The 72089-nt window shown below is 40.6% G+C and overlaps 2 protein-coding genes across 2 annotated transcripts; both read left to right on the forward strand.

Annotated features, from left to right (window-relative positions):
* Positions 1-1094: 1094 nt before the first annotated feature.
* On the forward strand, positions 1095-2149 carry LOC148009762 (uncharacterized). Its single transcript, XM_087673431.1, has 2 exons — positions 1095-1455; positions 1548-2149. The coding sequence occupies exons 1-2, from the start codon at positions 1316-1318 to the stop codon at positions 2098-2100; spliced, it is 693 nt and encodes a 230-aa protein (XP_087529557.1). The 5' UTR covers positions 1095-1315; the 3' UTR covers positions 2101-2149.
* Positions 2150-12507: 10358 nt separating this feature from the next.
* On the forward strand, positions 12508-49297 carry LOC148009763 (alpha,alpha-trehalose-phosphate synthase [UDP-forming] 5-like). The gene is made up of 5 exons (XM_087672638.1): positions 12508-14988; positions 15078-15351; positions 15471-15816; positions 15905-15974; positions 48213-49297. Exons 1-3 carry the CDS (start codon positions 13010-13012, stop codon positions 15801-15803), a joined length of 2586 nt encoding a protein of 861 aa, XP_087528764.1. The 5' UTR covers positions 12508-13009; the 3' UTR covers positions 15804-15816; positions 15905-15974; positions 48213-49297.
* The last annotated feature ends 22792 nt before the right edge of the window (positions 49298-72089 follow it).

Below are 72089 nucleotides of genomic sequence, written 5' to 3' on the forward strand. Positions count from 1 at the left end.
TCGTGCACTTAGGCATGTTGGAGGATATGAAAGTTCTGTTAGTTTTTTGAGATTCATTCATCGCTTCAATGGGCTTGAGAAGCAAGTGAAGGCACTGTTTCGACGTCAAAGGGCTTCGATTCCTCTTGGTGAAAGCATTGATAGCCGTCTACAGAGGATTGAGAGAATTTTGGAGGAGAAATACGAAGGGAACCTTTGTGATGGGGTGAGGATACATGATGAGTTGGAAGAAATCAAGGGTTACATGGGCGAGATATATGAGCATGTCCGAAAGTATTGGCCACGTATTGGATCCTTGGATGATCATGATGAGAAGATGAAAGATCTTATTGACAGTGCTGGTCGTATAGAGGATGGCGTATGTGAGTTAATTGCTCACAAGAATGAAAATGTTTCCCTTGATGTGCAACTTACTTCTTTGAAAGTTTCCCTTAATAGGTTTTCGGCAATGTTAACCCAGATGAATCACCGTGTGGGTTCATTCCCTTTCACTCGAGAGCATTGCCCTTGATATGCAATTTGCTTCTTTCAAAGTTTATCTGGATAGGTTTTTGACAGTGTTAACTTGGATGAGTCGCCGCTGCATAAGCACATCCTTGAAAACCTCCATTTTGAAAAACATTGTCCATCTCTTTCAAATTGAAAATTGCTACATACTTGATATATATAATCTTTGTAAGACTTTTTAAATGAGTTGTGTAAAGACTTCTTAAATTGATGAAAACCTCCATTTTAATAAACATTGTCTATCTCTTCTAAATTATTAAGATTTTTTTATTTTTGATCTCAGTTTGATAGTTTAGATTTTCATATTTTCACCTTGGTATTCATCTTTGGATCTTTAACATGTTTGAGCCTTTGCCAAGATCTATGTATGGATCTAAACGAATGAACATCCATTAGTAGGGCTTGCACACACAGCGAGAGAGAGAGAGAGAGAGAGAGAGAGAGAGAGAGAGAGAGAGAGAGAGAGAGAGAGAGAGAGAGAGAGAGAGAGAGAGAGAGAGAGAGAGAGAGGGAGAGGGAGGAGGTAAGGCATGGCTATATATTTGGTGAGTGTCATGTGTACATGTGGATGAATGGACATCCATTGAAGAGGGGAATCATTAATTGGATTTTGGTGAGCACTGTGTATGTGTGTACCCATGCATGATTATTTACACGTGTTCGTGTATGACTGTTCTTTTGTCTTGGAGTCCAACACACTTTCAATTTAGGGTTTTCAATTGGAAATGTGTTTGTCTTCAATGGCTTTGAGATTTGAGGTTTCTCTGTTGGGACTCTTATACTTTATTGAAAGTTTCGTGCAGTCGTCATGGAACAAAGCAAAGCTATGGACGATGTTCCAGACATAGTGCATTCGACTCCATTGAATGCAATTGATTTGGTTGAATCAAAGAAAACAACGACAACATCATCTCTTCGACGCTTGCCTGCTTGGAGTCGTTCGCATGGGTATGGGAGATAGTTGTTATTCTAATAATTGTATTTTCACCAAGCTATTTTGTTCTTTTTTTGAAGATAGTCATTTGTGTATTTTGTTGCAGCCAAAATGTGGAGTTTAATAGAGTGAATAAAGTTAATGTGCGAAAGATGAAAGAAGTGGCGAGGCAACAGGGAGGCCATGTTAGTAAATTCACAAGGACATCAACGATCCAAAGAAACACAAAGGCTGCTTCAAGTTCTTTGGAGTTTAAAAGCCTCGAGACCAAGATGGATGAGTTGATGGAATTGCAGACGAGTTTATCCACACGTGTCGATCATGCACTTGCTATTTACTCTGCAGAGTTGCATGAACAAGCTAAGGGTTTATATGGTGTTGTGTGCGAGACAAAGCACACCCAGAGTGTTCTTCAACAAGTGTCGAGTGGTTTGGGCGGTGAAGTAAGAGAACTTTCAGCAATTGTCTCTGAGACAAGTAGGTTGATGAATTTGTTGTTGAATGATATGTGGGCATCGTTTTGGGGGCATGGAGATGATCGTGAGCCTATGATTTGCCAGAGGGGTTGTCGACTACCGTTTTTGCAGTTCCAAATGAATGTTAATAGGTTCAATGCCTTGCTACAACAATTGAGTCGTCAAATGAACGGTCCCAATTGAGGAGGATTTACTTGGCTGAGGCTTATGATCTATTATCGTCTCGCTTATATCTTGCTTGGAAGTGCTTGGACCAATATTTTTTTTGTAATGATGTGTGCTTCCTTTTTGTGAAGCTTATATTGGTTTTAATGTAACGATGTGATATTCTCTCTCTCTCTCTGTATGGTTTTAATGTAAGAATTCTATGGTCTAATTGTAATATTCTCTCTCTCTCTCTCTCTCTCTCCAGTATTTGGTTTAATTTATTGGTTCGATTTATTGATCTATATCTATAGTAGTTTATTTATAGATATAATTATTATGTCTTGCAATCTAGAGAGAAACTTCATTGGTTTTTGCTATGTAGTATGTATCAAAGAGTAATATTTTCTGAAAAATATGTTTCAATGTCTAGAAACTTGCTATGTATCATAATAAGATTGTGTATTTTTTCTCTTTTCAAGAGTTTGTAAATATTAAGTACATTTTTATTTTTAAGTATATTGTCTCTTTCTTGAGGTTTGATCTATAGAAATACTTATTATGTCTTGCAATCTATAGAGAATAGTTCATTGATTTAAAAATCCTAACGCTTTATAGTTTATTGCGCATTCATGTTGAAGAGTAATGTTTGGGTTTAAGTTATAGGTTGGGGGATCATGCGTCGGTTGTATATAGCTTTTTTTTTTCTTTGGGTTAGATATATCTAATTGTATAGAATATATAAAAATATATGATGATTCTAATTTTGACTATCGTTGTTCCTTGCACGTACGAGGATTGTGATGATTTAAATTGTCGTACTATTTTTTGGATTATGTGATTCGAGATTGATTTTGCTTTTAAGTCTTTTTGAAAATATACTATTCCCAATCAAGACTCTCCTTGAAATAATGCATGTTTTCTCTTGATGTGCAGGCTCTGTGAGAATCCAAATAATATGGGATTAAATAATCAGAGAACTAGCAGGGATTATGTGTTGCGTATTCATAGGCATAGACTCAACTCCACACGATATAGACGATGACAAATTGCTAGGCTTAGGGCTCAAATGGCAGGACATGACCGGAGGGGGTATAAAGAGATGTGTTCTACTATAGTTGAGTGCCGGAACGTTTTGCAAGGAGGGGCTCTAAATCATGATAGCTTGATTCGTGAGAGACTTCACAGCTTGATTGAGCAGCAATTTGCTAATGATTATAATTGTGATGTTGAAAATCACCAGAACTTAGGAAATGCTGTGATTAATGAGTCACGTGTCAATAATGTACCGACCTTTAGTGCTCGAAATGGAGGTTTTTGCTCCATTTTACATGCTTTGCCTGCAATGGATATTCATCCTGCAACTACAATATTGCTATTTCAAGACCCGATTGTGCATTCCATGGGGAGTCTTTCTGAGATGTGTGAGCGATGTTCAGCTAAATTGTGGAGATGTGAGGCTCAAGTGCAGGGGTCAGTTTTGTTCGGTAAACATTGTTGTCGAAATGGAAAAGTAATGTTGCCACAGTTGCAATATCCACCACAACTATTGCATGATTTGTTGCATGGTATGCATCCTCAAAGCAGAGTATTTAAAAATAATATACGAGCATATAATAGTGCTCTTGCATTTGTGTCACTTGGTGCCAATGTTGATGAGCTTTTGCCTGTTGTGGGAAATTCTTATACCTTTAGAGTGCATGGCTCTATTTATCATCGTATAGGCTCTTTGATTCCTAATGTGCAACGACAGGAAAGGCCAAGATTTGCACAACTTTATGTTTATGATACTGAGCATGAGTTATCTAATCGGTTGGATGTTATGCCTAATTTATTGCCAAACTTGCTTGGGGAGCTTCAATCTATGATGCATCAACACAATGCATATGCACAAGCTTTTAGATCCGTGGGTATGCAATTGCAAAATAATCCCTTGCATGATTTGAGAATGACTATTTTTGGGGTTCAACATGCTAATAGACAATACTCAGTTCCAGTGGCAACTGAGGTTGCGGCTATCATGCCAGGACAAGGCGATGAGAATACTCTTGATCGTCGAGACATACATGTTTATAGTCGGGATGGACGATGTATTGCTATTTCAAACTTGCATAGGGCATATATGCCAATGCTATACGTCCTTCTTTTTCCTATGGGTGATGATGGTTGGCATGTAAAGGTACCTTATAGTGGTGTTAATGTTCCAATTAATATACATGGATTATCTAATAAGGACTGTGTTACTCAGATGCAATTTTATGCATTTCGACTACAAGTGCGTGAGGACACTGAGGTGTGCATGTTGCGGGGTGGCCGATTGTTGCAACAATTTATTGTTGATGCTTATTGTAGTATAGAGCAATGTAGGTTAGCTTGGTGTCGTCAAAATCAATCAGTTTTACGCTCGGAAGTTTATAAGGGCTTAGCAGATATGGTGGGAGTGATGGATGATGGGCCGATGGGGATTATTGGTGCCTCTGTTGGTAAAAGGGTGGTTTTGCCGTCTTCTTTTACTGGTGGGCCAAGACACATGTATCAGTTGTATCAGGATGCCATGGCTATAGTGCGAAGTAAGGGAAAACCTGATCTGTTTATAACGATGACATGTAATCCAAAGTGGTTAGAGATAACTAATGCTTTGTTGCCTGGACAGACTGCTTATGATCGTCCGGATTTGACTGCTCGGGTATTCCATAAAAAACATGCTGATATGATGCATACATTGTTGAAAAGGAATCTGTTTGGAAATGTTGCAGGCTATGTTAGTGTGATTGAGTTTCAAAAGCGGGGGCTACCACATTCTCATACTTTGCTAATTTTGGAGCACGCTTTTAAACCCTCTGAAGCATGCCATTATGATAGATTTGTTTGTGCTGAGTTTCCTGATAGAGAAAAGTTTTCAGCTTTGTTTGAAACTATCTCAAAATGCAATGTCCATGGTCCTTGCGGTGTAATGAATCCCAAGAGCCCTTGCATGCGCAATGGTCGATGCACTAAAAAATTCCCTCGGAGATTTGTGAATGTGACAACTGTTGATAGCTCTGGCTATCCTGTTTATAGAAGACGAGATGATGGAAAGACAGTCACAATAAAGGGTAATACTATTGATAATCGATGGATTGTTCCATACAATCCGTACTTGAGTAAAAAATACAATGCACATATAAATGTTGAGGTATGCTCAACGGTGGCAGCTGTCAAGTATTTGTATAAGTATATATACAAGGGACATGATCGTGCAACGATTAAATTTTCTGTTGGAAACTCAGGATTAAATGGTACGACCTTTCGTGAAGTAGATGAGATCGAGAGTTATTTAGATGCACGGTATGTTTCTGCTTCGGAAGCGTGTTGGCGAATATATGACTATGCATTGCACAATGAGAAGCCTGATATACAGCGGTTGCAGGTGCACTTGCCTGGTGAGAATTATGTGGTGTTTCAAGATACAGACAATATATCACATGTTATGCAGAATGAAGATATCAGGAAAACTACTCTTACGGAATGGTTTGTGTGCAATAGTGTTCATCCAGAGGCTAGAGCTATACGGTATCAAGACTTCCCGATGTATTGGGTGTGGAATGCACAACGAAAGGTATGGACGAAGAGAAAGCGTGGAAATACGTGTGGTCGAATATACTTTGTGCCGCCCACATCTGGTGAGCGTTATTACTTGTGAATGCTCTTGACAGTGTCTCGAGGATGTATGTCTTTTGATGATTTGCGTACTGTTGGCAACGTGGTGTACAACACCTTTAAGGAAGCCTGCATTGCAAAGGGCATGTTAGAGGGTGATGATGAGTGTGTTGTGTGCTTGGAAGAGGCTGCATCTGTACAAGTTGGTGCCCAGTTGCGTGCTTTGTTTGCTGCAATTTTGGTCTTCTGTGAGCCTGCACAGCCTGGTCAGCTCTGGGATAGGTTTATGTCACCGATGGTGGAGGATATTTTGTATAAGTTACAGCTAGAGCATGTGCATATATCTTCTGCAGTTCTACAACAAGAGGCATCAAAGAGGGCTTTATTGCATCTTCAGGATCTTTTGCGACAGCATGGGCGAAGATTGTCTGACTTTGATGGATTGCCAGAACCTCATCGAACAGATTCTCAGTTGTGTGCTAACCCTCTTTTAGAAGATGAATATGCATATGATATACTGGAGCAACGTAGAGTTTGTGTTTGTATGGAGGCAATGTTGAATGATGGACAGAGGGTTGCATATGATGCAGTTATGGGTGCCATTGGTGGAAACTTTGGGGATGTTTTTTTTTTGGATGGTCCCGGTGGGTCTGGAAAGACGTTTCTTTACAAGTGTTTGCTTGCTAGGTTGCGCAGTGATGGTCATATAGCATTGGCAACGGCATCATCTGGCATTGCTGCTTTGCTTCTGCAGGGCGGTCGTACTGCTCACTCAAGATTTAAAATTCCATTGGATCTATGTAATCGATCCACCTGTAATATTCCTGTTCAGAGCGATCTTGCTCAACTTCTCAGACAATCGAGCCTTATTTTATGGGATGAGGCTCCCATGATGCACAGGTTTGCATTTGAAGCTGTTGATAGAACTTTAAGAGATATTATGGGCTGTAATAAACCATTTGGTGGAAAGGTTACTTTGCTTGGGGGTGATTTTAGGCAAATCTTGCCCGTCGTGATGAAGGGCTCTCGTGAAGATATTGCTAATGCGGCACTGTGTTGCTCTCATTTATGGCAGTATGTTAAGGTGCTAAGGTTGTCTGGGAATATGAGAATGTCAACCGTTGGTGGTGTAATGGATAATGGATTTGTTGGTTGGATTCAAGGGATAGGGGATGGAGTGGGTATTACGGAGAATTGTGATAAGTTACATATTCCATCTAGCATGGTATTGAAAGGGTGCTCTATTGAAACCTTGGTTAATAGTGTGTACGGTGAAGTATCCGTGGTGAGAGACTTTGGGGCATATTTTAGTGAGCGTGCTATACTTGCAGCACGGAATACAGAGGTGGCTTCTTTGAATCATTGTGCATTACAATCGATGCCAGGAGAAGTTGTACAGTACTATAGTGCGGATTCAATTGCAGAGACAGGTGATAGCTCATTTTTATACTCTGTAGAGTATTTAAATACATTGGATCTTGGAGGTGGATTTCCTCCCCATCTATTGTTGCTAAAGATGAATGCATCTATTATTCTGCTTAGGAACTTAAATCCAGCAAAAGGTTTGTGTAATGGTACACGGTTGATGTGTAAGGCATTCAATAAAAAAGTGATAGATGCTGAAATAATAACAGGGACAAATGTAGGGGAGCGAGTTTTTATTCCTAGGATCACTTTTATTCCTGGTACCTTGCAGTTTCCGTTTGCTATGAGGCGGAGGCAATTTCCTATTCGATTGGCCTTTGCTATGACAATCAATAAGTCGCAAGGCCAGACATTGTCTGTTGTTGGTCTTTACTTAAAGACACCAGTATTTACACATGGACAGCTGTATGTTGCATTTTCAAGGGTGAAATCCTCATGTGGTGTGAGGGTGTTATTAGATGAGGATGGAAGCACTGTGAATGTCACGACGAACATTGTGTACAAGGAGGTACTTCAAAAGATGCAATGAGGTGCATTGCTTTTTTGCAAAGATGCATACGGAGATGAGTTTTTTGGAGAGTGGAAGATATGCTTGCATTTTTTTAGAGATGTATCTATTGAATTTTGATGGCTTCGTAGTCCTTGCTTGGTGTGTAGGTGAGATAGCCTCAAAGCTGTATTCGGTTGGCATATACTCGATCGTAATTGAGTATATATTCCCTGCACTGTATATAAGTGTTTGCTTGACTTTTGCAGATGCCTACTCCAAGCTGGGGTTATTATCCAGCTTCTGAGTATCAGAAGGAACTGCAGTGTAACTTGCGCGCAGTGACAACGGATGATATTATAAGAAGAACGCTTGCAAGGGTCATTGAGCGTTTGTATGATGATGTCAACATAGAGATTTTACTTCCAGTCTTTATTGAGGTGGTGCATTGTGGGTATACTCAATGCTTTCGAGTGCATATGGGTGAAGCTGAGCAAGACAAGAGGTTTCGGCGATCTCACACTGATAGAATACCAAGGGGATGGTCGACGTATGAATTTAAGGATCTCAGTTGTTTTGTGACGCTACATCAAGCTGTGACAATGCCTGCCAAGGGGTTTGCAAGTGTTAAGCCAGGTATTGTTATTCCAATATTAAGTGATCTTTGTCAATATTGTTGGATATGTTCATATTTACGTTGTGAGCTTTTAAAATTTTAGGTGCAAGAAAGAGAGGAAAGACTATCATGTCCCCTGTACCATCACCGGGACGAAGAGTGGCAATGGGACTTGCTTCTCCTGAGCATGCTGTGTTGGAGGATGGAATTTTCCCCAGTGATTCCTCAAAGAAAAGAAAGCTTCATTTTGGTTAGGCCCGATGAAAAGTTTCGACATCTTTGTAGCGTTTGGATGTAGATATGTATCTATATCTACTTATTATAGGTGTAGATACTTGGATTTATGGTACAAAGTTTTCGGCTCTGAAGCAAGGTTTGGTTTTGGGCTTTACTTCACCTATCTGTATTTGATGCTTGGATATGCTTAAACTTTGTGGTTCCTTTCAGCGTAGCAATGTTATTTCTGATTGTAACGTCGAATGATCATGAAGAGCTACTTCTAGCTATTGCGCATAGCAGGTGTTGTTGTTTTAATGTTGAGTGGTGATTGGACTTGCTTCGCCTGGCCATAGTATATTGAAGAGCGGAAATACTATTATGTCCCTGTACCATCAACAAGACGAAGAGTGGCGATCGGACTTGCTTTGCCTGGCCATGCTATGTTGGAGAGTGGAAAATTTTCCAATTATTTCTCAAAGAAAGAAAAGCTTCGTTTTGGTTAGACCCTATGGGAACTGTAAATTTTTTTGTAACATTTGGATGTAGATGCATAGGCACAATCATGGAGTGACACTTTGTGGTTTGTTGATACTTGAAATTGTGGTGCAAGGTTATTGGTGTAGTCTCTAGGAGAAACTTTGGTTTCGGGCTTTGCTTCACCTATGTGGGTTATTAATACTGGGAGTTTGCATGCAATGCTTGGACAAACTTAAATTTGTGGTGTGGCCCATATATCTTTTATTTGTGGTTTGTTTCACCGTAGGAATGTTATTTCTCATTGTAACATCCAAGGATACAAGTTGTTTCTATAAGTTTTGCAGAGCAAGTATAGATACAAGTCTATAAGTTTGGTGCATGGTCATTGCATGTATATATGAGTCTATGTACTCCTTGATGCAAATGCATATTTGGTCTTTTATACATGAGAGAGAGAGAGAGAGAGAGAGAGAGAGAGAGAGAGAGAGAGAGAGATGTTCCATACATAGTGCATTCGACTCCATTGAATGCAATTGATTTAGGAGTGATTGAGTGAGTGTGGATAGAGGGGGGAGGTGTAAATGGGATGAGAGATAGAGGGGTTGTGAGTAGAGGAGAGTAAAGCATGCGATGTTTTTGTGATAGCATTATCCACTGTGCGATAGGGAAGTGAAGCTGCCGTGCGATATAGAGGAGAGTAAAGCATGCGATGTTTTTGTGATAGCATTATCCACTGTGCGATAGGGATGTGAAGTTGCCGTGCGATATAGAGGAGAGTAAAGCATGCGATGTTTTTGTGATAGCATTATCCACTGTGCGATAGGGATGTGAAGCTGCCGTGCGATAGCACGGCAGCTTCACTTCCCTCGCACCCCGCTTCGCGGCAGCGAAGCTGCCGCGAAGCGGGATAGCGTTCCTTGCGCGCGAAGCGCGCCAGGAACGCTAGTAAGTCTTCATGCAATCTTTAATTTCCTTATTTGGTACATGGTCGGATTGTTGAAGTGCTTGAAAGGGATGTTGTTGCACAAGGCATTGTGGGCAAAATTCCAAACTATCCATTTAATAGCAATAAATACATTGATTGTGAACGTGATTGTTTTTTGGCTTTTCTCTTCATGCATTACTTTTCCCATTACCCAAATAAACGTCCCCTTTTTTAAAAACTCATATCCCTTATGAGTCTTGATAACTAATGAGCTAATAGTTTGAGGCCATGCACTTAATCCTTATTGACAAAGAAATGATTCACATGTGCACAAAAGGTTTACATCATGTACACAATTTTTTGTTGATGCACATCACCATTGAAATGTACATGTAACTTCTTGTGTGAGATAGATATGGGATAACTAGCTAGATATGATGTTTGTTAGCAAATGAATATTGCATACTAGGACATCTTGATTTAGTATTATGCTTTATGAATGCATTATCTTAAAGCTCACCTGCATTTGTATCCTCTTGAGAATTGTCCTTTGCACGTAGAAAGTGAAAACATCACTTTTGTTTTATTGGAACCCTAACCCCAATATTATATAAGCAATCATGCTTATTGGTACCCTCTTCTCCTCTCTCATGTACACATAAAATACATGAAGTATATATACAAATGTAACAAGTACATATAAGGGCGGCTCAATAGGCATTTATACTACCCATCATTGTGTTTTGTCTTAGTTTCAAACCTATACATATTTCAATTTTACTGGTTGGTATTTTGAACACATGCTAATTGAAGCAAGTGGTAAGAAGGCATGTACGATTCTCATCCCAAAAGATGATGGCCTAGCACTTAACATTTGAGATCAGAAGTGTGAGGCCATGGTTTCAAGTCTTGCTAGATTCATTGCTTGGTTGGATATCTACGTTGCATGATGTACTTGTGCTAGTTGGCTCTTGGTGCTGTGAACACTTAGTTGGTCCTCTTTCTTGGTAGGTTCATTGAGATAAGGAGGAACCCAACTTTTGGTGTTCATTCGATTTGTGAGCTATCCTCTTTGTTGTCAAGAAGAATGGCAACAGCTCTTGGCTACTCTCTTGGATAACATTTGGAGGAGGCGACCTCATTGTGGGCATTTGAGTGTTTGTGTCTTATCTCAGGAAAAAGAAAAGGCTTACATGAATCTCGACTACTTGAGTGCATTTTGTACTTAAAATCTAATTCTCAACAGATAACCATAGTTAGTTGGTCACTTGTGTTAGTTTTCCTCAACAATAGGTATAGGACTTGTGACCATTATACTAGATGTTGAGTTTGATCATGTCATATAATGCTAATAAGGAAAACAAGAGAAATTACTAGCCTTGTTAGTATTTTTTATAAAAAGAACACCATAACACCTATCAAAATAGGGCCCCTTACATTTCACACAAACTAGTGGAAATAGAAATATGGCATAACTAGAGAGTGCACCGACATTTTGGTGTAAAAGTATTGTGTGGCCCTAAACACATTGTGTAAGGGAAATTTGCCTAAATCATTCAAACTAGGACATTTTTTCCTTTGGCATTGCATTTCAAATAAAGGGTTTGGTGATGTTGGGTGGTGTGATCACATTGGTTGAAGTGGCAACCACCAATGGAGGTCATGTCTAAAGATACCTGGCAGGTTACCACTTGGATGGGTCAAACCTCAATGGCTTGGTCCCAAGCACCTACCCTTCTCTCTCTCTTCATCTCCCACAAGCCACATAAATAGGTCATAATGTCTTCTTCATTCATGCTAACTTTTGAATCCAAAACAATATATTTAAAACATATGTTTGTTAAACTTTCAATAATCAAGTCTATATTTTAATCAGTCCAAAGAATTACATGCCATGACCACATTAATCTTACCACTTAGTTGTGGCACCAGGTGCCTAGTTGAGGCCAAATCCATACATCTATTGGACTTTATGGAATTGGATGACACTTAATAAAACTTGAGTGTGCAAAACCACGAGACAATGACCATCATATGCCTTGCACATGAGGTCTTTAAGATCAACAATAGTAGAAGCAAAAAGTTGAACTCCAATAAATCAACAACCAGAGTATGCACACATGAAGTTTCATAGCAAAAAGGTCAACTCAAGTGCAGATTGCCATTATCCACAACAAACTTAAATCCAAGTGTTATTAGCAAGCAAACACGAGTTCTCCTTGTGACAATCAGAAACAAAATGGCTTGATTGCCAAGAAAGAAAAGCAGTCAATGTGGTCACCCTTTTGTGCCCATAGGAGGTCATGTGCGATGGCTATCAACGCGGGTCTGCTTGGTTTGTCCTGGATCTTGGGGTGCATGGGCTCGGGGGCTGGCTAGCGCAGGTTCACATGGTGAGACGAGAGAACCGCCTCAAAAGGGGTGTATGGTGTAGATCCCAAAAGGGGGGGTGTTTTGTCGGCATGGGTGAAATTGGGCGCGAGGCCATGTGGGTTTTGGGCGGCCATGCTCCAACGCACATAGACAGCTGGCGATGGCGAAATTCGCGATCATGACACAGATAAGCTTAATTTTTGGGGGGGGGGGCCGCGGGAGAGAGAAGACCATGGAAAAAAAAAAAAAAAAGAAAGAGAAGACTTGGCTACAACTGTAGAATGGATAAGAACAAAAATCAAATTCCCCTGCCTGCTCCTCAGCCTCATCACCATCATCATGATACACTCACGCAAGCACACGCACAGAAGCTTTAGCCCTTCCCCTCCCTTTTGGGGCTTTTACCCTTCCTCTACCGTCCGTGCTCTCTCCTCTCTGTTTCTCACACATCATCACACATATCCTCTGCCTGTTTTTGCCTCAATTCAGCAATAAAAGCCTCCATTTTTCTGTCTCTCTGATTTCATCAGGTTCAATCCTGTTCCACAAATTCCTTTACCCTCTGTTTTGGTCAATCCCATCTGAGCCGGCAAGCAATCCCTTTCCAGAAAGCACACTCATGTATCTCTGATTTTCTGGTCAAATCCATCCAATCCAGAAGGCAATCGCTTCCAGAAAGCACAATTGTGTGTGTGTGTGTGCGCGCCTCTCTCTCTCTCTCTCTCTCTTTAATTGTTGTCAATTCCATCCCTCCTGCAGGCAATCCCTTCCAAGAAGCACAAACGAGATGGTCTCCAGGTCGTACATCAACCTCTCGGAGCTCACCACCGGCATCCACACGAAGCGGTTCTCTCGAGTCCCTTCCGCTCCAGGTATCTCAACAGAGCCTCGCGAAGAAGAGAATACCAATAGTGTCGCCTCCGACATCCCTTCGTCCATTGTACAGGATCGCATCATCATCGTTGCACACTTCTTGCCCCTGAAGGCCCAGCGGCGGTCTGATAACAGAGGATGGTCTTTCAGCTGGGATAAAGACTCGCTTCTGTTACATCTCAAAGATGGCTTGCCCGAAGACATGGACGTTATCTACATAGGTTGCCTTAACGTCCAGGTGGATGTTGCCGAGCAGGATGATGTCTCGGCTACTTTGCTCGATAGCTTCAAGTGCGTCCCTGCATTCTTCCCTGCTGACATTGGTGAGAGATTCTATCTTGGCTTCTGCAAGCAGCAGTTGTGGCCTCTGTTCCATTACATGCTGCCCCTCACACCGGACCATGGCAGACGGTTCGACCGGTTCCTCTGGCAGGCTTACGTCACTGTTAACAGAGTGTTTGCTGACAGAGTCATGGAAGTGATCAGTCCAGATGATGATTTTGTGTGGGTGCATGATTACCATCTCTTGGTCTTGCCCACGTTCCTTCGTAACAAGTTTAATAAAATTAAGCTGGGTTTTTTCCTCCATAGCCCTTTTCCGTCTTCAGAGATATTTCGCACTCTCCCTGTCCGGGAGGAGATTCTGAGAGGACTTTTGAATGCTGATCTCGTTGGTTTTCATACCTTTGACTACGCCAGGCATTTCCTATCTTGTTGCAGCAGGATGCTTGGGTTGGAGTACGAATCTAAGCGAGGATATATTGGCCTTGATTACTATGGAAGAACAGTGGGAATCAAGATCATGCCAGTAGGCATACACATGGGGCAATTAGAGGATGGGCTCAAACTTGTGGATACAGAATTGAGGATAGCAGAATTGAGAGCTGAATATGAAGGCAAAATTGTTCTGTTGGGGGTAGATGACATGGATATTTTCAAGGGAATCAGTTTAAAACTATTAGCACTGGAACAGCTTCTTAGAGAACATCCAAAATGGAAAGGTATGGTTGTTCTTGTCCAGATTGTTAATCCAGCCCGAGGACGTGGCAAAGATGTTGAAGAAGTCCAAGAAGAGGTGGAGTCTAATGCTGCAAGGATTAACAAGGAGTTTGGTTTTGAAGGTTACAACCCTGTTGTATTGATTGAAGAAAGGCATGTGCCATTACATGAAAGGATTGCATACTACAATATAGCAGAATGTTGCATAGTCACCGCAGTAAGAGATGGCATGAACCTTATCCCTTATGAGTACATAGTTTGCAGACAGGGCACTTCAAAACTTGATACCAGTCTGGGGCTGTCACCCAATGTCCCTAAGAAGAGCATGCTAATTGTATCTGAATTTATAGGATGTTCGCCATCTCTCAGTGGTGCTATAAGGGTGAATCCGTGGAACATTGAAGCAGTTGCTGAGGCTATGAATTCTGCCATAAGCATGCCAGAAGCAGAGAAGCATATGCGGCATGAGAAACATCATAGATATGTAAGTACCCATAATGTGGCATATTGGGCTCAAAGTTGCGTTGGGGACCTTGAAAGGTGTTGCAAAGATCATTCTCAATGGCTTTGTTATGGATTAGGCTTTGGACTGGGCTTCAGAGTCGTAGCACTCGATCCTCATTTTCAGAATCTTCTTCTAAATGAGCATATTATATCTGCATACAAGCATGCAACCAGCCGGGCAATCCTTCTTGATTACGATGGCACTATGATGCCACAGGGGTCTATTGATAAGACTCCCAGCCAGGAAGTTTTGACAGTTTTAAATTCACTCTGTGGTGACTCCAGAAATATGGTTTTCATTGTCAGTGGAAGAGGGCGGCAACCATTAAGCGAATGGTTTTCACCTTGTGAAAAGCTTGGAATAGCTGCTGAGCATGGATTTTATTACAGGTTTTACCGGCAATGTTTAGTTATTTTAATGTGTGCCATTTTAGTAATAGAGGTATTCACTATTTGTGTTGGTTCCCTTATGAATATAGGTGGTCCAGGAATGATGAGTGGGAGACCCCTGTGCCAGTCACAGATTTCAGTTGGAAAGAAGTAGTTACTCCTGTTTTTAGTCTATACACTGAAAGTACTGATGGTTCCTATATCGAGGCAAAAGAAAGTGCATTGGTATGGCATTATCAAGATGCAGATCCTGACTTTGGGTCTTGGCAAGCCAAAGAACTGTTAGACCACCTAGAGAGTGTTTTAGCAAATGAGCCTGTTTGTGTTAAAGGTGGTCAACACATTGTGGAGGTGAAACCTCAGGTGAGTTCTTGCCTGAGTTTGCACAAATATTTTTTGTGTATGTTCTGCACGGACTTGACCAGGTATTATCCCTGCTCTTATTTTCTACATGTCTAATTGCTTGGTATGTCTTTTCTCAGGGGGTTAGCAAAGGTGTCATTGTTGAGCAGCTTCTGTCATCTTTGGCAGAGCGTTATGTGCCACCCGATTTTGTCTTGTGCATTGGTGATGATAGGTCAGATGAGGACATGTTTCAGAGCATTGAAAATACCATGGCTTTGCCACCCCACATTCCAAGTGCTGAGATATTTGCCTGCACTGTTGGACGAAAACCCAGCAAGGCCAAGTACTTTCTAGATGACACTGTGGAGGTATTGAAACTCCTGGTAGGGCTTGCAACAGCATCTAATCCCACAGGGGAATGTGCAGCAGGAAGCTTGCACATTGAAGGTGCTCCTGCACAGTCAAGCTGACTGCTTTCTCAAGGTTAGTTGACTGGCTTTGCCCAATAATGAGCCCTTGTAAGATGGCAACCTGTAACACCACGTTTATGACAATAGTGCTTGCAATGCAGGGAAGTTTTCCAGGGTTCTCTCAACCGGGGTGAAAGACATCCTGGAAGGTTTCAATCCATTCCATTAGCGGTACAATTTTCTGCTTTGCAGCTATTCATGTGCTACATGTCATGCTAATATCAGTTTTTGGTTCAGTTAACCATTGTGCTGTATTTTGCATGTCTAATATTGTTGTTGCATTTGTGACGTTGAGACATGCTTTCATCTGTATACTCTTCGTGATGATCAAGTGGCATTAGCTGATAAAATTGTCAGTTGACTTATGTGGGATACTAGACTCTTAAAATACCTGTTGACTAAGGGATATGAACAAACAGCTGATTTTTAGATCTGGATAAGAGATGTTTGGACTGGCTCACAGCATGCCACCCTTTTGAAAGGGGCAAAGATGAACACTTGAATGATTTAAGCCCTAGATGATCAATGCTTTTTCAGTAGCTATGCATACAACACTCTTCCATGCTCTCAAGACTGCTGATTCTTTCAAGGGTCACAGGTCGGTCACCTTCTTGAGCTCTGTTGCTGCACTTTGGTATAACTTTGTTGCACAAAGACTCCTAGATGTTTTAATGCCACTTAGACAGGGTAAACATGAAGATCTGTGTAGATCTAAATAAGGTGGGACCCAAGATGTGCTTGCAAAACACATGACAAGGTGAAAAGGTGCTGGTTGCCAAAAAGCAATGGGGCCACAATCTGCCTGTGTAGGTTGAGGGATGCTGCATCAATTCAAGAGTGTTTCTAAGGTTAAAAGATCCAGGTAACCATAATGGTGGTAGTATTGGTAGATGTGGGAGTATTGGCCATTCGTGGGCCATGGCATATTGCAGACGTTTATATTAGGTTCTAACTTCTAGATCTTAATCTTGAATGTTCTTTAAACTCATGGTAGAATCATATATACTTGTCAAATCTCTTCTAAACTTGCAGGTATACTCTATATTGTTGAGGAATCTAAGTGGTTTGGTGTAGATGTTCAACATATAAATGGTATTACCCATTTATATGTCTAATATTGAAATGTTCCTTGAAATAGATGTAAATTCCTTTTCCCTGTTTTGCTGTTTTGGCCTCAGGTCGAAGTGACTCTGAAATGTGTTTTTGTTTTGCTATTTCCAAAACTCTAGGAAACTATGACTCTCACCAACTTCAGACCATTCAGTAGTCCCCACTGCTAGACATCAGTTTGCCAACCCCTAGAAAACATAGGTAGCAATTAAGCTCAAATTGAAATGGAGCATTATTCATGTAAATGTCTTGCATAGTCCCCATGTATGCCCACACCGTTCCCTTCAGAAACAACTACAAGAAACACACTTTGTCTGTGACAAAGGCATCCAAAATTGCACCAAGTTTGAGACCTTAGAGAAAAGAGAGAATCTCAAATCAAGGTGCTGTATAAACCTGAATTGGTAAGGTTTAGATCAAAATCTTTTGGAGATGTAGAGCTGCCCAATGGACTTGCCATCATTAGAGGAGGAAAGTGCTACTCTTTTGATTCCATTCAAGTTGTTGTCCATTCTTTGTAGCTGAAAATAAAAAAATCTGCCAAATTGAAGGCGTGTGCGCACACCCACAGGTGCTTTTGCACGCGCGCGCGCATACACACACACAGATGGGAATACTTGCCTTTTTAAATGCATTTTTTTCTCTAGAATAGTCTTTATAACACAAGGGGATTGCTTTGCATTTAAGAGATGCTCATTGGGTGAAACTTTCAATCTAATCTATTCTAAGGTTTAAAATTTCAATCAAATGGAAGTTTCACATTTAACCTCCTTTCTTTAGATCTACCCTTGTATCATGTAGTTTCTACACTTGTCCATTGCATGCCTAGTGTCAAATCCTCTATTGCTGGTGCAATAGTTACTATGCTCAGAGCTAGGATAATAGAAGTAAGAGTCTATTTTTAATTAAAGATGTTATCACATTTCGTATTTTGTTGTCATACTTCTTGCTCGAAACAATACTAGTGATCCCAAGTACACACAATTAGAATCCGTCATGGCTGGTGGAGCATTGAATGAAATAAACTGATGATTGCAAATGGAAAGCCAGATATAGTCTGAAAACGCAAGTTGCTGATTTGAGACACACAAGCCTGGTCAACACAGGGAAGAAGGACCTGTAATCAACAGAAAAATCATAGTAAGAACCAAGATCCTGCAATCTAATATCATGTTAGAAGTGGTGTAGCAATGGAAGCATAAACAAGTGCTGAAATAGACTATTGAACACAAGACAAAAGAACACAAGAACATTGCAAAAGAAGAGAACTCAGAGATATGCTCGGGGAATGGAATTCATAAATCATACACGAGAATGATGCATACAATAGTGAGTTATTGGTCACTGGCTCCTCTCTCCAATAGGAAGACCACTTGAAGAATGATAATGAATGAATGAGAGGAGGAGGAGCGATTGAATAAATAGGTCCAAAATATGCCAAATATGGCAATTGTTTGGCTAGCAATAAATGCCTAAATAATCACTAAAATGACTATCATAAAATGCCTAAAATACCCAGTAGTATCAAGTATAGCTCAGACTCACATATAAGCTGACTAGATTGCTAATAGCTTTATAACGTATATGCATTGATTATTGTGCTCTGAACAAGATTACGATAAATAATTGCTTTTTGATTCCCTGGGTTGATGCTATGGATAGACTGCAGGGAGCAGTCATATTCAGCCATATAGATATAATTGGGTATTATCAGATATGCATTAGACCGAAGGATGTGTCTAAGATAGCTTTCAAAACATTATTTGGGCTATATGAGTTTCTTCTCATGCCTTTTGGGCTTATGAATGCTCCTGTCACTTTCAATCGGATGGTGGATTGCATTTTCAAGCAACATAGAGCATTTTTGGGCACCTTCTTTGATGACATGATTGTCTGTTCAAAGAACAAGACAGAGCATTGAAGACACTTGGACATTGTGTTCAATGAATTTCGTGAACATAGGGTGGTTATCAACGATAAGAAAAGTGAATTCTTTTATGAAATCGACTTTTTGGGGCATATTATATCGGTTGATGATATTTGCATGGAGCTTGCAAATATTAATTCAATATGATCGTGGCGACCTTTGATAAATGTGCATGAGATTTGCAACTTCTTGGTTTTATGTTTTTATTATAGAAAGTATGTACGCAGTTTGTTGAAATTGCATCTCCATTGCATACTTTGTAGAAGGATGTGCCATTTAGATGGACAATAGTGGAAATTTCAGCATTTGAAAAGTTGAAGGAAAAGAGACTTCAAATCTTATGCTTGTGTTGCCGATCTAAGAAAGTCATTCATAGTTCAGTTTTGTGATGCATGTGGTAACAACATTGGGATTGTTTTTATGTAGAATGGCGAAGTTATGGCTTATGAGAGCCGAATTTTCCATGGTGCAAAAAAGAAATTATAGGTTTTTGAGAAAGAGCTCTTGGTTGTAATTCATGCATTGTCTATGTGGAAATACTATTTGTTGGGGTACTGGCTTTATAGTGCAGAAAGACCATCAGACTTAGAGGTACTTTTCGTTAGAGAAGCATATGAGATGGATAAATTTTCTCTCTATGTTTCGTTTTCAGAGTGTACATATTGATGGTAAAAGAATGTTATGGCTGATGCACTGTTATGTAAGCCACAAATTTCAGCCGTAAGCATGGTTTATCACAGAGTTGGATGCCGTGAGAGTAATATGTTGTTGATTCAGACATTGCTAATGTTTATGATTAGCTTCGCAATGGTGAGAGGCATAAGCGCTTTATGCTAAGAGATGAATTTTGGATGATGCATGGATGACTGTGTCACAAAGCAGTTGAGGCTCAGAGTTATCAGTGAAAGTCATGCTCCTCCGTATGCAAGACGCAAAGATATTGATGCCATAATCAAGGCAGTGGAGCATTTCTGTTATTGGCTAGCTTTGAGGCATGACATAGAGCAGTTTGTTAGGACATGCATCATATGTCAGAAGGTAAAGCAAGATAGATAAAAGATATTGGGTTTGTTATAGCCTTGCCTATTCCAGATAAGCCTTGGCTTAGCATTGCAATTGATTTTATTTTTGAGCTTCCTAGGACATCTATAAGGAATGATGGGATATGGACTATCATTTGATGCAGGTTTAGCAAACAAGCCCATTTCATTTTGGTGAGGAAGAAAATAAACGATGATCATATGGCACAATTGTTTTTGCAGTAGATTTTTAAGTATCATGATATGCCAGAGTCGATTGTCAGTAATCAAGACCCTCGGATAACCAGTTTATTTTGGAAGGGGTTGTTTGAGAATATGGGTACTATACTAAAACTCTCATGCTCCTTTCATCTGTGTAGACAGATGTTTAGTTTGAGGAAGCAAATTCCACAGTGTTAGGTCTTTTGAGGTGCTATATTTTAGACCAGAAGACACAGTGGGAGCAGTATTTGCCCTTGGTTGAGTTTGCTCATAACAACACAGTGTATAGTTTCACTGGCAAAGCTCCATTTGAGGTGGGTGAGGGTGGCAAGAAGGTACCACCTATCTTGTAAACTAAGGATAAGATCTTTTAGGTTGATCGTTACATGGAAAACTTGGATGCTGCTTATGCAATATGAAGTATGGACTTCAAAGATCATAAGATAAGCAAAATAGGGTAGTTGATCGCCATAGACGTGCTTTGTAGTTTGTTAAAGGTAATTTCGTATTGTTGCGTTTTGAAAAGGCAAGACTGGAAAAGATGGAAGGAAGAGAGAGATTGTATTCGAAGTTAAGTTTGAAAGGAAGAGAGAGATTGTATTTGCCAATTGTTGATAGCTCTCATATGTAGCGGATCTCGGATGTATTCAGCATGCATCCAAGGTATTGTGTTGATAGTATATTTGCCATGAGGTTACTACTCAGTGTACTAGTCATTGTGAGATGTATGCAGATGAGTATGAGTTTTACCCTAGGCATTGAAACCATACTTTGGCATCAATTTATGATCAGTTTGGCATGAGTTTTTGCCTTAGTTTTGAGATCAAATTCTGATCAATTTCAGCCGAGTTATTGATAAGTTTGACAACCGTTTATGGTCATTTTTGAGATCAATTTTGCACCGGTTGATCAATTTTTGCAATGAGCTTGTGATTAGTTTGGGGTCACATTTGCAGCAGTTTGTGATTAATTCTCAAATCAGCAAGTGATTAGTTTATGATCAGATTATGCTCAGTTTTCAATGGTTTATAGTTGGTTCCATGGACAGTAGCATGTTAGTAAATTCCATTCTCAGTTTTAGCCATGGTTTATGCTGAAAATATGCTTAACTACAGGTGTAAAGTCTGAACAGTAGAAATATGAGTTATGCATGCGTTGAATGGGTTTCTAGCAACAATTTTGGACTGTATTTTAGATTTATATCATGTTTATGCTGACTAGAAATTTTCAGCAAGGTTTGGGGCATGTAGCATGGTTGGATAATAGTGGCCAATGTTGTGATTGTGATGCCTTACGGAATTCTAGAGCAATATGCTTTTTCTTTGGCACAATGCAATGCAATCACGGACAATTGCAAGGATTTCAAGGTGGAGGTTTGTCACAGGGATGTGAAATTTTGAGATTCTTTAATCTTGTAGATAACATTTGATTAAGTTATTAATCAAATGTGCAAGGCTGTTTAGCACGTGATGCACATGGTAGTTATTTCATGATAACTTGCCAAGGAACTCGAGGATGCAGTGGGTTTCAAAGGAAAAAGTTGTGATAAGTTATGCTAGTTGGGCTTTGGGGGTGGATTGGTGTCAGTTTTAACCCTGGGACAATTATTGGCCAATAAGTGTTAGTGATGAAACCAGGACTAGCATTAATTAATTAATTAATGTCAATCTAAGGGTCAATAGAGCTTGGAGACTACTCTAGGTTGCAAATGGCTTAGTCAATTTAATTATAAATGGTATATTTAATTTTGGGCAGGTCAGAATTAATTTTCAAAAATATTTAATTTTAAAAATTAATTAAATGATTGGATAATGCTGAAAAATGGGTTTAAAAGGTTGCCACTTGGCAAAAATGCCCATGCAAGGCTTAAAAACGTTTTTGGAGGTTGGAGAGAGAAATTTAGTTCATTTAGGTTGAGAGAGAGAGAGAGAGAGAGAGAGAGAGAGAGAGAGAGCTAGTGGTCTGATTTTCTTGTAGCGGGCGACCTTTTGGAGGCTGGGGTAGTAGTAATCAACCTATTTGATGCAGTCAACAACAATTTTGGGGTTTACAAGAGTTGGTGACAACAATTTCTGGCATCTCTGATAGTAGGCGACAGCTCATGGGGCAATTTTTGATACGTAGCAGCCAATCCGAAGGGTTTCTTTGCGAAGAATTTTTGAATTTTCTCCCCCTCTGGCACTCTCTCACCTTCTTCAACCTTTGCTCAGTCATTCTCAGCATTTCTTTGCCATTTGGATCAGATCTCAGCCAAATTTGGGGGAGAGTAGAGAGATCTCTATTGTAAGCCCTAAATTTATGTATGAATTAGGATTTGACAGCCACCTCGGGACGGGACCCGTGCCAACAGGGAAAGGCATCATACATTGAATTCAACACTTGAAATTTGTGTAATTGTTAGGGAATTCAGATGCAGCCCATACATTGTAAATTGGGGCAACATTTGGTCAGTTTGTGGTTCCAGTTGTGCAAGTCCTGGGTGAAAAATCAAGGGGCAATTGGTCAAAATTGATTGTTGATTGTTATTACAGCAAGGGGTTGTTGGAATAGCAAAGGAGATTGTGAATCTTAGCTTATACTCATTCCATTAGCATTCAATCTAAAGAAATACCGTAAGGGCAGCCAGTTTTGGGGCCAATAGGGTGTCCGATGTCCAAGATTATTAAGGTAATTTATGCATTTCAAGTTATGTTTATTTGCTGATTGTTGTTATTAAGTTCTTAATTAGGGAATTACCACCCTCTCCAAGAAGGAAGGCTAGTTTCACCTACCTTTTCAACACACAAGAGAACCCAATCATCACTTTTGATTGTTTTGCTTGGGTCGTTTAGAGAGCTAATTCAGCTTTCTCAAGCTAACTTGCCATATGCAGATCTCTTTCATTGCCGACAAATAAAAGTGTGCTATAATAGTCAATGATGTTCTTATTGAACAATCTAATTAAGTGATCCATTTTTGTATTGTTCCTTATTGACTTGCTTGCTAAACCTACATGCTACACCAATATCTTATCATTCATTTTTAGTGCTTTAGGAAGCTCCAAGATGAAAATTGTAGCCATGCTGTCTTACTACCTATCCACAACAAGTATAAAGCACAAATTTCCAATATCTTTTGACCTACGTTGCAAATTCCTTATATAATTTTCCATCTCATCTGAAATTTGGCAAAAGAAAGTCTCAACTACTTTCTCTGTAGTATCAGTACGTGGATGCTCTTCAATAATAGGCCTTAATTGCTTTGTGACACCAAAGGCAACCATGCATCATAAGGAATCCATTCTAAAGAGTATAGTGCACATGCTGCTGACCAGTAAATGACTAATGGTAAAATTGTACTGTTAAATATCATCACATGGCCATGGTGCATTAGAAGTGGACCATTGTTATTTCTATAGTTGTGCGATGACACTGGTTGTCCCCAAACTATGGCATTCCTTTTGGTATTTGTTTTATTCTTTGAAGAGCTTTCAATTCGAGGTACAAAAACCAATGTCTTAATTGTCAATGCTTCTTGGAGCACAATTCCCTCCGTGAACTCTAATTGTGCAGCCACAAAACAGGGCTGAAGGTTCTAATTTACAGCAGTAAATCAGTCATCGTTCTTGCCCAAAATTGATTTATATACCCTCTTCCAATTCAGTCCTCTTTGTCCTCATGCATTTGCCAGCTATTTTACACTAAACAATGTGACAAAACTGATCTCGGTATTTCCTCTAATCTGCCCCACTTTGTCCTTCATGCCTTTGCCGACTGTTTCTCACTATCCTTTGTGCGACAAAAGTGATTGTATTATCTTAAGATCAGTTCCCTTTTCTCCTTAATGTATATTTCATCAATTTCTCTCTCCAATCATGGTATTTCACACAACAAAGACTGATTGTTGAAAATATCACGCATGCTCTCTAAAGTCTGAAATGGTGCCCTAAGCGGCACATGATACCATGCCAGCAAATACAAAACCCATTATAGAGTTTATAGGGCGAGTATCACAAGGACATGAAATTTTAATTTAATGCTCGTGAGATATTGAAGTTGGGACATTTAATTAAGTTATGCACGTGAGGTGTACATGTGAGATTAAATAGAATGTGTGTCATGGTGATGGATAATCCTAGCTTAGGTAGTAGGGGACATTGGCAAAAGTTGTGGTGGATAGATGCTAGTGGGTGCTTGGTGTCAGATCTTGGCTCAATACATTAAATGTGCCCTTGCAAATGACTTTTGGTGTCATGGGTTTTAGAGAATTAAATTATTTGATGTTTTGGACTAAGGTTAATTGAAAGTTTGAACACTTTCAAGTTTAAAGAGGTTAGGAGTTTAAAGTGGAGGTTGGATACAATTTAATGTCATTTAAAAGAGGGCAGGACCAAAGAGCCATTACAAAAAAGAATTTGCATGTGGAGGCTCTAGTGAACATTGAAAGTTGTTAAGTGTCAAGTTTGGGGCTGCATGGAAGTGTATCTTTCATGTTGCTGTCTTTTTCTCATATTTTGGTGTGGGTTTTTGGACCATGCAAGGTCAGGAAGTCTATGGATGGCAGTTTGAGGGAAATTTACATTAGGTAATGCAAAATTTGGAGCAATTAATAGCTGGTGAACCTGATTTTGAGTGGTTTGACAGTAGAAAGATCCTAATTCATAGTTGGCTCTGATGTATGGGCATTTTATGCGTGGGAAACTCATATTAGTCTTTCTCCTCCCCCCCCCGGTGGTCAAAATGCCAACCAAAGCCTTATTAGTAAATTTTGAAGTACAACCGAAGAACACTAATTCACAGCTGGCTATTGCTATATGGGCATAATTGTGCATGAGAATCAAAATTCACTCCCCTCCATTTTGCCCCATCTTCTCTCTCCCCCCATGCCAACTGAAGCCTCACCAATGAATTTGAAGCAATTCCGCTATTGTTTTGAGATTGTTTAAGTTAAGCTACTCCAAGGTGTTCCACCCCAAAGCAGCTAGAGTATCGTGTACCCTTTGCTGTCGAGAGATCTACTAGGACTACAGAGGCAGTGGTTATCTTACCAAGGGAGCCCAAGTAATCATCCTAGAGAGGCTAGGGCATCGGACCAAGGGTGCTCATTGACTGCCCAAGGGCTTATCAAGTCCTGCAAAGGTGGATGGAATCAACAGTGGACTTTGTGTTTTGTTTTTTTTTGGAGGGCTTTGGGTTAATGTGCTTTAAATTTAGCATTAAATGAGAGTTTCAAATCAGTTTTTGTCCCATTGAGTCACTGTGCCTTGAAGTACGGGAAAGTAAGGATGGATAGCCCTAGTACCTTTATAAAACAAGTAAACAATTCCACATACTACAAGAATAAGTGTCTTGGGATTTCTAAGTGTGTATGTGTATGCCAATCATATGGAGAACATGCTCATATAGAATGTGATGCAATGGTGTCACTTGGACTATGCCCTCGCAGAGGAATTGTTCACTTGCCAAAGCACCCTTTTACAATCATATCATCTTGACAGTGTGGATGAAGTTACAAATGTCTATAATATACAATGTATAATAAATAAATATCGGAAATGAAAAAATTATAAACATCATCATTGTTACTATAAAGAGAAAAAACTTGCCCCCCTCAAATTTGAAGGAGAAGGAAGAGGGAAGCACCTTCTCCCCATGAATTTGAAGTAGAGAAGGGTGTATCCAAGCTAATATGTAGTAGAAGATACTGTAGAACCAGCCGATTGATTGCCTTGGTCAAAATATTTGCAAAATTGTCACTGAACAACATAAACTCTTGGCAAATGGTGCCTAGCTCAATATGCTCTGTGGTGAAATGATAGTGAGCCGCCACTGTTAGCAGTCATGTTTGTCATGCCTTGTCATCTCCTGCCTGTGAGCCTCAGTCTGAGTCAGACGAGGACATTAGGAGCTCTGACATGTCTGTCATGTGTTATGATGGGGGTGGCTAGTCACTCTTGACTGGCTGTCTTAGGATGTGTATTTCTTTTTGGCCTCTTTTAGTGGGCAGCCATTGGCTGCCCGGCCACTTTTTTGGTCACTGATATGGGGTGCCCATTTTAGGGCATTTTAGGGTTTGCGCCCATTTTAGGGTTAGGGTTAGGGTTTGTCCTTTGCCTATTTATAGGCAGCCCCCTCCCCACTTTGTCACTTGTCTTCTTGCAGATTCCGACACTCCTTCTCCCCCGTGGTGGTGCTGCCATCATTATCAGCCTGATCTGGTGCCCTCACTGACGCTGTGGGCTGCGTGTAGGGACTGATCAGTCTCCTTCCGCCTTCCCATTTGTATTCAGCATTCATTTCAGTCAGTGCAGATTTCTCTTTCTTATTTTCTGCTTTCTCTCTCTCTCTCTCTCCCTCCGTGTTCGTATTCCCTCTTCCGCAGAGCACTCTCACATGGTATCAAAGCCGAAGGAGAGTACACGGAGCTGAGTTTTACGCGGGAGAACACCCACAACTTTGCGTTTGCTGGTCAAGACGTCTCCAACAGCTGAGGCGTCACCTTCTGCACCATCTTCTTGATCAAGGCGGCCTGTTTTGGTGTCATCTATTTGCGTTTGCTGCTGGCGTCATCCCTAACAGCCAAGGTGGCCCTTCCAGGAGGTCCCAAATATTTGCGTTTGCTGCTGGCGCCTTCTCCAGTGGCTGCCACGTCATCAACAACCTCTTCTTGCTTGCGTTTTCAGCCAGGCGGCCTCCCCAACAGCTGGGCGACGTCTTCCTTACTGGCGTTTTGAGGCAGGAGGCTGTTTTTCTGTGGTGACTGCATCGTTAGCATTTGCGTTTGACATCATCCTTGCGTTCTATGGAAGGCGGCCAGCTCAAGAGCTTCTGGTGTTTGTGTTTCGGCACCGGCAACCTTCCCTTGTGTTTTGGTGTTTGCAGATATCGAAGATGTCTTCTCATCAGTTTACGGGCTTTGATGACTCAGATAACGAGCTTTTGTCTCGACACTCATCTGAATGGAGGCGTGATTTCTATCACGAGGACCATCGTCCGGAGTCTATTCCTCTTTCCCGTCCCCCTTCTATTCATGTATCTCGGCGAGCCCCTTCCGGCGGGCCGAAGATGCAGCCTTTGGTACCCCCTGTACAGGTACCCGTACTTCCTCAGCTGCCCAAAGAGGACAGGTTGGATGGCTCCAACTTCTCTCTATGGTCCTGCAAGGTGGAGTGTATCTTAGACTCCTTTGATCTTTGGGAGCTTGTTTCTGTTCTTATTCCCCGGCCTAAGGTGGATCTCGCAGATGGGACATCTATGGATCGTGCAGCCTTATGGGATCGGCTTAATTCTAGAGCCAGATCTTTCCTCTTTCTGAGTTTGCAGGATTCTGTCCTTGTTCATGTTCACATGTTGAAGATTGCAGTAGAGGTGTGGAGAAAGCTCGCGTCTCTCTACCATCGGAAGATGTTTGCCCACCGGATATCTCTTGAAAAGAAGTTGCGGATGCTCGCTATTGATGATAGTCCTTCCATGAAGGACCACATCAACAGATTATAGGATATGAGGGATAAGCTTGCATCCCTCGGTCGGACGATATCTTCTGAAGACATGGCTATGATTCTCTTGACTCAGCTGCCATCGCCTCGGTTTGATGTCTTCTACACCAGCCTTCTTAGATCGAGGACCCGTGAGAAGCTTCTATGGGAGGAGCTATCTCCGCTTGTCTTGGAGCATGACGAGCGACTCAGAGAGGTCAGTGCTAGTGGATCCGACTCCACTAGAGCCTTTGTTGCAGGTTCGGGAGGACAGAAGAAGAAGAAGAAGTCAAAGGCTAAGAAGAAGGACAGTTCTTCAGGCTCTGACACAGATTCAGAGAGACTGAAGTACCCACACTGTGGGAAAGGGCCACATCCAGAGGAGAAATGTCGGAAGAAGTACCCTCACCTTCGTCCGGGAGCGAAGGATGGATCTACATCGGAGCCTTCTTCTACCTCTACCTACACCAGCTGTTACCCATGAGTCATTGTTCCTTCATATCCATGCTTTGGAGGAGGATCCTTCTTCCATGGCTGCAGTGTCTTCTGCGCAGCCTTGGTTAGTGGACAGTGGTGCTTCGAGTCATATGACTCCCCGAGGTGATTTGTTACAGGATCTTTGTTCATCAGAGGGTTCAGTCATTGTTGGTGACATTTTATCGGTGCCTATTAGTGGTGTTGGCACATTGCCTTTGTTTACCGACCAACCTTCGAGCTCCTTTTCACAGGCCCTACATGTTTCGGATTTGGGCCTTCCTCTCCTCTCAGTTTATGGCCTTACGAGGCTTGGCACACGAGTGATCTTCACCAAGCATGCTGTTGTTATTGAGGATTCTTCTACAGGAGCTGTCTTATCTACAGGTTGGCAGGAGAGTGGGCTTTACAGGCTCCATTCCCCTTCTTTGATGCAGGTCCTCCGCGGCAGTTTATTGCTACACCCGTTCCCGCTTGTGCACCTTCTGTTCCATAGGTTCCTTCCCATCCCCCACCTTCTCCTCTGGTGGTTCCCTCGTACCCCCCATCCCTTTCAGAGGGGGACGATCTCGGTGATGCGGCTGTGGATTCCCTGGCCCCTAGTGTTTTAGAGGGGGATTCCCAGGATTGTGAGGAGCTCCTTTAGCGGCAGTCTACATCGACGGACGTCATCGACCTTGGCATTCCTCTTGCCCCCCCAGGATCCGTTTCTACCTTGGCCTTCAGCCACATTCAGGATCTGAGAGGGGGTGTTAGCAGTCATGTTTGTCATGCCTTGTCATCTCTTGCTTGTGAGCCTCAGTCTGAGTCAGACGAGGATATTAGGAGCTCTGACATGTTTGTCATGTGTTATGATGGGGAAGGCTAGTCACTCTTGATTGGCTGTCTTAGGATGTGTATTTCTTTTTGGCCTCTTTTAGTGGGCAGCCCGGCCACTTTTTTGGTCACTGATATGGGGTGCCCATTTTAGGGCATTTTAGGGTTTGCGCCCATTTTAGGGTTAGGGTTAGGGTTTGTCCTTTGCCTATTTATAGGCAGCCCCCCTCCCCACTTTGTCACTTGTCTTCTTGCAGATTCCGGCACTCCTTCTCCCCCGTGGTGGTGCTGCCATCATCATCAGCTTGATTTGGTGCCCTCACTGACGCTGTGGGCTGCATGCAGGAACTGATCAGTCTCCTTCCGCCTTCCCATTTGTATTCAGCATTCATTTCATTCAGTGCAGATTTCTCTTCCTTATTTTCTGCTTTCTCTCTCTCTCTCCCTCCGTGTTCGTATTCCCTCTTCCGCAGCGCACTCACAGCCACGTGCCGTGTTCGAGGGATAACGATAGGCCTACTTATGGCTAGCCCAAGAGATGGGTGTTGTGGCCAATGTATAGAGGTAGCTTCCATAGGAATGCTAGTTTTAGGATCTCCCACCCAATTAGAATTAGTATAGCCTTGTAAGCATAAACCATGACCAAAAGTTAGTCCATAATTATAGGTATACCTTAAATATCTTAACATACGAAGACAAGCAATCCAATGAGATATTCTAGGTGCATTAAAATATTGATTAAGCAAACTAACTGAGTATGCAAGATCTGGTCTAGTATGAATCATCTAGAGTAATTTTCTTACAACAGAAATAGGTGGATGTGAAGATGAATAGGTGGGATAAGATGGAGGATAAGATGATGGTGGTGGATAAGGAGGAGAAGGGGGTAAAGGTGGATAGACAGAAATAGGTTGCTGATGTCCAACGAGCATCGATTGTTGGGGAGGTACCCAAACGGATATAGGTCCATGTGATACCGTGGGTGTAGGCAGAGACATTGGGACATGATAGTCTAAATGTCGGCTAGGACACAACAGAATGATTGGATGGTCCACCAGGCAATGCCATAGAGGCAAATTGTGATACCAAACGATCCACACTCGAGTATGTTTGGAATGCACTCATAGAGGGATAACCCAAAAGTGTGTGTTTGGGTGGTGGGGCCTTCATTAAAGGTACACCATTTGGAAATGGGTATGTAGAGGTTCTAAAGATCGTGCCTAAATGTGCAAAATCCCCCGGTGTAGTGTGTGGTGGATAATGTGGTGCACTTAATGGAATTAGAAAGGAAGGTGCAATGGAAGATGAGGGAAGGATTGGTGGAAGCCCAAATGGATTTGTGATGGATGTTGTTGTGGGAAACATGGTGGGTTTCTTTTATTCATTAAATTCATTAGATGAAGCACCTTCTCCATATTGACCATGAGAAATAATATTATTTGAAGGAAAAGGAAGGGACGGAATACTTACGAGTTCTTCTTTTAGCTTCCTACCTAGTTTTAAGATCATAAAGAAATACTTGTATTCCTTATCACTCACAAATTAAAGTTTGTTTTGAAGAGTTTCTTCTTGATGAGCATTCCTTGATTTAACAGAAAATACAGAATTAGTTGGCATAGAACCTGAAATAATAGGGTTCATACTTGGCATTGAAGAAAAGAAGTGTAGTGGGAGTGATGTGTAATTTGAGCTATGTTCCACTTGAGGATGGTTGGTCCGTAGTAGAGATTCTGAAGGTCTTGCAAGATCATTAGTTCTGTGCACCGAGTCTAAAGGAGAAAACTCAAGCTTACCTTCAATCTCTTGTTGAGCCCTATGCATAAGGATTAGATTATATTCAGCGGTAGAAATCTGATATGGTTTGTGGACTTCATGGTAGTCCGATGGTTATTTGCTCGTTTCTGTCCATGTTTGGCCGTGGAGATGAGAGAGGGGCTGCGAATGCGTTGGAAGACATTTGACCCTTCTGTTACTGCTATTTTTGTGGGTGAGCTTTCCGATTAAAGGCGAAGGTTTCTCAAAGAGTATCTAGCTCTGATATTATGTGAAGAAATGCTTTAAACACAAAAAACACAAAATCAATCATACGACAAAGCACAGATTGATAAACACAGAACATAGTTAGGGTTAGGGTAACTCAAAGATAGTAAATACAATGAATAATAATAAAGTGAATGAATAATGAATATACATTGCTCATGCAACCAACACACTATGTAGTGAATCCTGAATCTCGAACTTTGGTATCTCTAGGATCAAGGCAGAGGTTATGAGCTATAGAGTATGTCATACTTTGAATGGATCTCAAATCGTAGCAAAGGCAGCCTTTGAGTGTTGAACTCTAGCAATGTAGGTAAGGAAGGTTAGATCTGGTACAAATGATAGTGAGAGAGAGAGAGAGAGAGAGAGAGAGAGAGAGAGAGAGAGAGTAAAAACGCAAGCACTTGAGGAGAGAAAAATTGGGTGATAGCTACTAGGTGCATACATAAACTGTGGAGGAGAGAGAAGATCAGAGCGGTAGCCGAAAACTGTAAACGTACCTTGTCGAGGAGAGAGAAGATTAGGGTGACAACTCGAGACTGTTGGCAACAATATGAAATGCTGACATCAGTATCAAATGAAGCAAGCAAATTGTAGGCGATAGCTCTAGGATACTGGGTGACAGTTGTAGACAGGTGACGAAGGATGGAATCAAGCGCCAGATGGTAGGAGATGGTTTAGAGAAGCTCTGACCGTGATGTCCTCATTTTTATAGACATTCATTTATTTACATCATTCTATTTTTGTAGTTTGTCTGAGCTATTGTATTCTTACATTCTATGTTTTCTTAGCGCAAAACCTAGTATATCTTTACAGGAGATCCTATAGCTAGCTTGTAGATCTAATCTATAGGTGGCAAATATAAACTTGCAACACATATATTATTCATTCAACAAAGAAAATAAAATGACAAAGCCCGAGAGCTAGAGCACTCTTGCATAGTAGACGATACCTGATTGGGCCTCAATGTGAGCACCCTTATTGTATTTCTTTAATATCGAAGAAGAGCCTTTACACGAACAATTGAAGGAGAATTAATCATCTTGGCATGGGGAACATGCTTGTTCATGTTCTCGAGAGAGGGCTCTTATGTTGACCAAGCAGCATAGGCAAGCCCAAATTTCAACCTTGGGACGTCTCCAATGCTAGTCAAGAATCACCAAGATACTAGTGCATTGTGGAAATTGACCTAATGGTTGAAGAAGAAAAACTTGAGAGTCCTCATCTAGAAGGACTAGATTGAGAATTGGCCAACTAGGTAGGTGGTGTCAGAAGTGGTGCAGCAACGGAAGCATAAACATGTGCTGAAATAAACAGCTGAACACAAGACAAAAGAAAAAAAATGAGAGAACACAATACAGATGAGAACTCAGATGTATGCTCGGGAAATGGAATCCATATACCAAGACATGAGACAATACAGATACAATGTGAGTCACCGGATGTGGAGGCATTAGCATCTGCTTCCTCTCTCCAAGAACTATCCAGTGATGAATGAATAAGTGGAGGAGGGAGCTAGACAATATATAGGACAAATAAATGCCCCCTCATGTGAGCTCCAGACGAAAGCCACCAGCTCTCTGTCAAGTAACTAGCCCATCATGAACCTAGATGTCAATTCCAGCTCTAGGATTTGTACTTGCCAGACTTCGGTTGATGCATCAGGGATGTCCCTCTCTAGATCCTGTGCATTTGTATAAAAATATAGATGAGGCATGGCTGCCCCATCTCACCACTCTCTCACACTCCCTCTTTGGCACTGGAGAGTTGTGAGGGATGACCGCATCACCACCACTAGAAAGTAGCTGAGGAAGGGGCCACTAAGCCCTTCTCTCGATCTGAAGAAGAGGATCCCTTCTGCACCTTGGACTTCGCTTTGGGCGGAGGATCGGAATCGAAATCTGAGGCAGATGATGACTCGTCGGAGGAGTCCACAGCCCACTGCGTCTTCTGCTCCTTTTTCTTCCTAGAAGCCGCTAACTCTATGCAATCTTGTGGTAAATAACCTTTCTTGCCACAGTGGTAACATTGGGCCTTCGACTTCTTTGACTTCAAACCCCTATCTGAAGCTGCAAAAGCATGACTGGAATCTCCATGTAGCATATGAGCAGTGGATGTGCACGGAGGAGCCATGTGGAGAGGATGTAGTACAGAAGTAGAGAAAAGAAGGTATTTGGAGAGGGAACACAGCCAAACCATGAGCATAGACTGCAAAAAGCAAGAGTTTACATACAGCAGAACCCAAAATCAGATCAAAAGAAGCCAAAATCTGTTGCACAAAGTCAAAAAATCAGATCAAATCTGCCAGAAACAGCAAAAACGGGCTGTTTTGCTAGTCGCCTAGCCCAAAAAAGTGCTTAAAACAGCAAAACGCAGGCTACACACTGCATAAACAGGTGTAGGGTACTGTCGCCAGCAGCCTGATGATGAAAACACAGGCAGCAGAAGGTGTTAGATAGCAGGCGATGGCAAATCTGCAGAAAACGCAGGTCAAACAGGTTGCTTGTATGGAGCAGCAGCCACCTGATCAGCAAGGGTAAAAACAGTTCAAAAATCAGCAAGAAAACACAGGAGAAACACAAATCGTGAAAACTGATACCATGTCAAAAGTGGTGCAGCAATGGAAGCATAAACATGTGCTGAAATAAACTTCTGAACACAAGACAAAAGAAAAAAAATGAGAGAACACAATATAGATGAGAACTCAGATGTATGCTCGGGAAATGGAATCCATATACCAAGACATGAGACAGTATAGATACAATGTGAGTCATTGGTTGTGGAGGCACTGGCACTTGCTCCCTCTCTCCAAGAACTGTCCAGTGATGAATGAATAAGTGGAGGAGGGAGCCAGACAATATATAGGGCAAATAAATGCCCAAAATATGACTGGTCGGCCAGCATTAAATGCTTGCTGACTGGCTGCAAATAATGCCAATCCACAATAAATAATAGCAAATAAATTGCCTAAATAATCCAGACTCAACCATGAGCTGACTAATCTGCTAATAGGTCGGACATGCTTATACTTGATCTTGGAAGATGGCTCCAATGCTAACCAAGCCTCGTAGGCATGCTCAAAACTCAAACCTCGGGAGATGGTTCTTGGGCTAGTCAATGGCACAACCACCAAGGTATCGGTCTACTTGACATGAAAAATATATAAACTAATGGCTTAGTAAGTGATATCACATGATAAAAACCCCTTAATTGAAAGAAAAGAAAGACGGATGGCATGATAAGGGAAAATCATGCTTGAGACCGATCTCAAAAGAGAAGATACTATCTCCATCTCCATGCTGATACAAAATGTAGAGGTAAGATTGACCAAGGCAATAGTTAATTTGAAGAACCATATCTATAGCTTGCTTAGGACGATAGATACTTGCCATGTTAGTCTTGAATTGAAATATAAAACCCAACATGCAAGTAGAATCGATATACCATTTGTTCCATATTGGGATGCTTTTGGTACTATGCTAAAGTGAGGAATAGGTGTAAGTGAGTGTGGATGCAACCAAACTACATGAAGAGTAAGTGGATAAATATGCAGTGGAAGAGAAGGCGATTGCCTAAGAAAAGACAAGCTTGACACAGTTTAAAGAATGGTAGTCTATTGACTAGCCTACGGATCCTATAGGCAATCAAAGAATTCTAAGATTGTAGCCTATTGGTGGATGATGAGCAAACCAATCATATAAGCCATAAGACATTGATTGAGGGGGAGATTCAGAATGCACCAAACTAGTGGCCTTCATTGATGAACATTCATAGGAGAGGGTGGAGATCTCAATTGTGCTACTTTCTTGGAAAAGGCCCCCTCTCAACTTCCATGGAGTGGCACTACCACCATTGAAGGGGACCAAGGTTGGTTGCAAAAGTGGTAATGGGCTTAGTTGAGGTTTGGATAGAATCCCCTTAGTTGTGGATGATTGGATTTTGGTGGGGGTCTAAGACCCTTGGCCTTTAAGCAACAATTGTTATCTATGTGGTTGGGTTTGTGGGAAAGAATACAAAGACTTGTTCCTTTTAGGCAAGTAATGCGAGAAGGGCCGTTGTGATCTTTTGACTTAACCACTTTCTTTTTCCTTCAATGAAGGAGACAGATTCTTGGCACAAGATTGTGGTGTGTTTAGGATCAATTAGGAAGGGTGTGTTTGTGATTTCCTTCCACTTGTGTCCTTCAAGAAAAGAGGTGAACTAGGGAGGATGACATAGCATTCTAGAGGGAGATCTTGTCAAAAAATGACTAAGAGACAAAAGAGAGAGTAGGGTTTGCGGGGAGAAACACAATGCGTTTATGGCAAACACTGAGAGAGAAGAGAAACTTAAAAATGCAAGAAGCACAGGGTGATGATGCATTGAATCATGCTATGAGAAGAAAAGCTGATATAACGGAGCCAAAGCTCAAAAGATGGCTGCATAGTCTTGCTGGACCCAGGCGGCAGCACTTGTGGGAATCTACATAGTGAAGGGAGCGAAACAATCCTTCGGGCGGTGGGGTATTGAAGTAATCATTGGAAGGTGAAGGACAGTTGTCGAGGGAGCGAACCACAGTCCTTTGATGCCGTTGGAGATGAGAAAGATGATCACCAAGTGTTGAGGGAGTGAATTGCAGTCCTCAGATGCCGGGGAGATGGCCTGGGCAGGAAATGCAAATCCTAGAGTGTGTCGGAGCTGTTAAACATAGAGAGAGCAGCTCAAAAGTTGACGCGAGGGGATGGATGATGACACTAGATGAAGGAATAGCCACTGGGAGGATAAACATAGCTTGTGAAGGCCTATCAACCCAAAAACGTAGGTACTTGCGGTTGCAGAAATTGATGCTAGATGTGGGGTGATGTCAGGTGTTATAAACGGCTGAAAAGATGAAGAGAACGGGAGAGAATTCAGTTCGACATTCAAAGGGCATGAGATCTTTTTTCCTCCCAGCCTTGCCTAGTTATTGCTAGCAACTCTCATCGTAATCCGATTGCCAGTCGTCACTTGTTGGTGAGTCCTACTATTCCTGGACTCTCTTTAATTCTAGGCTTCCCTAAACCCCGTTCGGGCGCCCAAGGCCCCCGGACGGTCATCCCTCGTACCTGTTTCCCATAATTTATCTTATTAATATAACATTTCCTTTCCCTTAAAAATCGGTTTCGTCCTCGAAAACGATACTTGGAAGATCTAACTGTAAATTGGGAAACCTTTTCCTTAGGGTACTTACTCGCTTCCATGTTGAGCTTTCTGCTGAACAATCTTTCCACTTGACCAAGCATTCTTGATAAATTGTATTCCTTGTTCGCCTGTCACGAACATTTAATATTCTTTCTGGTTCATGTGGGATAGATTGATCATCTAATAACTCCTTAATGTTATCATTTAAGATTAAATTATCCAAATCACCCAGCTTTTTCCTTAACTTACTCACATGAAAAACTGGATGTATTTTACTACCAGTAGGTAGTTGGAGCTTGTAAGCCTTTTCTCCCACCTTTTTAAGTATTGTGAAAGGACCACAATACCTGGGTGAAAGCTTTGGACATTGTCCCGTTTTCATGGTTTTAGTTTGTTCAGGCACTTTAAGATAAACCAATTCTCCTTCTTCAAAGGAGACATCTCTTCGGTGAGGATCTGCATAAGCTCTAGCTTGATTTTGAGCTTTCTTAATATTTTCTTGAGCAAATTTTAACATACTATTCATATCCTCCAAAAAGTCCTTGGCTGCCTAAACTTTTTCCTTATGCAGTCCTACTACATGAGGAGCTTTGGGCTGAAATCCATACATTAACATAAATAGACTATATCCAGTGGAAGAGTGCTTGGCACTATTATATGCAAACTCTGCTATCGGTAGATACTCTTCCCAAGTAGTTTGCCTTTTACTTACATATGCCCTAAGCATATCTTCAAGGATTTGGTTAACCCTTTTAGTTTGTCCATCAGTTTGCGGGTGATCCGTCGTACTCATGCTAAGTTTAGTATCCAACTTCCTAAATACCGCACGTTAAAATTGACTATCAAATTTTCTATCCCGATCAGAAACTATATTTGCCAGAAGGCCATATAATCGGTATATGTTCTCTACGAACAATCTAGCCAATTCTGGTGTTTTAACATCAGCTGAAGTTGGAATGAACCTAGCCATTTTGGTTAACCTATCCACAATCACCCACACAGAGTCGTGCCCCCTCTGTGTTCTGGGTAATGCAACAAATAAAACCCATGGAGATACTCTCCCATTTTCCTGAAGGAATCTCTAGTGGATGGAGAAGTCCTCCCATTTTCCATCTTTCATCTTTATTAACCTGGCATTTATTACATTTGATCACATAGTCAAGGACGTCCTTATTCATTCTAGGCCAATAGAACTCCCTTTTAATAAGACTATAAGTCTTATTAACTCTTGGATGTCCTGCGCTAGGGGTATCATGACACTCAAAAGAGTGTCTTGGCACCTTATTTCTTTATCTTTTGGGACACATACCCTACCCTTGTAGAGTAAATAACCATTATCAATGGTAAAATTCTTCCACTTGAATTTGGTTTGAGCAACCCCTGATGCTCCATTTCTTTGTTGAACATCCTCAGATATTCCTTCTTCAGTAGAAGCACTTTCATTTGGATCCCCATTTTTTATTGCTTTCCATATGTTGGAATATGCCGGATCAACCTGGCATTTCCCTTTTAAAGATTCAAGCGAGTCGGAAGTGAATTGAGTAAAACTCAATTCATTTATGATAGACATTCTGCTGAGTGCATCAGCTACTATATTATACTTTCCTTTTCTATATCTTATCTCATAGTCGAACTCTTGGAGGAGTTCGGCCCATCTGGCTTTACGCCCTTGTGGATCCGGTTGATCATTAAGCCACTTAATGCTTTCATGATCCGACAAGATCAAAAGTTTGGCACCGTACAGATAGTGCCTCCATTTCTTCATTGCATGTACTATTGCATACAGCTCCCTCTCATAAACAGAATAATTCTATTTTGCACGGTCTAATTTCTTGCTTTCAAAAGCAACTGGTCGACCTTCTTGTAATAAGACCGTGCCTATCGCCTTATCACTGGCATCAGCTTCAACCACAAATGGTTTATTGGGATCCACAATTAATAGTACTGGAGCTGTAGGAATAGCTACCTTAAGTTTTTGAAAACTTTCATTTTGGTCTGTTCCCCAATTAAAGCTCTTTCCTTTCCCTTTAAGTTGGTCTGTCATTGGAACAACTATTTTGGCATAATCTCGAATGAATCTACGATTAAATCCAGATAAACCTAGGAAGATCTGCAGCTCTTCCAGGTTCCTTGGAGATGGCCATTCAATAATTGCCCTTACTTTTTCTGGATCCATCTTGATTCCCTCTTTCGAGATAATATGTCCCAAATATTTGACCTCTTGTGTGAAGAATTCACATTTAGTTTTCTTCGCATAAAGGGAATGTGTTCTTAACAGTTGGAATACCAATTGTAAGTGTTACAAATGTTCTTCTCTCGATTTACTAAAGATCAAGATATCATCCAAGAAGACTACTACAAAATGTCTTAGATAGGGCCGTAAGACACTATTCATCAGCTTCATAAAGGTAGTTGGTGCATTAGTGAGACAAAAGGCATCACCAAAAAATCATAATGCCCGTATCTAGTACGAAATGCTGTCTTAGGAACAACTTGTGCCTTAATTCTTACTTGGTGATAGCCTGATCTTAAATCTATCTTTGTGAAGAATTTTGCCCCTTGTAATTGATAAAAAAGATCTTCCATTCTGGGTATAGAAAATTTATTCTTCACCATTATTTTATTAAGTGCTCTATAATCAACACAAAGTCACATAGAACCATCTTTTTTCTGTACTAATAAAATTGGCGAAGCCCAAGGTGAATTACTGGGTCGTATAAACCCTTTATTAAGGTAATTCTTAATTTGTCTTTCAACTTCTTGGTGTTGCATTTCACTTAACTTATAAGGTGGTTTAGAAATAGGGTGTGTATCCTTATTTGTGTCAATTGGGTGATTTATATCACCACTATTTGGTGGAAGGCCACTTGGTAAATCAGAAGGAAACACATCTTTAAATTCATCTAACAAACTACTTAATTCATTATTTACATTCAACTCACAAACATAAAAAAATTGTTGCTTAATATTACAGAAAGTAAAAGTGTTTTGTACAGGAAGAGACCATAACATATATACCTCACAAGCTTTTTTCTTTATCAGCTTCTGAACCTCAGTGGAACACAACAAAGGATTATTAGATACTTCATGTTCACCTTGAATTACAAAAGTCTTACCATCCCTTTCAAATTCCAGTGTATTATGATGATAACTACGTTTTAAGGATGGTTCCAATCCCCATAGCCACTCTCTCCCTAAAGCAATATCGGCTCTTTCCATATTCATAATCTGGAAATCAAGTTTATCTTTATATCCTTGGATCTCAATTTCCAAATTGGATACCATTGTATCCCATATTTTATTATCTTGACCTTGCATTATACGAACAACATATTGATGCCCACTTTTTTGTTGGGGAAGTTTCAATTTTTTGACAAGTGCATAATTTATGAAATTGTGGGTAGCAGAGTTATCAATCATGACTCTAACCCTCTTTCCAGCTCATCAATCCATGCACTCTAACTAAATCATGTGGCCCAAAGGTAGGCTGCCACATAGAAGTTGACATACAATACTTGTGTTGTACATCCATGTGCAAGACCTCTAAAGATTTATACCTTTCATGCCCCTTTAATTCTAAGGTCTGCACTACATGGATTTGTTTTTCCTTTCCCTTGCCCTTGTCCTTATCCTTTCCTTTGTCTTTCCCCTTTTTCCTTTGAGGGCAATTCCAGGCAGCATGGTTAGGGGATAGACAATTGAAACACAGCTTTTCTTTTTTGGCCTTATCAAAGTCATCTGGACTTAACTTTAGCCTTACATATTGTTTCTTTTCAAAAGGTTGTTTTTTGCCCTTAAAAAATGGCATTTTCCTTTTAAATTTGCCCACAAATTTTGAGGTTTCCAATTCCTTAGACTTGGGCTCCGTATCAGTGAGACTAGTGAGTGTACTTGGACGCGTACTATCTTCATTGATTAATGCAAATTTAATTGCCTCTTCCAACGTCTTAGGTGAACTCCTTTTTACTTCTTTTTTACAGGCCTTATCTAGTCCCCTAATGAATCCTCTTGTCTTTTGAAATTCATCTATTCCTTCCAATTTGAGGATTATCTCACGATATTCCTCCAAATATGTCAGCAGGGGTCTTCCCTTTTGTCTGACATAACCCCAATCTTCCCAATTTTTTTCCATTTCATTTTCAAGAAGGAATTCTTTCAAAAAGACGGATTCAAATTGAGCCCAAGTTTCAGGTATTCTATTTGCCTCCTTAAAAGTTCGCCACCATTTATACTCTTTTTCTCCCCAAAGTTAAACTGGCCTCCAGTGCTTGGAGATGTGGTGGAGTATTTTTAAGTTTATGTAAATCTTCCCATTTTTGGAGAAAATTAAAGATAGTATCTTTATTTCTATCTTTTTCCTCCCCGTGAAACTGAGGGGGTTTCATATCTTTTAGAACTGGATTATCCCTCAACTTGTGGTGGGGTTCCTTAGGATCTCGCATAGTCACATCTAAATCTTTCGATGAAGATGGGATATCCGAGGTTTCTATCTTATTTTTATCCCTTTCTAGTAATAAAGTTAATTGAGATTTTATTTCAGTGAGTGTTTGAGTTAAAAATTCCATTTGAACCCCCTGTGCCTGCACATGAGCAGTTAGATCATCAAATTGTTCTCGTGTGGCAAAGAATTCTTCCCACTGTTCTTCATGCTTCTCCGTTTCATGGGGATCTACCATAGGGTGGTCCCCAGAACTAGAACCTTCCATTACTCCTCCTTTCCCTTTTTCTGCCATTAATACACTGGAATTGGAAAGCAAAGATAAGAAATTTGCATACAAAGTAAAGTACTTCCCTGGTTATAATGACAGGGCAATTGTTGCTGGTTTTATTAATAAACCCGAAGAGTGAGGAATAATTTTAATGTTCCCGAACTAAGCGAGTCACGCTGGAAATGAAGTTCTTTGGCAGAAAACGGGACTATCACGTGAACCACCAGTATGTCTTCTATGTATAGGACGGGTCTGACTGACTTCAGTCAGCTAGTAACGGATTTGACTCTTGGCTTCAGTCGGCTGGTGACAAATCCGCTGTATAACTGCTCTCCGAAGACAACCGTGTGACGTGTGGCACCTGAAGTACCATCTCACGCTTTACGTTACGTCTTCCTGCAGTCGTCTCACGCTTTTCGTCTCCCTGCAGCATGTCACACTTTTCATGACGTCACACGACCTACGTCTCCTTGCGGCGTCTTTAAACAAGTGATGGATGACGTGTCCGTCAAATCGCCTGGCCCTCATCTTAATCACCTGACCCTCGGAATCGCCTGGAAAAGACTTCGTGACTAGCTAACAAGATTAGGACCCAACGGCTCCAGCAGGATGCGATGGCGGCTATGATACCAATGTCATAAACGATTGAAAAGATGAAGAGAATGGGAGAGAATTCAGTCCGACATTCAAAGGGCACGATATCTTTTTTCCTCCCAGCCTTGCCTAGTTATTGCTAGCAACTCTCATCGTAATCCGATTGCCAGCCGTCACTTGTTGGTGAGTCCTACTATTCTAGTGAATCATCCTGCTTTGGCATTCCTCCTACAGGCTGCACTTTTGCTGCCTGCGTCATCATCCTCAGCTCTGATTGGTGGTCTCAGCACTGAAGTTCCATCTCGGGTGGACAACACATTCCGCCACCTCCAGTGACCTCCCTCAGCCCACTCCTACAAGGGCTATCAGTTGTTGTTGGACAGCTTTTCCCTTGAGTATTGTGTATGCATTAATTCATTTATTCATTCATTATTCAGTAATTTTCATTCATTCAGTTCATCTTAATCATAGTTGTTAGGTATGAAAGATACAATACCATACAATATGATAAAATACTGTACTAAATAGTACCTTTAAGAGTTTTTAAGGTATGGTTCAATATTAGTACCCAAAAAAAAAAAAAAGATTATTTTGGACTAAAGGTGATAGAATAGATGATTAAAGTATAAATATGAATGCTATTAGAGTATATAAGATGAATACTTGGGGGTAAGCCAAAACCTCATGCCACATACGCAACACTTGCTACTACTGTTACCTACAACTTATAAGTACATCGATGGGAGTGGATACAACATATAGGAATGATCATACAGATAAGAGAAGTGCAAGCGAGAGAGAGAGAGGCTTTGGGGCCGGGGGGAGGGCCCAAGGGTGGTGGTGAAAGAAAGAGAAGAAAAAGAAAAAGTGTAGGCTTAGGGGAGGGTGGTAAAAACGGCCTCTTTTTGTGTACTAAATCATATGAACACATATGGTTCAATACTATATGGATTGTACTGTACAGATCTGTGACCTGTCATACAGAGACAGCCTTGTTCTTAATTCTTCAATCCTCCATTTTTGCATTAGTGTCCTTTTTCACTCTGTTTAAGTCATGATCATGCACATTGTGTTTTTCTTTTGCAAACCCTAGCCTATCTCCATGCAGTATCAACGATGGTGCTCTTCCAAAGAGTATCCTTAGGATATTTGTCACACTCTTAACTCACAATGGCTCAAACCACTCTATCTTGGATTCCTCTAATATTTTCTTAGATCGCTCCTTCAATAGAGGCTCTATCAAGGCATTATGGTCTTCATGTGGAGGACAATGCTTCATCATCATCATATACTTATCTTCTTCTAAGGATCATTCACCAAAGTCAAACTCTTCTTTGTCTTGTATTCCTTCGCACAGTGCTTCTTAGTTGGCTAATCAAGATTTTCTCTCTCTCGCAAAGAGGGATATACACTCTTCGCCCTAAGAGGGAGCTCCTACTTCTTCAACTTTAGAGGGAGCACCCACTCATCGTGAAGTTCTTCATCCACCATTTACTCTTTGGGGATGGCCGTCTTCGAGCAGTCATTTCTCCTATTGATACCCAAGATTTGCAAAGAACACTTAAATCAAGGCCTTGGCGGTTCAACCAACACTTGGTGACGAGGCCTTCGAATTCCTTCCAACATGGAGTTATGGAGCTAGTGGCTTCTTCCCCGAGGTGAGTTAGGCTCTATAGTTCATCCCGTCTACTATTCCTTACTACAGCTTACCTTTCAGATAGAAATCTTGGATCACTAGGATCCTCTACATCTTCTTTGTCTCTCTCTTTACTCCTCTTTCTTCATCCCTTTTAGGGCCTAAGAGGGAGTATTGAGAAACCACTTCTTTTGTTTACACGCTTCAAATAGGGTTTCGCATTGAGAGCCCCAAAAATGGCTGGTGTCCACATTTTAGTCATTATATCAGTGGGCGCCCACTCAGTGGTGTACCACCCTAGACAGCTTATGCCTATAAATAGACCATCACTTCATTCATTCTCACACCACTTCAATCATTCTTCACCTCTCTTCTTTCATCACTCCAACATTCTTCCCATCTCTATCCATCCCTTCCATTCCCCTCACACCCCTTCTAGCAAACACTGTGGTTGGTTCATGGCTGCCTACTCCATCTTCGCCCTCCTCCTATCAAGCGCCAACCTCCACCATCTCTTCGCCTGCATTTTGGTGGCAATCACCCTCCTCTTCAGTTGGCACATCATCTCTATAGTTGGTAACAGTACCCCTACCTTGCCATCAGTCCTCCATAGCTAGCAACCTCTTCCACTCTCCTCACGCTTCACCAAATTTGCATTTGGCTGCCTAGAGAACTCCTCGTCTGGCATCACCTTCCCTAGCTTAGCATCAACATCTTCCTACTTGATGTTATATTAATAAGGTAAATTATGGGAAACAAGCACGAGGGATGACCGTCCGAGGGCCTTGGGCACCCGAACGGGGTTTAGGGGAGCCTAGAATTAAAGAGAGTCCAGGAATAAGGAAGGTGGCAATAATGGGGTTTGATCTAGAGCAAAACACAGCTGTCCTTTTGAGTGTAGATAAGCAGGGGAGCAGCTAGAGAAGGTAGAATAGGTGCTGAGGATGTTGAGGAGGCACTCCGATTGATGCAGATGATGACCAGCAGTCAAGTGTTAGCTGGAATAGAAAAAAACATAGGCTGAAACTGGTGTTAGTCGGGTACATTTCGTGGGTGTAAGTCTCTTTATTAGGCTTTGTATTGGGCACCTTTATGGGCAGTTGGGCAGTCCATTTAGGGCTAGTTCATTTGTGTCCGATCTCTCCCTAGAGTCAATATATACTCCACTCCATTTTTGTTGTGTTGGATCACGTCCATTCAGACAGAGGGAGTCTAGAAGTACAGCTGGTCATTACACGTGCCATTGTTTGAGTTCTTTGCAGTGTTCTTCTCTGTTCTTTGTATTCTAACAGTCTATTACAGCGTTAACCACTATTCTGACATGGTATTGGACAACCCATATGTTTTCATGCTGTGTGCTGCTGTTCTGCATTGCTTATAGGTCTCAGCTCTGCATTTTGCCCATCTTGGAGCTGCCCATACCTGTGTTTCATTGCTGTGAACTGTTCTAGGTGCTGGGTGACTACCTTTCTTGTAGGGTGACCTGGTCCTTTTGTGTTCTCCACCTGTGTGTACCTGCATTTTGTCACTGCTCTCTCTTAGGTGTGCTGGGTGACATTCTCAAGTTAGATGACTGCATTTTATGTTTCAATCTCTATGATTTTTGGCTTGGTATGCTGCGCCACACTTCACACTGCCCCCTATTGATCTTTGGGATGCCATGTGCTGCCAATGTTGCATTTCTCCATGTGCTCATCAGCCATTTTGGTTTTTTGGGCTGATGAGTTTGTCTTTGTAGCTATAGACTCTCTTTCACCACAACTTTTTTGGGGTGCATTTCTATGGCTGGTTACACCGCTTCTTTGTTTTATGCTTTAGAGAGGGTTCACACATGTCAGTTGTTGTTCATACACTCTCTTTTCACTGATGATCCCATTTCCTTGTGCTTAATTGAAGTGCTATTGAACTTTTGAACCTTTTCTTTTGATTGCTCAAGCATGGTTGACCACGTGTACCCCAAGTCTCTCTTTCTCTCTCCTCCCTTTCTCTCTATTCTCTATTCTCATCTTGCATGTCATTGATCTTCATTCTATCTTTTCTATCTAGTTGCTTCACCTTCTACTTTGACCATGCTTTGAGTCTTTGTTGATTCACATTGCATGTTTGGTCCTCCTAGAGGAGCCTTTTATGGATGGTTATTTCCTCCATGCTTCATGGAGTTCTCTTGGTTGTCACTTTTTGGTCACTTTGGTGGTTCCATCTCTGTGCTATCTAGATGAGATGATGTCATTGCTTCATTTATGGTGACCATGCTAACTAATTGACAGTGGTGACTGATCTAGAGAGTGTCACCTCATTCTTTGGTAGCTTGGCCGGTTTTGTTCGGCTATTGTTCCATTGACTCTTGATGCCTTAGACTAACCCAGTTGTGCTAGGGGGGAAAGTTGACTTCTCCTATGGTATGGCGGGGTGGACTAGTAGCGGGGCTGGACTAGTATCTAACGGGTTTGCCTTTGTGGGTTTGCTAGTCTTTGATCTCCTCTTCCATGATACCTATTCTTCTCCAATGCATGACTTGGCACGTAGGAGGAATATCCTTGTTCTATAGTAGTGAATTGACGCCCCTTGTGTATCCCCAGGATAGAGAGGGATAATTGTGAGAGGGCAAGAGTTGGGCATGCCGATGCTTGCTATACATTCGTATGATGCAATGGATCTTTACGGAAACTTTCTACATGCATTGACATAGTGTAGCGATTCAAATTTTGGAGTTGGTTTGACTTTCTGTTTCATGATGGGAGCTAAGATAGTGAGCAATGTTTTGCTTCTAGTTTGTTTTCTTATGGGGGGGACTACTTTGACAATTTGGATGAAGGTCAAAGAATCATGGTCATGATGATGTGCTTTTGCAAGGCGTTCATGATAAGTTGGTGAGAGGAATGGAGGACATAGCAATTTGAGCAAATCTTGTCCATTGAAGAGCCAGGTGTGCGAGGAATCATTAGCAATGAGAGTATTGTTCTGTGATAGTGGTGTTGATCACACGGGTTGGCTACAAGTGGTTCATGTGAAGGTTCATCTTGAATATGAAAGAAATACTTCAAGGGGTGCTCAACTTGAGTTCCAGCATGGTGCCATCTATTGTGTAAGAAGTGCTAGCTCTCAGGTTTTGTGTTTTTTTAAAAACTTAAATTGAATAGTAGTTGTGCTATAAGTTAATGCTTACTACCCCATAGATAAGATCTAGAGGCCAATTTCAACATTGCTACGAGCTTCGCAATTGAATTTTGATCCAAATTTAGTTTTTGAGAGAGCAGAGTGGAAGGAGTATAGGCCTCCTCTTCAATGGGCTCGTCAAACTCTTAGAGATGCAGATATTGAGTGTGTCTTAGGGAAGGAGTGGGACGATGGGCCACAATGATCTCATCCATATTAGGCCCATTGATCCCAATTAGGAGTTCAAGATAATTGATCCAAGTTTGCTTCACTTTTTTCTTGGCCATGAGATATGATAGAGTGAGAGCTTTACACAATCATATATTTAGGAGCTATTGGCCACTTTCGAGATGCCATTGTGTCCTTCTATTTTCATTCTGATGAATCCTAGTGGGATGCTAGAGGCTATTGATGCTTCTAATTACCAAAGGCTAGTGGGATTTTTGATTGACTTCTAAATACTTAGCCTAATCTATGCTTTTCGGTTGGTCTTCTTGCAGGCTTTTTAAGTCTAAGAAAACTCATCGACATGCCACTGTTAGGATTTTGAGACTCCTTTAGAGCACACTTGATTTTGGCTTGTTCTTTCTAGTAGCGTTAGGTGATCCTGACATGTTGTGTAGATGGACTACTTCTGGTTGGGTAGGAGATTTTGACCATTGGTACTATTGCTTCTTACATGGCAGCTAGAAACAATCTACTATGGTCCTTTGTTCTATAGAGGTAGAATATAGAGCGGCATCTATATTAACTGCATTATAAGGGCTGGAAAGAATGTGAGAATGGCAATTCTTTGAACTGAATCAACTTGATCAATTATCACCATGAGAGAGAGAGAGAGAGAGAGAGAGAGAGAGAGAGAGAGGATGACACCATGTTGAGAGGGGAATCGACCCCTCCCCTTTTATAGGAAACAAAGTGTAGGTACCAAGTGTACAATGGTCTGATTTGCTGTAATTCTGGAAATCAGGGTTTTGAAGCCCTAATTTCTACATACTCCGGGCAGCAAGTTGATTTTCCTCTTTAGTAGTTGGGTTTGTTTGAGCTGAGTTGAAACTACTTTTTAGTTGCTAAGATAGACTTGTTCTTTGCAAAAATTCAGAGCCTTTGATGTGAACATAATTTCTATTTAAGTAGCTTCCAAAAATAGTAACCTCCTAAATTTTAGGAGTTGCCAAATTTTGATTCCAAAGAGCCAAATGTTCTTTGATCACGAGCATTTGGTTTTGCCTTCTGAAACTGCTCATTATGTGGGCTTCTAGTCAATGTGAGCACTTGAGTGAAAGAGGCTTAGTCATTTGGGCATTTTGGTCAATGTGACCACTTGTCTAAACTTTGGATTCCTCTTGGGCATCTCATCATTGACAACCCAAATATAATTACAGGGTGTTTTGGCTATAGGCCAGCCTTGAATTAAAAGATAAACATTTAATCGTATTTTGGAATACTCAACTGATGTGCAATTCATTGTTCAAGGTCTATGAGCATCAAACTAATTTGTATCATTGAGCTAATACATCTTGATAATAGTTGATATACAAAGGGTTGGTTACTTGCTCTTTGACATTCAAGACCTCCTTTACTAGGTAAAAGAGTACATCTTTATTCAGCTGGATAAGAGTTCAGGATTCGAGATGCTTGATGTATGGTGTTCTGGTTTGTCTCGAAAAGCAAGATCGATTTCCTATTTTATAGTAGATATTCTGTTAGAATGGTTATGTTCTCTCTCTCTTGACATTTCATGGGCCTATCCATTATAAAAATAAATCTACCCCATTGAGAAGAAATATTCAAAATATCTATGATATTACTAATGGCAAAGGTACCAATAGAGGTACTAATCAGGTCTTTTTTTGTTGTTTTCATCTACCAAAACAATGATTGAAAATCAAAGTTTGGGTTGCTGTTGGAAATAGGACCAGATTACATAACTGCAACTTCTGCTATGTACTGAGGCAGCACCGTGTCAGTTACTAGCTGAATATGCTGTTGCCTTGTGACACTGATAATAGTTGCAGCTGATGTTACAAGCTATTTAAATGCCTTTCAACCTTTTCAGCTTCCTAATTGTGTGCTGCTCTGTGAATTTGCAGTTATCTTTGAAGCTAAAGCTTTGATTTAAAGGTCGGCAGTTGAATCAAATGATTTCATTTCTATACTCATGTATATATCCTTCAGTTTTGGTCAATTTTGATGAAATGTAAGGTATTAACATGTATAGACACAGTATACAGTATACTCGGCATGCAAATGTGTGGGGCAAAGCAGGATTATCTACAAGTGCAGAGATTGTTAGATAACAGGTAAATTTGGAAGGCCCCCATCAGTACACAAATTGAAAGTCAATTCTTTGTCCCTGGGAAGCAGGGAAGCAGAAAACTGTGAGAAGTGAACAGTTTTCTGCACAGCAATATAATTTGATGGTATTCCTTGTTGCAACTGAAATGATTATTGTCATAGTGCCAAGGATAGTCTTTTCCCTCACGCATGCAAAATTTCATGTTGGGTTCATTTCCTTGTTCCTCCATAGTGTGCACTATGCCAGCATGCATGAAAACTGTAGATGTGAATGGATGAGCTTTGCATGCACATGAACCCGAATGCATGCTGGGATTCAAATGATGTGTCATCTGAAGCTGTTTTCTTTTGTTTTCGTAGATGCATTCAGCTCCATGTATGTATGCTTCACATGGTATGGAGCTGAATGCATGTTATGATTCCAATCTTGGATCATCTCACGCTGTTTACTTTTATGTGGTATGTACTTGGATTTAGAGGCTCACAAAGTGGTGTTGGGCACCAAAGCTGCTTTGATAAATTAGAGATGACAAATCAACTTTTTTCATGTGTTGGAACTGGGGAAGATGCGTAAACTTGGGATTTTTTGCACTTCCCTATTATGTGGCTTCCTTGTCCCTTGTCTTCTTGAGGGTTTGTTTAGCAAGAGGGGGTATATTGTGACTTTTGCACACTTCAATGTTTCATAGAACATTCAATTCTATCTTCCTCATTAGATTGAAGCCTCTTATACCTGTTGTATGACTTTTTTGGAGTAAATAAATCAACCCTCAATATTTGCCTCTACCAAGAGGTCCTGTATCAGTGAAAGATTTGAGAGAACAAATCAGCCCTCCTTTATATTTGCCTCTATTAGGAGGGTTTGTATTAGTGAAGATTGATGCACATTTAAGAGAAGTGTTTGGATGGGTATTTTGTGGTTGGTTGTGGGTTGAAGATCCTCCAGTTTACCTTATTTTGGGGGTCTCAAAATTTGTTTTTGAAGTGAGGAAAAAAATAAATTATTAAAACTTTTTTAGGAGTTACAATATGCACTTGCTAATGCATCCTGCTTACACACCAAGATACATCATTTTTGTCCATCCAGAGTAGCTAATAGAAGATCTTGAAGAAATCTAGAATTAGTGAAATATCCTTGGGTCTATGATTAACGTTGCCTAGAATTTCCATATGAACTCTAGAATTCTTAAAAGAGGGAAATTTGGGGCCTTTAATGATCGTTGGGCGTGGGTTTAAATAGCCAACTTACATAGTGACCAACACCATTCAATACCTCAAGTTTGATGAGATTATTGTAGATTGGATGATTGTATGCTAAGAATTTCTCAAAGAAAATTTACTTTGGTAGTTTAGGTTTCGAAAATAAATGCAAATATATTTTGAATTGTGTATACATATTTTCGACAATTACACCTTATCAACATGATAATGGAACCACAACATAGATAAAGACTTGGGTAGATAGGAGTAATAACCTTTTCCTATTAATTTCCTAGTCATTAGCTTTAGAGTTGATTAATCCACCTTGAATGAGGTGACCTAAGTGTTTCTTAACCATAACTTGTTGATATTGTACAAAAGATCAAACAAATACTTAGTTTAAGTGGCAATAGGAACATTTATTAAATCTTAAGTAACCAAGAAGCTCGATGTGAACAATGTTTAGGCCTTCCTAAGCCATGATATTGATAGAAGATGGTTGAAAATTCTACTTTTTGGTGTTGATAATAGATAATCCATAGATGGTTCAACTTTTATCAAGTCCATAGCATGTTAGGTGATTATATTCAAGAATTTAGTTGAGCAATGGCATGCATTTCAAGAGTTGTCCATAAGCAAAGTAAATCTCTTAGTAGGCATATGCCTCTTTGAGGTTAAAGCACTCTTACTCCACACGCATCCGGAAAAAAAGAAGCTAGTTGTTTATCATCTTTAATTTGTGAAGGCTTTGTCCATGAAAGGAAGGTAGTAGAGGATTTTAGTTTATTTTAACATTCACATTCAAGTGCTATGCTTTTGCATTGAAGGAGTTAAACCTCTTTAGCATTAGCAAGAAGCCATTAAATTTGTTGCAATATAAAATTGCCCACAAATAGGGTGACCTTGGACTCCAATATTCTTCTTATGAATGTGTGCTTGATCCCAACATAAGGTGTCATTATCTTCTTGAAAGCACTTAATTGGCTTTGTGAGAGTGAAGCATAAGAAGTGTGATTTGCACATGCTCAATGCACGAAGTATCAATTGGGAAAATTCAAATGAATAATCATACCAATGCTTATGGCTTGTTGGAGGTGAATCAACAAAGGATGGGAAGCAATAGCAAACGAAAAAGGGGTTAGGGAAGAGTTGTGTGATTGTTGCAAAGTAAATTCACCATGAAGAGAGCCCTTTATGAACAAGGAGACATTAGAGTTGAGTGGAAGGGGTTTGACAATGCCATAGATTTTTTGATGGAATGAGTCTCAAAGTACGAAGAATTCATGTATGTTATACCTATTATGAAAGAAAAATAGCTAAGAACAAGCGACTTGTGTAACTTGTTTTGACAAGTAAAAAAGCCAAAAACAAGCATGACAATCATCAAAATTTGGCCTTGAGAGCATATTGTTTCCCTTATTTCATTCTAATGAAACATAGCAAACATTTTAGGAAATATCATACAAGGTAAGAAAGCTAGACTCAAATCTCTCTCCTTGCTTGCAAGGAACTCTCTTGTGATATTGGTGAGCCCATGAGACTTGTCCTTCTTTAACAATGCAAATGCAAAACCCAACTCCATGATAGAGAAATGCCCCTTTAAGGATTCTCGTTCAAAATAGGAAATAGTAGGAGCTACCCACCTTAGCAATGAGGAAATAATAGGAACTACATGTTGTTGGGATTTGACATTATTGTCAAGATTTAGTTGTGAGAAACGATCCACTAACATTTTTGGAATGGTCGACAAAGCATTGACCAAACAATCATTCTTATATGTAATTTGGTGAATATTTCACCTATTGCACTTATTTCTGAGAGTTTTTCAAGAGGAAATAATAGGAGCTACCTCGTTGAGTAATGAGGATCTATTCCCCATATCTTCTTGGGATATAATATTATTGTCAATATGTATTTGTGAAAAATGAGCCACTAATAATTTTGCAATGACCAATAGATCAATGATCAAAGAAATAATTGTTATATGTAATGTGGTGAATATTTCATGTATTATATATGTTTTTAAGGATTTTGTAAAGGTAGTTGAAAATAGATTTGAATCCATGAGTTCTCTTTTCCTTCCAAGTAGAAAAGACTTGGCAACTTTCCTTCATGTTGTGATAAACTATGAAATCTTTGGCCTTTGAGAGTTGTTGACTTAAACAATTTTGATCATTAGAAAGAGAATTTTAAAGTTTTCCATCTGAATAGATGAGAGATACTTCGCAAATTCCCTTGTGTTGTCTTGAACATCTTGCACAAAGAAGGTCCAAGATCTCCAAAGGTACTTATATGAACATTATTAGTTAAAGACACAATAAATATTCTTGAGAAGTTGAGAATATTTGTATTTCATGCACATGGGGTATGTCGAAGGGTTGTCCTATGGACATTCTTAGTAAAAATAGCACAATAGTTATTCAAGAAAAGCTAAAAATCTTTATACTTCGGGTGCATGGGGTTCATGTGTGAGTATGTGGATATTTTCATGTAAGCGTTATAGGCTTCATTAAGGAATAATACCATTGGGAGATGGCTTGAAACACATCCTTTAGAGTGAAGAACAATTTTGCACAACAATGGAAGCCATAGTTGATGGGATGAAGCATAGAACCTATCAAATCTAACCTAGTAAACCTTATTTTGTACATTATTCTAAGTACAACCTTGATCCTCTTCTTTGATATGATTCCAAAAACTTGAACTTAAATTGATCCCAAATATATGCTTCCAATGGGAGAGGTGGGAAATACCAAATTGAACCATTTGTAGTAGTAATAGCATATTAAAGTCACTCATCCATATAAAATTTGTTCATATATTGAGGTTCAAACAATTGTTCTGCAAATGCATGCCTTTTTGGAGTAGTTGTTAGCATAAACACCTAATGAGCTGATTTCATAATTGCTACAAATGATGTCAATACCAATCAACTTGCTACCAAACTAATTAAAAATACTAAGGGGGAGAGGTCAAATTTGTCCCAAAATGATACTACTCACAAAAATGATAATCCAATTATCCCATTTGAATATTTTCCTAGCATTCTAATAAAGGTTGTGCTCCTAGACATAGATAACATCTTATCTAGAGAAGCGCAACCATTGTCAAATTATGCTCCATTTGTTTTAGTATTGAGACCGTTTAAGTGAAACCATTTTAAGATTCATGCATAGTAGAGTAAGTATCTAGTATCAACCCTTGCAATAGTTTTTCCTTCAAACTCATCCTATGAGCCACACATAATTATAAAAGGCATTCTAGGGTGAAGGTTGTGGGGAAGAGAGGAAGGTAAATCCATCTTACATAGGATGAAGACTAGGGAAGAGTTGTGACGAGCCAACACAACTTGGAGTAGGCTTCCCAATCTCTATCAAGTTGCTCAATAGCAGCTTGTTGGTATAGAGAGTTGCCTCTTACTATGGCTTGCATAAATTTTCAGTATCATTTTTCTATTGAGATGGAGATCTAGAGGAGCCATGAAAATAATAAGATTTCCATGTGTCTTGAGATGTCATTTTACCTTTCCCTTTGTTTTCAAGAACTTTTTATAACATTCATCTATTGACAATATGCATTGGGTTATTGGCCACCCTTGTTGTAGGTTGCATAGATCCATAGTAAGCCTTCACACACACACGCACGCACACACACACACACACACACACACACACACACACGCACGCACGCACGCACGCACGCACGCACGCACACCCACCCACCCACGCACGCACGCGCGCGCGCGCGCACGCGCACGCACGCACGCATGCACGCACGCATACCATGCGTGTTGTTGACAAGCACTTTTGCTCAGTGCTAGACATAGCATTTTGCTCAACAAGTTTGTCATCCTTTTGTCTTTAATGGGCCCTCCCCTTCCTCTTTCTTTCACATTTGTAGATCCCCACACCAAGGGTTTGTTTGTGCTGAAGATTTGAGCTATTAATCCTCATCATGACCTCCCTCTAAGGTCAAGGGCAACACCTAAGGTGAAGGTTAGGTCTAAGCTCTTGCCCTAGCAACAAGGTGAGCCCAAATACTTTCTTTGGGGTCTTGGTATTACTGCCCAAGCCAAATGGAGATGTGAGCTTATGGAAGGAGTATTTACATCAATAAGTTTGGAATTTGTAAGTAGAGAATGTGGTTTTAAAACTAACTTGCCAAAGTGCTTAGGCGCTTGGGGAAACAAGAGGGAAAGTTGGCATTAGAAGTGGCTACAAACAGTAAAAATATTGAAGATGAAGTTAAGGAAATAAGAAGGTGGATCAAAAACCACAAAAGGTAATGGAAGCAAGGAAGGAGATGGATCAACAATGTATGCTAAACACCATCTTTTTAGTTCATGATGTTGTTTTGTAAAAGGTGATTGCATTCCATGCATGTATAGGAGGTCTCCTTGAGGGTTGGAATGAAGAAACACAAGAGGAATAGTTCATGAAGAGAGCCAAGAATGCTTAGAGACATATAGGCTAGAGACCAAACTAAGGCCACTATTGGAAGAAAAAAGGTTCATGCGAATGGTAGCTGGCAAGTCATTAAGAAAGGAAAGAAGCAAAATGTACATAGCTTTAAATGATCTAGAACTCAAAATTTAGAGCTATTTAAAGTGTTGAAATTGTACCAACAAGCACTACGATTCTATTGCATCATATTGAGTGTTTGTATGGTTTTGAAAAAGTAAAAAATTGATCTCCTTACTTTGCCATTAGGAATTTCTAGAAAATACATGATTTTAAAAAATTTCGTTGCATTAGCAATATAGAGCCATTTTCATGTGCAACAAACCATGAAATATAACATCTAATGTGGGAAGATAGGTATATTACACTTGCCATTCCTATATGTTTTCTAAAGGGATTCTTTTCTTGCTTAGGATGATAAATGGTTTGTCTCATTTCATGTTTGTATTCAATGTGTAGTAAGTCTATAGAGTAATTTGGAACTTGGAATATTGTTGCTTATACTTATAGCTTGAGTAGATGTGTTCTCTTTTTCAGCTCATAATTGCTAACCATATATCAATAATAACTATCATAATAGCTTGAGTAGATGTGTTCTCTTGCTCAACTCATAATTGCTAGCCATGCATCAATAATAGCCATCATTTGGGTCAAAGGGAATGTTGTGTGGAAGACATTTTGCATAATTCAAAAGCACCCATGAAGAAATTTGACACAAGCAAAAAACGTTTTTGGATATTGTTGCACCATTTTGGGTGTGGGATAAAAATCCCTTCTCATGCTTCCTTTACTAGTCAATCTTGCTTACGAGCTAAACAAGGATTGTGTTCAATGTGTTATGTACATAGGCAAGAGATATTAAGTTAGTGGAACTTGGATGACATAGTCATAGTCATGGAACTTGGACTTTGATACTTGTAAATAATGGCTTCTTCCTTTTGAAATGTTAATTGCCTGCCCTTAGGCATTTATGTCGATAGTGATGTTAAAGTAAAGTTCTACTTCTTTGTGCATGAAGTAGTGCTCATGTACTTTTATGCCATACTAGCACAATTGTATGTATGGAGGATCTAACTTCTTTGATCTCATCATGTAAGGGATACTAATGATCACTTGATACATCCTATGGCACTTGATACTCTCATAATTGATTCTCGTATGTGATAGCTAAGTTTTTCAAATACCATTCATTTATTTGGATTGGGCTTCAAACTATCTAAAAAATTTAGTTATGCATAGTATCAATGAATAATGATAGATATAATCTTTGATAAGACATTCATTTGATAGTGTAAAACTTTTTGACTTTTTTTGAAGGAAAAACACCCTTCCAAAAGTAGTAGAGTATACAAAGTCATCCAATCGACTAGTAGATATCAAGCTCTTTGTAAGCTTATTTACATGGCATACATTCCAAAGAGTAAAGATGGATTCATTTTGAAACACAAGTTGTGCATCACCTACACCAACCATATCATATATATAATCATTACCGAGATGGGCTAATCCAGCCATGTTGTTGTCATACAAACAGAAGCACTCCTTATGAGGATATCATCATAGTTGTCAAACCCAAAATTCACTTCTTCCAAATACAAGCCATCACCTAAACACCACTCATAGAAACTATCGAGCTATTACTTGAAATTCACTTTCAAATACAAACCATCAAATTTCTATTTTCTTTGTTGAAAATACTATTCACTTCCAACCTAAAGGGAGATGAGCCCTAAAGTGGAAGTAGGGAGTGGAAGCAAGAGCTATGGTGGAAAGAGCAAGAGCAAGAGCAAGAGCAAGAGCAAGAGCAAGAGAGAGAGAGAGAGAGAGAGAGAGAGAGAGAGAGAGAGAGAGAGAGAGAGAGAGAGAGAGAGAGAGAGAGAGAGAGAGAGAGAGAGAGAGAGAGAGAGAGAGAGAGAGAGAGAGATGCCCACAAGATGTGGGAACTCCAATAGTCATAATGTGTGACCAGTCTTTCCTTTATTCAAATGTAATTGAAAGAATAAAGAATAAAGTGATAGTGATGGGCACCCGCCACCTGTAGTGTACATGTGTGCGAGTACTGCTAGTGTAACTAATACACGGGCGGCTAGGCACAAGCACCTTTACCCCCAATAATCTCCTACTTAAAGGTGAACGTGCTCCTAGTAGTGAGAGAAAAGAACAAGAAAAAAGTGATGAAGTACAAATGTACATAAGTACAATAGGATGAGGAAAGTCATCATTTTATCCAACGCCCATCAACTTCCTAAGGAAGGAAAAATGCTCTAGTGATAGACTTATAGTGAGCAGATTTGCAGGATTTTGGTTAGTTGAGATCTTGACAAGCTCAATGAACTTGTCCTCAATGACCTCTCATATAAAGTGATAACACACCTTAATGTGCTTTGTCTTTGCATGGAAGACCGGATTCTTGGGCAACTGAATGGCCCTCATAGAATCCAAATGCAATGTAGGGACCACATCAGTAATGCCAAGCTCTGCCACTAGACGACCTAATGAGAGAGCCTCCTTGCAAGCCTCAATGGGGCTGCAAAATACTTTACCTCTATAGTATATAAGATTGTGTCTTTCTGCACCCTATATATCCAAGAAATAACACCTTTGGCAAAAGGTGAAGTCATAGCCAAAGGTGGACTTTCTAATATATGCATGTCTTGCATAATCAGAGTCAGTGTATCCCAGACTTTTGTATCATGGCCACCATAATAGATGCACATAGCTGATGTGCCCTTCAGGTACCTCATGACACCCTTAACGGCATCCCAATGCTGTCTGCTAGGTGTAGCCATACAGTATGCCACAACTCCCACTGCAAATGCTATGTCAAGACGAGTGGCTATCATGGCATACATCAAATTGCCCACTGTGAATGCATAAGAGATCTTGGCCATCTCAGCCTCATACTCATTAGACTGTAGACAATCAACTTGACTAACCTTCACGTGAGAAGGTAAAGGACAACAAATAGGCTTAATATATTGTAGATGAAATCACTTAAGGACTTTCTTGATGTACTCCTTTTATGACGAGTAGAGGAGCCCCTTAGAGCGATTGCATGTAATGCACATCCTAAGAATATGTGAGGCATTCCCATGTCCTTCATCTCAAAGCTCTTCTTGAGCTGATCTTTCAAGGCATCCAACTCATCATGAGCACTCCCAACATCAACATATCATCCACACAGAAGATCAAAATCATAAGGCTACTATCACGAGCCTTCTTTGTGTATAAACATGGATCTATATCATTGCAGGATTATCCCCATGAATGCATAAAGGCATAAAACTTGTGGTACCATTCCCTAGGTGCCTACTTAAGGCTATAAAGGCTCTTCCTCAATCTACACACTAGGTGGTCCTTGTTGCTAGGTTCTGCAAACCCCTTAGATTTCTCCATATAAATTGTCATCATGCAAGTCCCCACAAGAAAAGTCATCTTGACATCCATGTGATAAAGATCCAAGTCAAGTTGAGCAGCCAAAGTCAGTACTAAGCATAGGGTAGTCATCTTTACAATAAGAGAAAGGACTTCATCAAAGTCCACACTAAGTTCCTGCTTGAAGCCCTTAGCAACCGACCTTGTATCATCCTAGCTTGGGGCATCCAAGGGTACTTTTCAACTTGTACACCCACTTGCACGGGAAAGCACACTTACCACTAGGCAAAGAAACCAAATCCCACGCATGATTTTTCCACAGTGAGTCATACTCTAACTGCATGGCCCTCTCCCAAGAGTTACTATCACCTCTGCACATGGCCTCATCATAAGTAAGAGGCTCACTAGTATCTATCACCATAACATAATCCATAGAGGCCTCAAAGCATGCAGGTTGGCATCCATAGAGGCCTCAAAGCACGCAGGTTGGCATCTATCTCTAGTAGACCACCTCAAAGCTAGTTGTGGGGCATGTTTCGTGCAAGCTATCTAGCTCGTTAGATAGTAGTAGGAGATTCCTCTTGAAATATTACCATGTGTATCTCAACGACATGCTTAGGCTGCTTATGCATTTTCTTCTCATGGAAAACAACGTCATGGCTATGGATAACCTTCCAAGCTTGCAGATCCCATAGGAGATAGCTCATCTAACTTACATCCCCATAACTAAGAAAGATGCATTTTCTAGACTTATGATCCAGCTTATTGCGCTTGTCCTTGGGTACATGGTAGAAAGCCTCACAACCAAAGATACACAAATGAGCATATGAGGAGGGTTTTTTAAACCATATCTCCTCTGCAACCTAATAGTCAAGAGTAGTATATGGGAATCAATTTATCAAGTGTATGACAGTAGTAACTGCCTCAACCCAAAATGTTGTGGTAAGCTTGCTTGGCTAAGTATACTGTAAACTCGCTTTTGAATTGTCCTAAGTATAATGTAAACCCAAAATGTAGTAACTGCCTCAACCCAAAATATTGTGGTAAGCTTGCTTGGCTAAGTATACTGTAAACTCACTCTTGAATTGTCCTATTCATGCGCTCAACCATATCATTCTGGGGTAGGGTGTACGTGGCAGTCAACTAATGCTTAATATTGCTTTCATCACATAACTGCTCAAAGACTTTAGATACATATTTACCTCCATTATCTAATATTCATCATTTCAGCCTATACCTAGATTGGTTCTCAAACAAAGCAAGCCAACGCGGAAATATAGCCAAGACATCCGATTTTTGCTTTATGGGAAATGCCCAGACCTTATGCATATAGTCATCAATGAAAGTAACGAAATACTTCATGCCACCTAATGACTTGCAGGGCATGATACCATGTACATCTGAATGAATGAGATATAATGGCTCACCAATGCATATCATGCCACACTTTTTATGTGTATTACATGCCAGCCATCCATATAAACAATGATCACAAGACTCAAAGCACTTATAATGAAGGAGCAAAAGATATTGCAAACATATAAGCATTTTCATTCCTTTCAAGGACATATGTCCAAGGTGATGATGATGAAGAGATACATGTGGAATTGCATCTATTGTCAAAACATGGTCAATTGACCCAAATACAAGCAAGGGAAAGAGATTATTGGACTTAGCATCACGTGCAATGACAATATTCCCACGGGTAATCTTTCATGAGGAATCACTAGAAGAAACTACATAACTTGTATCATCCAAAGTGCTAGCAGAGATAAGGCTCTTTGTTGTGAGAGCTGATATATGACGTATATCATGAAGAGTAAATATGCAACCTAAACTAGACTACAGCTAGACATCACCAATCTAGCTATTTACAATGCCAAGTCATTACCCGAAAATGGATAGATCCAAGCATACTATGATAGGAGTGAAACAACTCTCTATGAGGGGTCACATGAAAGAAAGCCCCTGAATCTATCAGCCAACACTAAGTACAAACAAACAAGACATTAATCAGCTATGAAGTATCAAGAGAAGAAGTTGCAAGTATGAAATCATAATCAGAATCAGTGTGCACAACATTAGTTGCTTCAATCTTAACTCCTAACTTGCTAGGGACAATGTTGTGATTATCATTGTTGTCCTATACTTTATCCTTGCCCTTTTCTTTGCAGTTATCGTTGTGCATCTTATGGTACTATGGCCAAATATGGCCTACTTTTCCACAATAACAACGAGGACTCACGGCCATGAAATTTATTGTGAGACTATCCACGTGAATTGAGAGTGAGACAGTTGAGAGTCTCTCCCATGGTGGTCATTACTACTACTACAATTATTGCCTCTAATTGTCAAAGTGTGAGAGGTGCGGAAAGCATCAACATTGTTTTTGTTAACCTCTTCACTCAAGAGTGCACCCTCTACATCTTGTAGTTGTAACCCATCAGTAGGTATGTTGGCACACATAGCAGTATGAAAGGTATCCCATGCTTCATGCAATGTAACTAAGAGGAACAAGGGAAGAAAAGTGCCCTTGATTTCAATCCCTTGTGAAGACAAATGATTGATAATGGAATGAAACTCATTTAAGTGAGTTAACATAGAAATGCCCTCCTTCATGGGAAGGTCCATGAGTTGCTTCAACCAATACATATGAGAAGTGGGACTCTGCTAATCATAGGCATTGCGAATCTTTTCCCATAAGTCCCATGTGGACTACCCATTTGAGACAACATTATAGAACACCTACTTAGAGAGGGACAATATGATGGTGTAGCTCATCTAATTCAGCCTAATCCTCTGTATCAATAGGTTTGGGCTTGATACCCTTATGTTTCAAAGGCCTAACCTACATTTTCTACACTAAAATTTGCCAAATTTGGCCCTTCCTCTAGTAGTTGTAGTTGGTGCCATCCATCTTGTCAATATTAAAGATAGCACTATCACTCAAGCCAATAGCCATAATGAAGGTAAACAAGTGCACAAACTATCAAAGTAGGCTATTGTAATTACTACAAAATAGCCCTAAAACCATAGCTAAATCAAGCTAAAAACAAGGGATACTAATCAAGTAATGAACTATCCACAAACTCAATGCAAAGAAAAGTCAAATGGAGGTGACTACTTACATAAATAGTGTAGTAAAATCCAATTACATCATGCTGAAAAATGAAGTATAATAGTAACATATCAACGCCAAAGATGGGTAGTCATTGATATAAGACAAAATGCAACTGCCATGAAATAGCTCCAACTAGTAGTGAGTGATTATGTGATTGGCATCGAGAATTGTCAAAGAATCATTGTGTCAAATTGAGATACATTCCATAGGCATAACCATCATGTATAGAGTGGGTCTCACAAGTAATAGAATAGACCAACTAAAGGCATAATGAAATAAGCAATGTAACAGAAGCTCAACACATAACCAACCAAGATGCATATATCATTGACAACATCGTGATAGAGATACGTGCTATCCAAGAGGAATGTCAGATATGCCCACTAAGCATCAATTGTGTACATAAAGCATGACAAGAGTATGTACATGTCACCAAGTCCCATGGTCTCACTGGAAGACCCTCAAGCTCAAGTGTGTAACCAAATGCTCAATGTAATATCCAATTCCCTTGGTCTCACTAGAAGACCCTCAAGCTCAAGTGTGTAATCAAATGCTCAATGTAATATCCAAGTGTCAAGTAGTAACTCCCATTGGAATAAAAGTCAAATTTCAGATGAGCAAACAAAGTTCAAAACATCATGTAGAAGGCATCCATACATCCAAGATCCAAGTAGCATATAACTAGGAGCATCCAACCCAAGTAACTCACAAAGTGCTTATTGTTTGCAAGAGCATCAAATAATAATACATAACAGTGAATGACAACCAATGTCAAGATTCAAAGCTTCACTCTTAGCTCAAAAGCAAGCCGATAGCATAACCAAGCATGTAACATGAAACATAAGCATTAGTACATCACCCTGAATAATTGGTAAGCACTCGAGAGCAATAGGGATGTGCTTTCACATTGATAAAATAACATCAAATCCTGCTTATTAAAGTAGTAAAAAAACATTTGTAAAATTGTGCAAAAGAGTTCTCAAATGAGTCCCATAGCATTTCAATACATTGGCATAACATCCATAAGTGATTCGATATCAATGGGCATCAATAGAAGCATCACATAAGGATGTAGAGGCACTGTAGAGCTCATGACAACAGGCAGTCCCAAAATTATGAATAGCAATGACAATGAATGTAGAGGTTAAGATCAATGCCCAATTCCAAATACAATTGTAGAGAGGTGTTGCCAATGATCATTAGGGTTGCCAAGAGTACCAGGAGCCTTTTAGAGGTTGGAGGAGTAGAGCTAAGAAAGAGAGACCATGCTAGGAATAGGTGAAAATCATGTAGTTTGTCTTGGGGGTGCTGCAGGGTATGCTGAGGAAAATGGGGGGCAAGGCAAGCTCCAAGGGTTGCCAACAAGGAAGGCTTGGAAGAGGTCCAATGCAACTAGAAGTAGCTTGAAAGACACAATGTATCAAAAGTATACCTTCGAGAATGAGAATCCATGGCTACCAATGAAGAAACCTTTGAATATAAGCTAAAGAAAACTTGGGCTGAGCTTCTTAATGCCAATGCAATGGCAATGATACCAATTGAAGGGATGTGAACCTTGAAGTGGAAGCACTGAGTGAAAGCAAGAGCTATGGTGAAAGGAGCAAGAGCAAGAGAGAGAGACATAAGATGTGGGAATTCCAATAGTCAGTGTGACTGGCCTTCCCTTTATTCAAATGTCATTGAAAGAATAAAGAATGAACTGACAGTGATGGGCGCCCACCACCTATAGTATATAAGTGTGTGGGTATTGTCAATGTAACTAATACATAGGCACATACGTCTTTACCCCCAACACAACCCATTTTCAAAAGCCTCATTAGCCCCATGAAACTAGCTATTGGGCTCATACAAACACCTACTAAGTAACCATTCATTTAGAAAAGTCCAAAAAAGTATTTTATCATTAATGCTCTCAACTTTGACCTCACCAATGTCAATAGTAAGAAATTCTCTAACATATGAATGATACACATGAGCGCCCATGGTGGTCCACCCATAAGTATAGTGAACATGATCAAAATGCATAAACTATCCCTCCAATGGGCCTCCAAATCGCATATGATTAACTAGGTTTAATCCACATCTCGGACCAATAGTAGACATTTTGAAAAATATTTGGCTTCTTTCTGTGGGTCAATTGATTCAAGAATAAGGTGCTATATGAAAGTACATGTAACACTTATTTGTTTTATTCTTTAACTTGAGTAATGCTTCAAGGCTTGAGACTAACTCCTTGTATGATTTTCCTATTCATATTCATGGTCCTTTGAATTCTATATGAATGTAAAAGGTGAGAAAAATAATAAATTTCATGATGAATGATAACCCTAACCATAATAGTATAGAAATACTTACCTGTTTTGTTAGATAAGGGGAGTAACATTCTCAACTCCAAGCTTACCCTTGGCATCATTGATATCTCCATCAATCATTTCCACGGCTGTCCCTTTCAACACTTGTCTCCACCTTTTTGCACTTTGATATGTAGAAGAACCTTTTGCTTCACCAAGGCATCCATGGTTGACATGTCCTTCCTATAGATTCCATTAGAGATAGGGTGGGTGTGATACCCTTGGTGGCATTAGTTTTATTTCTGGGGTGGTGATAATATATGTAGTATTCACAAATAGCCAAGAACTTTGGGCAATGGGATATGACAACACCCAAAGTTCCATTTTCTTGCCTCAAAATCCCCACAGAAGTTACTTGCCTTAACTTTCCCTTCCATTACATTTGATTATATTGTTTAGTGCATCCATAATATGACACTCCAAATTAAAACATGTCAAATGCCCTGCATAAGAGCTATATTGGAACAAAAATTGAAAGGTATCTTTGGCGCAAGTTTAGGGCTCCACCAAATATTACCATCATATCTTTGGCTTTGCCCTTTGGGAATGCAACTCAAACACTATGTCTCCAACATGTTGCAAAGGCAATTCATTGTTCTGCATAATAGTGAAGACATTCATCACAACAACGAGTAGTGATTCTTTCAAAGAAGGTAACCTTTTGAGGAGAGAGGATGCTTATCAAATTTCCCTCCATGATGGATGGTGTAGAAGATTCCACAAATAAAAATTGGGAGGCACAAGTAGGTGCTACAGGTGACATGTCTAGTGCTATGGTATCTAAGTCTATGCTCGATGTATTGTTAGTAGATGTAGAGACAATACAATTCTTTTGCATGATAGAGGCGAAATGAAATACAAACTCACCATTTTCTTGATGGATTCTAGGCACACTTGCACAATAGGATTGTAAAGATAAATGTTTGGGACCGATCTCAAAATATTCCTGAAGCTCATTCTCTATCACAATTACTTTGATGACTCAAAACATAGAGATAAGGCTTGAAGAGAGGTATCACTCCAAATGTCTATTATATGTATCATTTTCAAACTCAAGATGTGACACATAAGGCATGAGAGAACAAGAAAATATAGAATAAAATAATTCCTCAAACATATTTAAGTAATGATGTATTACAAGAAATTGACACATTTCATGTATTCTACACACTCATAATTAGTAATAAGGAGAAATAAACTCTTCACTCTTTGCCAACCTATTCGAAGTTGTGAGAGCACAAATGTACATCCACATGCATATGAAGTTAATTTGGAGGAGATACAGCCTTCCCTTTATTCAAATGTCATTGAAAGAATAAAGAGTGAAGTGACAATGATGGGTGCCCACCGCTTGCAGTGTGCATGCAGCACGGGTACTGTCAGTGTAGTAATACACGTGTGACTAGGTGGAGATGCCTTTACCCCCAACAACCTCCCACTTAAAAGGTGAATCTACCTCAGTGAGAGGAGGGAAAAAAGAAAAAAATACAAGTGTACATAGGTACAATAGGATGAGGAAAGATGTCATCTCATCCTACATCCATCATCTTCCTAAGGAAGACAAAATGCTCCATTAAGAGACTTTCTGTGAGCAAGTCTGCAAGATTCTAGTCAGCTGAGATCTTGCCAAGATCATGTCCTCAAGGACCTCACAAATGAAGTGATATCTTATCAGTGTGTTTTGTCTTTGCATGGAAGATTGGATTCTTGGCTAACTGGATAGCACTCAAAGAATCCGAATGCAATATAGGGATAACATTTGTCATACCAAGGTAAGCAAGAGACAACCAAATGGCCTCCTTGCAAGCCTTAGTGGCTGCAATATACTCGGCCTCTGTAGTAGTGGAGAGGGGGCCGTGCATTTCTACACCTTGGACATCCATGAAATAACAACTCCTCCAAAAAAAAGTGAACACATAGTCAGAAGTGGACCTCCTACTACTGTCTACATGTCCTGCATAGTCAAAGTCAGTGTACCCCATGACTCATGTATCATGGCTACCATAACAAATGCACATATTAACAGTGCCCTTCAGGTACCTCATGCTACCTTTCATGGCATCCCAATGCTTCTTTCCAAGTGAAGCCATATAACATGCCACAATGCCAATTGCAAAAATAATATTTGGATGGGTGGCTATCATGGCATACATAAGATTGCCCATTGTGGATGCATAGGGAATCTTGGCCATCTCGACCTTTTGCTCATCTGTTTGCGAACAATCGGCATGTGATATCTTCACATGAGAAGGCAATGGATAGCCAATAGGCTTCATGTCCTACATATGGAAGCGCTCATTGACTTTATGGATATACTTCTTCTATGACATAGATAGAGTAGTTTCTGAGACTTGTCACATGTAATGTGTATACCAAGTATATGAGAGGCACGTCCTAGATCTTTTATCTTAAAGCTCTTTTTGAGTTGAGCCTTAAGAGCATCTAGCTAATCATGAGCTTTCTCTACCAAAAGCATATTATCCACATAGAGTACCAAAATCAATAATGAACCATCACAAGCTTTCTTCATGTATAAGCATGGATCCATAGCACTATGAGTGCAGCCTTGTGGACTACATAAAAGCATTGAACTTGCAGTACCATTCCCTAGGTGTCTGCTTTAGATCGTAAAGACTCTTTCTTAGTCTACACACTAGATGTTCCTTACCAAGATTTGCAAAACCCTTAGAGTGCTCCATGTATATCTTATTATGCAAGTCCCCATGTAAGAAAGCTGTCTTGATATCCAATTGATAAATATTCAAGTCAAATTGGGCAACCAAAGCCATGATTAAGCATAGGGTAGTCATCTTGACCACAAGAGAAGCCATGACTAAGCATAGGGTAATCATCTTGACCACAAGAGAAAAGACTTTATCAAAGTCAATACTATGTTCCTACTTAAAACCCTTAGCAACCAATCTAGCCTTGTATGCTAGCTTGTGGTGTCAACTTGTACACCCACTTGCAAGGAAAAGCCTTCTTGCCATTAGGCAAGGAAACTAGGCCCCACGTATAATTCTTATGCAATGAGTCAATCTTAGGCTATATAGCCCTCTCCCACGAGTGACAGTCACCTTTGCACATAGCCTCATCATAGGTGAGAGGCTCTCCTGCATCTGTAACCAAGACATAATCCATGGAGGGCGTATAACGATTAGGAGGCCGTCTATCTCTAGTAGAATATCTCAAGGAAGGTTGTTGTGCTGCTTGTTCAACATCCTATCTAACATCTCGACATGAGCATCGACGGTTGGTGTAGGCTATCTAGCTGGCTGTGTGGGAGTAGGAGGCTCCTCTTGAAAGAAATCCTTATGTATCTAAACCACTTTCTCAGGCTGTCTATGTATCTTAGAAGACTATATTATGGTTACGGATGACTTTCCGCACCTATGGATCCCAAAGGCGGTAACACATCTCACCTGCATCTCCATAGCCAAGGAAAATACATTTCACACTTTTTGGATCCAACTCATTGCATTGGTCCTTGGACACATGGCGGAAGGCCTCGCATCCAAAGACACGAAAATGAGCATATGAGGGAGGCTTTCATGTTCATACCTCCTCTGTAACTTGAAAGTCAATACCACTACAAGGTGACCTATTAATGAGATGCATGGTAGTAGAGATCGCCTCAGCCCAAAAATGCAGTGGTAAGCATGTCTGGCTAAGCATATTGTGGACCCTCTCTTGGATAGTCCTATTCTTGTATTCAGCCGCCATACCATTCTAGGGAGGGATGTAAGGGGCAGTTAACTAATGCTTAATACCGTGCTCGTCACAAAACTGTTTAGAGGCACGTGAGATGTACTCGCCTCCATTATCTGTCCTTAGGCATTTCAGTCTATGCTCATAGTGATTTTCTGCAAGAGCAAGGCTAAAAGATGACCAAGACATCAGATTTTTGCTTTATGGGATAAGCCCAAACCTAACATGAATAATCGTCAATAAATGTGACAAAGTACTTCACACCCCCTATTGACTGACAGGGCATGGGTCCATATACATCTATATGCACAAGAGCCAAAGTTTCACCTATGTGTGGAATGCTAGACTTTTTATGCGAATTCCTAGTTTGCCATCCATATAAATAGTGATCACATGACTCAAAATGCGAGTAATCAAAAGGCGGAAGATACTATAGAGCAGTAAGCATTTTCATTCTCTTAAACGATATATGCCCAAGATGAGTATGTTAGAGAGATAAACATGGGATAGAATCCATTGACAAAACATGGTCAATAGTACCATATACAACCAAGGGCTAGAGGTTGCCAAACTTGGCACCTCTTGCAAGAACAAGGTTGCCACAAGTTATCTTCCATGTAGAATCACCAAAGCATATATGATAACCTGCATCATCAAGCTATCGAGAGTAGACATAAGGCTCTTAATTAGTGTGGATACATGATGTACATTATGCATAACAAAAGTGCTACAAGAGGAAAATTGTAGAGTGAGATCACCAATGCCAACAATAGCAAGAGACCAATCATCACCTAAGTGCACAAAACTAGATACAATGCGATAGATATGAAGTCACTCACAGTAGGGGATCGCATGAAAAGACGCACCCCAATCCAAGAGCCAACACTGTGTGTGCATAGGTTGAGCCTTGATTAGTTGAGATGCATCACGTGAAGAGGCTGCTACTATGTAGTCATTATCGTTCTGACCAATTTCATCAAATCTATGACACATTAGGTCGCACTATGCGAAAAACAAAAAGAGAACCCAAAGATGAAAAAAATGCTTATATTAAGTATATCACATCACTAATATACTGTTGTGAATGAGTGCAAGACATGGCTGCCAAAAGTGTATTCGTGATGTGCTCCGTTCCCAGGTGTTGTGCAGTACTCTATATCCCACAGAGCATGTCACTACCCAATCCAAGACAACAATCCTTCCATTAGTCACAATTAGCCTTTTGCTAGGGCTCTCTTTGCTACAAGCACTCCAGGTCATGCTCCTTGAATCACTTGCTCACACTTATGTCCACATTCATCATCTTTCTTTTTCCAAAATAAAGACACACATATCCAGACGCCCACAAGAGGGATATTAGCAGAGAGAGTGGGTAAGAACCGTGCTAGCATTTTCCAATGTCGCCTCATACTCACCATCTTGTTGTAGACTAACGGTTTTAATTGTGATTAATTCAGAATATGATTTTGCTAGATGAAATGAAAAAACAATGTTATTTACGATCATCACCACGATCAAAATAGATCCTATATCCTTTCTTTGCTCGATACATTAAAAGTTTGGGACATCACTAACTGTCATCCACCCATGTTAACCCTCAAAACGAACGAAGGTGGAAAATCTGGAAAAGGTAAAGCAGAAGACAAAGACAAAGGCCAAGGCAAAGAGAAAGAAACGGAAGACAAAGACGCACAAGGAGAAGAGTCCTAAATAAGGGAGAAAGGCGCACAAGGAAAAGCGCAAGTCAAAACTTTTGTAAAAGAGCGCAAGCGCATCATGGTTTAATTCAAGGAGCGCCGGGCTCTCACCCGTGCAATTTGTAAATGCAGACGGGCAGTGGAAAGGAAGCTAGGAAGATAGAAGGACAATGGAAAAAAGGGCCTAGGCTACAGCCGACCATGTAAAAAAGGGGAAAAGGGGATGACCGCCCAAAAGGGATTTAGGGTTTTGTATATAAAGTTGAAAAGTGAATGAGAAGCTCATTCTTGTGTGTGGCCAAAAGTAGCTCTTCTCTTCTTCTTCTTCTTCTTCTTCTTCTTGCTTGCTTGAGCTTGTGCTTGAGAGAGGGAGTGTGAGAGTGTGAGGGAGTGAGTGTGTGAGGGTAAGGGACCGTGGGGTGGAGAAGCTCTCCATCTTCTCCTCTCTTCTTCTCTTCTCTTCTCTTCTCTTATCTTGCTCACGGCGATGGAGCTTGGAGCTTAGAGTGGGAGGATCGAGCTTTCTTGAAGCTTGCACTTGGATCGTGGAGCTACCGGAGTGTGTGGGAGAGGAGGCAACTCGATTGGCATGAAGGTAAGCTCACTACACCCGGTAGGCATGAGAGCGCGTAGGCTATGTGAGAGGTAGCCATTAGCATTCGGCTTGAAACGCTTGAAGCAATAAGCGCTCCATGGGTCTTGGCGGTCCGGTAGGCATGAGAGCGCGTAGGCTATGTGAGAGGTAGCCATTAACATTCGGCTTGAAACGCTTGAAGCAATAAGCGGTCCGTGGGTCTTGGCGGTTGAGCGAAAGCTCCCACATTTTGGTTCCGTTGCCGGGACCAACAGATTCAAGCCTTGAGTGCTTGCTCGCTCCACATCGAGCATTGAAGTAGGGTTTTCCCCGAACCAGTGCTTGAGATAGGTAGGAAGTGAGGGGGTTGAAGATGGTATTCGATCTCCTTGGCAAGTAAGTTTTTTGCTTTTTTGAGATTTATGTTGTGAGATGGAGTAGTGTAGGTATTTATTTTGTGATTTGGATGCATTAGAGTAGGAGAAAACAAAGAAAAACAAAGAAAATAAGCATTAGGATTTTTGCTGTCAAAAACAGGGAAAGAGGGTTTGATTTGCTTGCCGATTTGTGCTTTGGAGGTTATTTGCTATTCGAGGGGTATAGAATCCTTCATTCATGTCTATTCTTGCATTCTAGAAGTTTGTGTGACCCCTCAAGACCAAAATCATAAAAAACGAAGCATTATTTGTCAAATCTGCCAAAATTGCGCCGTGTTCAGCCCGTCCGAGTGACGGCCATTCTGAGCCGAACCCCAGAATCGGCCCTCGGCCCGGCCGACTCGGCCCAAAAACTCATTCAGCCCCCAGCTGGCTGACTCAGCCCATTTGGCCCACTTGGCCCACTCGGCCCTTGGCCCACACCCATTCGGCCCTCAGCTCGGCCCTCAGACATCCAGATTCGGCCCTCCTCCCACTCCGCCGGCCAAATTTGGGACTCGGCCCAAAAACTGTAATTTTTTCAGAATTCCATTTTGGCCAGAAACTGAGTTGCCACCACCAAAATAGACTCTAGAAATCGTGTAGAGCCAAAGGGACATCATAGATCTATCACTAGGCTAAAATCCACAGCAAATAGTTCAAAAATTAGCTACCGGAGGTCCTCCCAATCATGCATGGTATTTACCATAACAGCCCTTCGGGCCGGGGGGGACTACCCCCCTCGGAGAGGGGGCTCTTCCCCCTTTGCACCTCCCCCGATAGGCTAGAGAGAAAACACGTGCTGCAACAAGTCCTCCGGATTAGGCCCTAGTATAGTAATGGCTCTACGTAAGCATAGATCTTCACTTGCAAAGCAGCAAACGGAAGCCCATACCCAAACAAAGACAAACAAAGACTCTAGAACCTCAATGGGCCAATCTAGCCATCAAGGGCAAAAAGGCCACACCACAAGAACACATGTGCATTATGTTCAAACTGCTTCTAGTCGAAGCAGAATGCAACATCATCAAGCTATCAATGCGAGGATGACTAGACATGACAGTCCTGACGATAGATGTACCTTGAGCAGCACTGCACAGACGACCCAAGACCTTAGTAGAGAATCCATGTCTGACTGTGCAGTTAAGGACTCAAAGGCATGTATCAGAAGGCTTGAAGTTGTTAACCAAGACCCAGAAGATGAAGACATAGTGCCACCTGCTTATCTTAGGGTCAAACTCACCGCAAAAAGAGAGCATAGTGTTGATGCTCTCATTGATGAAGGAGCAGATTTCAATATCTTGACTTACGAAGCATGGACTCTACTAGGTCAACCAGAGCTCAAACCGACTGATGCAACTCTTAATCCTTACGGGGAATACCCACAAGCACTTTTAGGGAAGTGTAGAATCCTTGTAACTATTGAAAAAGATAGCTTGCCAGTCCTGTTCTATGTTCCTCCAAATAGCGAGAATGGTGGAAAGGAAATCCCCCTAGGAAGGCCCTTCAAAAAGGCAATGAAGTGTGAAGCCGACTATATAGCACAGAGGATACACCTAACACTACCAGGTGTGAGGATAATCATGACTTTTAGCAAGGGTGACCTCACCAAACCTCGAGGGAAGGGCAAGGAGCATTTTGGCATACTAAGCAAGCCTAGTAATGAGAGCAAGGAGTTGTTGAAAGAGTTGATACAAGCGCAGGTTGAACGGAGGGACCCAGTGAGTGAGGCCATACTTGAAACAAAAAGGTTAGGATACAAGGCCAAGGATAGGGTTTGGACTTACAAATATCGTAGAAGACCACGAAAGAAGCCCAAGACTTATAGACGAAGGCATAGATGGAGAGCCCCCTGGCTCGTCGACCACGATAGCCCCCTCCCCTCACGCCACCCGCCAGTTGGTGGCATAAATAGGGGGGTTAATTGGTTTCCTTGACAATTTGCCTCATCTATGGCATTCTAGGTCTTCAATACACTATATGTGTTGAAAAATAGACAAATGATGTATGCTCTAAGAAGAGATGTCCTGAATCCCATATGTGCAGTGAGAAGAGTGGAACAATCCAAGAAATAAAGCATTATACATGACTATCACTTTCACAATGATTAATACAATATCATGATGCTTTCCTCTTTCAGTTATTTAGTGTCATTGTCATTATCAGTCCAATACACAAGATTGTCTTTATAAGTCCAAGCTTCCATCCTGGAACCTAATTCACTTGTGTAATAGAGCACAATGCCACGATGGATATCCAAGGCATTGCTTCGTGCTCAAGGGTATTATGCAAGCAACCGATGGATTTGGGTACCAAAACCCCCTGCTAAACCACCTCTGTCAGAAGCCCAAATTATGTCAAAAGCAAAGAGGCGTAGGAGGAAACCTAAACGAAAATCCAAATCTCGAACCAAAAATATTGGAGTGATTGAGCCCCTCACGATTGAAATCAAGAAACCAAACATGAACTATCAAAAAGTAGATCCTCAGCCTAGCATGCTTAGCAAGCAGATATCAGAGGTAACTGTCAAGCATGCACAAGGTCCACTAGTGCCCAACGAGCCTTTGACTTCCCAAGAGGATAATGAGCACCACAGGCACAACATTGCTCATGATAAGGCTGATTCCTCAACGAAGCTAATGACAAAATCTTCTAACAATCACGAGCAAATTCTCCACTCAGTGCCAAGCCCACGTAGGAGTCCCAAATCTCCTACATCCTCTTCACCTAAATGGACATGGGAAGCACGGTAGCAGCAGCCTCGTGCCAT

The sequence above is a fragment of the Lygodium microphyllum genome, chromosome 30 (assembly GCF_053477565.2).
Source record: "Lygodium microphyllum isolate KBCC chromosome 30, Lygodium_microphyllum_v1.1.10, whole genome shotgun sequence".
Classification (NCBI taxonomy): Eukaryota; Viridiplantae; Streptophyta; class Polypodiopsida; order Schizaeales; family Lygodiaceae; genus Lygodium; species Lygodium microphyllum.

Bases quoted from the DNA above. Each gene is read 5' to 3' on its own strand.
- LOC148009762 (XM_087673431.1), top strand. From the start codon at position 1,316: ATGGAACAAAGCAAAGCTATGGACGATGTTCCAGACATAGTGCATTCG. The intron at 1,456-1,547 runs GTATGGGAGATA...ATTTTGTTGCAG, and splicing joins GCTTGGAGTCGTTCGCATGG to CCAAAATGTGGAGTTTAATA.
- LOC148009763 (XM_087672638.1), top strand. From the start codon at position 13,010: ATGGTCTCCAGGTCGTACATCAACCTCTCGGAGCTCACCACCGGCATC. The intron at 14,989-15,077 runs GTTTTACCGGCA...TTATGAATATAG, and splicing joins GAGCATGGATTTTATTACAG to GTGGTCCAGGAATGATGAGT. The intron at 15,352-15,470 runs GTGAGTTCTTGC...GTCTTTTCTCAG, and splicing joins TTGTGGAGGTGAAACCTCAG to GGGGTTAGCAAAGGTGTCAT.